Source organism: Paramisgurnus dabryanus, chromosome 14 (assembly GCF_030506205.2).
Source record: "Paramisgurnus dabryanus chromosome 14, PD_genome_1.1, whole genome shotgun sequence".
Lineage (NCBI taxonomy): Eukaryota > Metazoa > Chordata > Actinopteri > Cypriniformes > Cobitidae > Paramisgurnus > Paramisgurnus dabryanus.
The window spans coordinates 12,371,565-12,443,653 of NC_133350.1; the positions used below are offsets into that span (position 1 = coordinate 12,371,565).

General features: G+C 36.1%; 4 protein-coding genes across 7 annotated transcripts; 2 read left to right on the forward strand and 2 right to left on the reverse strand.

Moving 5' to 3' along the window:
• Positions 1-351: 351 nt before the first annotated feature.
• Positions 352-3,287, forward strand: LOC135740664 (uncharacterized). Of its 2 annotated transcripts, none has more exons than XM_065259119.1 (5): positions 352-511; positions 1,683-1,781; positions 2,060-2,123; positions 2,209-2,300; positions 2,394-3,287. In XM_065259119.1, the coding sequence occupies exons 1-5, from the start codon at positions 461-463 to the stop codon at positions 2,463-2,465; spliced, it is 378 nt and encodes a 125-aa protein (XP_065115191.1). In that variant the 5' UTR covers positions 352-460; the 3' UTR covers positions 2,466-3,287. The 2 variants fall into 2 exon arrangements, with proteins under 2 accessions (XP_065115191.1, XP_065115190.1); XM_065259118.1 differs by having other exon boundaries at positions 353-511; positions 2,206-2,300.
• A 625-nt stretch (positions 3,288-3,912) lies between these two features.
• Positions 3,913-17,892, reverse strand: slc45a1 (solute carrier family 45 member 1). 2 transcript variants are annotated; one of them, XM_065259122.1, is made up of 10 exons: positions 17,707-17,892; positions 16,656-17,110; positions 16,477-16,569; positions 16,113-16,337; positions 15,159-16,045; positions 12,807-12,960; positions 10,960-11,136; positions 10,673-10,878; positions 8,999-9,224; positions 3,913-6,568 (listed from the first exon to the last, which is right to left on the reverse strand). In XM_065259122.1, the coding sequence occupies exons 2-10, from the start codon at positions 17,074-17,076 to the stop codon at positions 6,540-6,542; spliced, it is 2,418 nt and encodes an 805-aa protein (XP_065115194.1). In that variant the 5' UTR covers positions 17,077-17,110; positions 17,707-17,892; the 3' UTR covers positions 3,913-6,539. The 2 variants fall into 2 exon arrangements, with proteins under 2 accessions (XP_065115194.1, XP_065115192.1); XM_065259120.1 differs by having other exon boundaries at positions 8,964-9,224.
• Positions 17,893-18,586: 694 nt separating this feature from the next.
• prxl2b (peroxiredoxin like 2B) lies at positions 18,587-28,776 on the forward strand. Its single transcript, XM_065259123.1, has 8 exons — positions 18,587-18,724; positions 19,261-19,332; positions 21,028-21,160; positions 21,406-21,457; positions 21,715-21,778; positions 21,967-22,042; positions 23,127-23,245; positions 28,520-28,776. Exons 1-8 carry the CDS (start codon positions 18,662-18,664, stop codon positions 28,544-28,546), a joined length of 606 nt encoding a protein of 201 aa, XP_065115195.1. The 5' UTR covers positions 18,587-18,661; the 3' UTR covers positions 28,547-28,776.
• Positions 28,777-38,989: 10,213 nt separating this feature from the next.
• On the reverse strand, positions 38,990-67,868 carry mmel1 (membrane metallo-endopeptidase-like 1). 2 transcript variants are annotated; one of them, XM_065259125.2, is made up of 25 exons: positions 67,645-67,868; positions 66,341-66,373; positions 65,490-65,654; positions 65,220-65,249; positions 64,672-64,734; positions 64,406-64,567; positions 64,151-64,231; positions 61,559-61,654; positions 60,767-60,885; positions 59,297-59,365; positions 59,072-59,206; positions 57,577-57,666; positions 57,100-57,236; positions 55,177-55,270; positions 53,684-53,812; positions 53,173-53,271; positions 49,370-49,453; positions 48,791-48,894; positions 48,637-48,695; positions 46,618-46,737; positions 46,261-46,394; positions 44,476-44,541; positions 43,453-43,548; positions 41,806-41,882; positions 38,990-39,379 (listed from the first exon to the last, which is right to left on the reverse strand). In XM_065259125.2, exons 3-25 carry the CDS (start codon positions 65,644-65,646, stop codon positions 39,280-39,282), a joined length of 2,301 nt encoding a protein of 766 aa, XP_065115197.1. In that variant the 5' UTR covers positions 65,647-65,654; positions 66,341-66,373; positions 67,645-67,868; the 3' UTR covers positions 38,990-39,279. The 2 variants fall into 2 exon arrangements, with proteins under 2 accessions (XP_065115197.1, XP_065115196.1); XM_065259124.2 differs by lacking the exon at positions 66,341-66,373.
• Positions 67,869-72,089: the final 4,221 nt, after the last annotated feature.

A 72,089-nucleotide genomic window follows, 5' to 3' on the forward strand; every position in this document is an offset into this window, starting at 1 on the left:
TGATTTTCTTTTTTGGGTTAACCAATAGGAAATTAAATAAACATTATCTTTACATTTATACTCATCTTGCAAAGAGAAAATAAGACTCCGACACAAGGAATATGTAAAAAGATCCTCCACGCGTCTCCATAACATTATTTTAAAAGACCGGGTAAAAGGTAAACCATAAACTCCACCAATAAGAAAACGGGAGAGCATCATTGGTAGGACGGACGAAAGGAGGGACTTCGGAAACAACTGGCAGTGGCTCCTCCAATCAAATCGAAGGACCGATTTACGCTCTTTCGTTCGCGTCCAATCAGACGTCAGTGAGGTTGCTTCTGCGGTCGACGCGCCTTTCAGTTCTCAGGTTCAGGCAGATTTGATTCACTCTTCCTCCTCACGTCCGACTGTCTCCTACCTCACCTCTTCACGCACATCACTTTTCTCGTTTTTCTTTAAAGTCTCTCTATAAATCACCATGGCTGATACCGCTGTTGACACGACCACCGCCCCCGAGATCACCGCAAAGGTAAGTTTGATTGAAAATGATTCTAGTAAAATTACTCTTTGTTGGAAAAAATCGGTCAGTCAGTGAAATATCAGGTGTAACGGTTATATTTTCTTCATAAATTACATCTAAATGTGTGTGAATAGCGTTACGTCGCAATTGTATCTTTTATAAACCGAAATTAGTAAAAAAAAGCATACTATCATTTTTTTGTAATTCGATTCTGAGTCGCGTTCAATTTAACGAGAGTCTGTAGGTTAAACACGACGTATTCTGTCAAAAAAAATGAATTAAATACATCAAAGTAAACGTCTGTGAGGGTTGAACTCGACATTTAATTCCAGTATCGTTCCGCTAAGGTTGGCGTGGGAGTAAAATCGTGAACTGTGTGTTTTTCTTTCTTTGCGGTCTTTTTTCTTTCTTTCATTGCGTTGAGTCGACGCTTTTGATCTCAGCCGCTCGAATAGGCGGGAATATCTACGCCGCGTGCTCTACGGTGTTCGCACCTCTCGCCCCCTCCCACCGGTCTCCTCCGAGCACGTTTCACCGTTGCGCGCTCCCGCGTCCTCCCTCCTTTTGTTTCCAGCTCGACTTGTGAGCGCGCATGCGCATGCTCGATCCCCTCAGGGAAAGAAAAGGGGCGACGGGGAAGGAGGCGCGAAATAACCTAAAGTGACCCCCGACATGTGCGCGTGAACAATAGAGTGATTTCACGAAGGCCTACGGGAACTTAATAATGGGGGCGGTGAGAGATTTATACGTCATAGACTTCAAAACGTATATTTATTACTTTTTAAAGAGCGCATGCGTGTACTGAAAAAAATGTATGTACACAACAGTGGTGGTTATATGGTTTTACTACAAACACCATAAGGTTAGTTTAACTAACCTTATAGTTACTGTTGTAATGCTCCATTTTTCTAGGGGTATCTTATTAAAAGTCGACTTTAGTTTGTTTTAAAAGCTAACTTGCGTATTCACATTTTTACATCTGCCATTAAATATATTTTGTTAGGCGGTGAGCCAGCTGGTGTGTGTGTGGTCTGTGGTTCATCTGTTTGTAGGTGGGGAGATACTCTAGAAAACAAACTTTCCCCTATACTAACTATAACTAAACTCACTGTGCGATCATCTGCATTGTCTTTTCATTGTAGGCTTATTTATTAACACATAAACTTTTGCTTCATTTCAGGAACTGAAAGAGAAGAAGGAGGTGGTTGAAGAGACACCAAAAGAGGAGGCAGCAAAGGAAAATGGCAGCGAAGAAGCACCTGCCAATGGAAATGGAACAGTGAGTAAGCGTTGTGTATTTCCCAGCAGGCCTTGTGGCTTTTGTCCCCGGGTACTCGCTCGATGCGCAGGTGTTTGAGGGCCCCTTCTCCCCCACCGCTCTTTGTTTAGGGGTCGAGAGCCGACACAGATGCGTCTTACGTGGTGACGGCTCACGCGAGTCTTTAATAGTCATTTACATAACTGACTGGGAATTTATCTTTTAATCTTAATTTGACAGATTACAATTATTTAAATGACATTGGTATCGGTTTCACTCATGGTGTTTTCTGTCTTTAGACTAATGGTGCTTCTCACAAGGAAGAAACCAATGATGATGAAGAGGCCGGAGAGGATGAGGAGGGTAAGTTGTGCAATGTAAAATTTGCTTTCTAATAATTTAATTGTTCTTGTTAATAGAGATTAACTTTGGTTTTGTTGAACAGCAGGAGAGGAGGAGGAGAAGAACGGTGCTGAGGAGGAGAGCGGTGCTGAGGAAGAGGCAGATGGACATCCTGTGAAGCGTCCAGCGGAAGAGGAGGTAAGTTCGGATTTCAGCCGTTCCTTCTGAATCTTTACGGCCTTCCACGGTTTTTTTTTTTTTACATTCTTATCTCTGCTTGTTTGCTTATAGGAGGCAGTCGAAACAAAGAAACAGAAGACAGAGGAGAACGGAGACTCCACAGAGGCTGAAGTCAAAGCTTAAAGTACTGCTAGCTCTGTCTGTATGGTCATTCTGACCTAGTAGAGTTTGTGCTTTCTGTATATTTCAGACGTTCTTTTACCGCTACGAAACAATTTTATTGCACTGAGGCCCGTAACATCGCGAACCTGTCCCTTTTTGTACGACCTTATTTATTGGTGTTGGACCAAGATTTAGAACCCTTCGTTTAAAAAAAATGAATAAAACGTTAAGGATGAAAGTTTGTTGGCATAAGTTTTACAAGCACACAATTCTACTCTGTTATTTGACCAGCAGATACAAACACACACGCAACTGAAAGCCGAAGGTTCTGTCATTTCCATAGATGACATTTCTGTTTTACTAAAGACCAAAGATGAGTTTTAAGCTGGGGCTAATATACAATGTTTAACCTGGTTGTGCTGCTAGAAGTTAATCCCTCGCGTTGGCAGATCAGTTAACGTAACAGATGGCTCGTATGTATGAGAGGGTTTCCACGGACAACAAGGATCGCCCGCCCCCTTTTCAGATGGCCTCTTAACATGTTAATTAACCCCTTTTTAAATCTTTAAAGTTTTTGGTCTTTTGTTCCATATGCATATAAAAGGATTGTATCTTTCTATCCTGATGTACAGTTTTGGGGTTTTTGTTTTATCATTGTGTTTTATATGGGAAGTGCGCATTGAAACAGTCTATAAAATAACAGTATGTTGGTACTGGTGTTCCTTCAGTCCTTCAAGCAAATCTTTTTTTTTTATGATTGTGTTTTGGTTGCTTTTTGACCACTGCTTTGTATAGTTTGGTTCAGGATTATAAATAAAATCGGTCTTGTCTTTTTAAAACAAATGTCTTTTGTGCTTATTTAACATTTAATTATGGTGTCAATCATTGGGAGCTGCTTAAAACGAGACCATGCCATCACTTTTTTTATTTATGTAAAGGACTTTGTAACTGGTGTCCACTATTTTAAGTAAAAGCTAGTTATGGCTTTCCTCATATTAAACCACATAAGGAAGTAACAAAGTGAATAGTGCACAGTTCAGTTAATAGATCTCAATCTATTTTGATTCCATTGCGCCCTCTGGTGGCTTATACCGCCTTATTACATTCTGATTAAGTGTAATAGAAACTACAGCAGTCTCGTGAATGCATTTAAATCACAAGGAGCAAAAGTTGTGAACCTAGATTGTCAGATTATTGGATAACAATGAGAACTTCTAGGATTTCATGACAAGAATTGAACTGAAACAAAATTATCTGTGTTTGTTAGAGATATATATGTATGTGTGTGTGTGTGTGTGTGTGTGTGTATATATATATATATATATATACAGTACTGTGCAAAAGCCACAAGAAACTTTTAGAAGCTTTAATGTCCATCCATATTTATTTTCATCTATTTTATTAAGATACAAACAGGAAATATGTACAAAAAATGTACATTTTCATGACTAAATGTCTTCTTTGGGCATAATCGGTGTTTAGTGTGACCTCTCTTGGCACTAAACACATCTTGAGTGTTTTTGAGCAGAATGAAGTAAAAAGACTCATTTCTTTATAAATTAGAAATTAAGATTTAAGAGATCCTGCAGTTTCCTGCTATTCCTCAAGTGGAAGGGGAGTTTACTCTAAAAACTTGACACATCAGTTTACATTTTTATACAGTTTTTAATACTATATACACATTTCCTGTATTTTCTGGATGTATTCTATTGAAGAAACAATTATATATGATCACTATAACATTGCAAAAACAACAAATCTAATTCTGGCATGGTGGCCTAAGACTTTTGCACAGTACTGTATATGGCGATAATCGGTATTGGAGGATAAAAGCAATTTTTCTCACTATCACCCAAAACAGCCGTTAGCCAGTATATCCTCTCAATCAAAAGAGAACAGGAATATGCGATAAATTTAAGCTCTGTGTGTAGAAAATGTTCAAAAACATCACTAGTTCAATGTTATTTTATCGGTAGCGGTAATTCAATTTTTTTATGTCTTTACTAAATAATCAAATGTCGGTAGTAAAACAATCTGCATGTATCGTATCAGTATATGCCATTCTAAGTAATCAAATATCGGTAGTAAAACAATCTGCATTTATCTTTATCGGTATATGCCATTCTAAGTAATTAAATATCGGCAGTAAAACAATCTGCATTTAACATTATCGTCACATGTCTTACCAAGTAATCAATATCGGTAGTAAAACAATCTGCATGTATCATTATCGGTATATGCCATTATAAGTAAATAAATACTGATAGTAAAACAATCAACATGTATCATTTTCGGTAAATGGCTTTCAAAGTAATTAAATATCGGTAGTAAAACAATTTGCATTTATCGTTATCGGTATATGACATTGTAAGTAATCAAATATCGGTAGTAAAACAATCTGCATTTGTCATTATCTTTATATGTCTTACCAACTATTCAAATATCGGTAGTAAAACAGTCTACATTTATTCTAAGTAATAAAAAAAAAATCGGTAGTAAAACAATATGCATTTATCGTTATCGATATATGTCTTACCAAGTATTCAAATATCGGTAGTAAAACAATCTACATTTATTCTAAGTAATAAAAAATCGGTAGTAAAACAATCTGCATTTATCGTTATCGATATATGTCATTCTAAGTAATCAAATATCGGTAGTAAAACAATCTACATTTATTCTAAGTAATAAAAAATCGGTAGTAAAACAATCTGCATTTATCGTTATCGATATATGTCATTCTAAGTAATCAAATATCGGTAGTAAAACAATCTACATTTATTCTAAGTAATAAAAAATCGGTAGTAAAACAATCTGCATTTATCGTTATCGATATATGTCATTCTAAGTAATCAAATATCGGTAGTAAAACAATCCTCATTTATAATTATCGGTATATGTTTTACCAAGTAATCAAATATCGGTAGTAAAACAAACTACATTTATAATTATCGGTATATGTTTTACCAAGTAATCAAATATCGGTAGTAAAACAATCTACATTTATAATTATCGGTATATGTTTTACCAAGTAATCAAATATCGGTAGTAAAACAATATTCATTTATCGTTATCGGTATATGGCATTCTAAGTAATCAAATACCGGCAGCAAAACAATCTGCATTTATTGTTATATGTCATTCTAAGTAATCAAATATCGTTAGTAAAATAATCTGCATTTATCATTATTGGTACATGTCGTCCTATATGTCTTACTGTCACCACTATGGGGTGGTGAATGCGCAGTGGATAAGACACATGCCTTTGGTGTGAGAGACCCGGGTTTGAATCCACTGTAACACCATTGTGTCCCTGAGCAAGATACTTTATCAGTATATGTCATTGTAAATAATCAAATATCGGTAGTAAAAAAATCTGTATTACTGGTATATATGTCATTCTAAGTAATCAAATATCAGTAGTAAAAAAGTAAAACAATCATTATTTATCATTAGATTTCATACTAAGTAATCAAATATAGGTATAATAAAGAAAAACAATCGTTATTAATCGGTATCAGATGATGTCATTTTAAGAAATCAAATATCGGTATCGGCAAAGAAATTTTGTATCGCCACATCCTTAAACAAAATATTAAACTAACTAGTCTGAGAAAGCCAATGTTGTCCATTTCTTTGAGCCGTTTGGTACAGCGGATGAATCAGTCCACCAGTAGTTAGTTTTCTTTTTAAACAGTGTATTGTTTTTTAAACTCAAACACTTTTGAGTGAATAAAAAACCTCTGTATACCTGTTTTATGCTTATGTAAATACACATGACTTCGGAAAAAATTTGATAATGTATTTGATTCAGTTCTTTATTTGCTGGAGCTTGCTACCTGCTAAACATAACTTATTAATAGTTCAATGTTTTGTGCGGCATGTATTGCAAAGCTCAAAACGTCACCCTTCAGAGGTGTGCAGACATACAAAGCAAAACAAACAAACCAAAACGATGCTTAGCAACACAAGGGCACCCTTCAGAGCGCTCTGGTGTAGAGTCCATATTTGATGTCCAGATTTGTTGCTGGTCACCAAACAATACGTTTGGCTTTTTCTTCCGCACGCAGCCTCTTGTTTCCTTATTGCGGTCACTCATACGCCGGCCTCAACGTCCGTTCTGCCTGATAATGACAAGAACGACTGTCGTTACAATCATTCTGCCAGACCACAGAGATGCAGGCATGACAGCGTGCGGTCCATGACATTGCTCAGAGTAAAGGGAAGCATAAATGTGGCATTTATGGTTTTCTCATAAATATGTCATTGAAGAAGCCGCCGGTGTCAAAGTACGAACCATGTTGCATTATGGCAAACATGCGAAGATCACTGTATTCATAAATCATGGGTTTGTGCATGTATGTAGTGTTCAATAAAGTTTAAAAATTGTGCAAAGCGAAGAACTAATAGACACACACACACACACTTTCTCTGTTTTACTGTCATACAGTTTGAAACAGAGGCCCAGAGTAAGGCTTGGATGCGGCTTTCCATGCAAACAAACTGACACAATTCGACAAGAACAGAGAGCGTACAGTTGTTTTGGATATGTGAGAGGGGTTAACTTTTATTAAAAGCACTGAAATTGAACAAGAAGTAGCTGATCCAAAAAGACATAAAGAGAGCTAAAAACTTCCTCACGTATGAGGAACTGACAGTAAAAAACATTTCACATATGTACAACAAGCTGGAGGAAATAACCACCAGGCATGACGTGTACACAAACACACATCGCTCCTGACACACTACACAAGCTCGCTGTCATGCAGTCATCGTTGCAGCATGCTAACATTGAGATATCGGTCTGCAGGATGCATAGTCTTAAATGGCAGCTGTTTTACCCTCTCTCACATCTCCAGTACCGTGTACATGTGTCGAGTCAAGAGGGTAAATCCGAAGCAAGCGCAATAAACTGAACTGTCTGTTTGTGTACAGGGTCCAACATTAACACCTGCAAATGGCTGGTAAACAGGATTTGAAATACACAGTGGGATACAAAGCCAACGTCAGGGGGTTGCGGTTTCATATTTGTAGCAAAAAAAGACATTATGTCATATTCAAAGGGATAGTTCAAAAAACCAAAACAGATGTGGGTCAAAAACAGATGTGGGTCATCATTGACTTCCAAAGTAAGAAAAATAATACCATGGAATCCAATGGTGCCCCAGATCTGTTTGGTTATTAACATTCGTTAATTTATGTTTAGTCATTTATACATTTTTATACATTTTTTGGGGTGAACTTTCCCAACTTTGGTGAAATTGTCCATGTGGCGTTCTGGAGCAACAATGATTAAAAAACTATTTGTTCGCTTCCAATAAACTTCCTGTAAACCAATTTTCCACTGTGGTTAAAGTCATAAAAGATGCATGATAGTCGTTGGTCCTTTATTTCGAGAACTTGAATCTCTTTTGTTCATTGTACGTAGCTCAACCAATAGAGCTTTGAGTTAGCAACCCAACAGTCACGTGTTCGATCAAAGTGTAACTTCTAATACACCGTACAATGCAAAAAATGATTTTCAAGAAAAAAAAAGAAAGAGTATTTTGTCTTAAAAATAGCTAAAAATTCTTAAATTAAGTTGCTTTTTCTTGATGAGCAAAACCACCCCAGAAAATAAGTCTAGTTTTAGACCAAAAAAATATAAAATTTTAGTGATTTTGTGGATAAAAAAGCAAAAAAATCTGCCAATGGGGTAAGCAAATTTTTTTAAAACATTTTTCTTAAACACTAAATTCAAGAAAATTTAAAAAAAAAAAAATCTTACCCCATTGGCAGTTTTTTTTTGCTTGTTTTATGCACAAAATCACTTAAATTTTATATTTTTGGTCTAAAAACAAGACTTATTTTCCTAGGCCATTTTTCCAAGAATTTAATTTATCCCTGGAGAACCCACACTGCAAAAAATGATTTTCAATAAAAAAATTCTTAGTATTTCTGTCTTGTTTTCAGTAAAAATATCAAACAATTCTTAAAGTAAGATGCTTTTTCTTGATGAGCAAAACGACCCAAAAAATAAGTCTAGTTTTTAGACCAAAAATATCAAATGTAAGTGATTTTGTGCATAAAACAAGCAAAAAAAATCACTTAAATTTGAGATTTGGTCTAAAAACTAGACTTAGTTTCTTGGGTCGTTTTGCTCATCAAGAAAAAGCATATTAATTGAAGAATTTTTTGATATTTTTACTGAAAACAAGACAAAAATACTAAGATTTTTTTTTCTTGAAAATCATTTTTTGCAGTGCAAGAAGATTTTGGATAGCAGCAATTAACATTGGCCAAATTTGACCCGGTGGGTTCTCCAGGGTTACGAATTTCTAGATATTTTTACTGAAAACAAGAAAAAAAATACTAAGTAAGAAAGTCATTTTTTGCAGTGATAAAAGCATCTGCCAAATGCATAAATATAAATGTAACCCAAGTTGCAATTTATAATTGCCTATGTAAGAATCCGGCACCTACCGAGTGTTAATTTTGGACCCTGTGTGTAAGTGCGAGAGAACAGATCTAAATGTGCACCAGTAGCGGTTGGGTCTCACTCAGTGGAGGCTCACCCTCGGGTGGTGGCAGCTGGTACACCACACACAGTGAGGAATACAGGCAGCCCACAAATGACATCAGACTCGAAAAGTACATCACGCCCTGGGCCCCACCCACCAGCGATGTCAAAGGACCCATCGCCACGGAAACCAAGATCTGCGCCAGGAAGTACTGGCAGCTGAGCAGGGAGATGTCAACACCCATACCACGCCTGGTCCCGTCTTCTGATGAACCGCAGAACTGCAGAGGAACACATATGCACATTTGTGATGAAAAACAATTAGGTATAAAAGACACGTTTAATTTAATACAAGACGTAATTGGATTCAAAGGTTTCTCGGATATTGCACATAGACGTTGCCATCATTCGCCAGGATATACACTTTGGAGATGTTAGGTGGTACTGTGCTATTGAGTTTTAGTTTTGTATTGGCGAATGGTGGCATGAAGCACTCAAGGGGGGGTTTCGTGGTCCTCACAAAAATGCTCACAAAACTGCAACTGTTATATTAGGAGCTTCACAGTCACCATCTATTTTTTGCATGAAAAGCAGGCTGGGTATTTTAGTATACCGTAGTGTTAGAGCATTGCATTAACAGTGCAAAAGTTCATTGGTTTGAACCCAGGGAACACACAATGCAAAAAATTACTTTCTTACTTAGTATTTCTGTCTTGTTTTCAGTAAAAATATCCAAAAAAATCTTAAATTAAGATCAAATTTCTTGATGAGCAAAATGACCTAAGAAAATAAGTCGAGTTTTTAGACAAATAAATATAAAATTTAAGGCAATTTGTGCTTAAAACCAGCAAGAAAAATCTGTCAATGGAATAAGAAAATATTTCTTATATTAAGTGTTTATGAAAAAGTAAACTTGTTTCAAGAAAAATTTTCTTATTCCATTGGCAGATTTTTTTCAGCTTGTTTTAAGCACTTATTTACTTAGTTTATATTTTTTTTGTCTAAAAACTAGACTTATTTTCTAAGGTTGTTTTGCTCATCAAGAAAATACATATTAATATAAGTATATATAATATTTTAGATATTTCTACTGAAAATAAGACAACAAAACTAAGTAATAAAGTCATTTTTTGCAGTGCACATCCTGATAAAAATGTAAACCTTAATGCACTTTGGAAAAAAGCATCTGACAAATTCATAAATGTGAATTTTGTGTTCCTTAAGTATAAACTATATACACTGCAAAAAATGACTTTCTTACTTAGAATTTATCTGTAATATCTAAAAATTCTTAAATCAAGATGCCCCTTACTTGATGAGCAAAATAAAATAATAAATAAAACAAGCAAAAAAATCTGCCAAGCAGACAAGCAAAAAAATAAAACAAGCAAAAAAATCTGCCAAAGGGGTAAGCAAATTTTTCTTGAATTTAGTGTTTAAGAAAAATGTTCAAGATTTTTTTGCTTACCCCATTGGCAGATTTTTTGCTTGTTTTATTCACAAAATCACTTAAATTTGATATTTTGGGTCTAAAAACTAGACTTATTTTCTTGGGTAGTTTTGCTCATCAAGAAAAAGCATCTCAATTTAAGTTTTTTTTTTAGATATTTTTACTGAAAACAAGACAAAAATACTAAGAATTTTTTTTCTTGAAAATCATTTTTTTGCAGTGTACATTATGGCAGGATTTCTATTTTTATTTAAACTTTTCTCATATGTATGCTCTCACCTGAGGGCTCTGGTAATAATCGCAGAGCAGAGAGTAAGGCAGCGTGCACAGAGAAGAGAAGAGGACCCCATAGGTAACACAAAGAGACAGCACCACATACAGGTTAGTGGAGAGAGTGGCCAGTCCTGTGCCCAATCCAAAGGCCAGGTAGGCAAAAAAATACAGCGAACGCAGAGAGAATCTCTCCTCCAGCTTCTCGAGAATGGCTGCAAGATCAAATCAAGATGAGGAATGCTAATACATGAATGCTAAAGGCAAACGGTGTATGCATGTATTGGTTTACTAACCTGAATAAAACGCAGCACTGAATGCATAGATGCACATGCCCCAGCAGCCCATGCTGACGCCCGCGTTGTAGCGCTGATATGCCTCTGAATCGTGAGGGGCCTTTGGGTCGCCCCCAAATACGACTTCACCCATAAAGTCAGTGTAGAAGAGCAACATCCCCTCAAACGATAACCAGCCTGTAACACATGTGAAGCAGACAGATCATTTTTGTCAAAAAGGTCATTTTTATCTTTTTCATAATGTGCCAGGATTATCTAGAACTAAATAAGTACTACTAAATAATACTTAAGGACTCATAAATAGTATAGGTGGTATTGAGTTAGCTAACACAAGCCGTTTTAGATATTTTAAACATTTGCATTTAGCAGCCGGGTTGCCAAGTATGCAAGAACTAAGGAGTCTGCAGGCTGTTTTTCATGTCAACAGGTTGAAGTGACCCCAATAATGTGATATTTAGCCCAATTAATGCAAATTTTAGCAAATTAACCGTGCCAAAAATGCAGATTTTTTGCCCAGAATTGGGTTTTTGTTGTGAAAACCTGGCAACCCTGCCTTAGGGAGGCAATAACATGAGAAGTGTAATACAAAATTACAAAGTTTCAACAATTTTTAGAGACAACACCTATTGAAAGAGGACGATGACATGAAGAAGTGGTTGTTTTATCAAACAGAGTAAGCTTTAACTTATTAACATAAACACAGTAAACGAGAATTTGGCTGTTTTAACACTGTTGCCACAAGCTGTTTTTCATGTCCACAGCTTGAAGCGACCCCAACATTTTGTTATTTTAGTAGATGAACCCTGCCAAAAACGCAGATTTTATCTCTAAAATGTTACCCATATGTTTTTGCTGTGAAAACCTGGCAACCCTGTCTTATGGAGGCAATAACATGAGAAATGCAATACAAAGTTACAACCATTTTTAGAGACAACACCTATTGGAGGAGGAAGATAAGATGAAGAAGAGGTTGTTTTATCAAACAGAGTAAGCTTTTAACATGTTAACATGAACCAAGTCTATAAAAATTGGTCTATTTTGACACTGTTGCCACAGGCTGTTTTTCATGTCCACGGCTTAAAGCGACCCCAACATTGTGATATTTATTCCCGAAAATGCGTATTTTAGCAGATGATTCCTGCCAAAAATGCTGATTTTATCCCTAAAATGTTACCCGTGGGTTTTAGCTGTGAAAACTGGGCAACCCTGTCTTAAGTATGCAATAACATGAGAAGTGCAATACAAAGATACAAAAATTTTTCGAGACAACACCTATTGGAGGAGGAAGATAAGATGAAGAAGAGGTTGTTTTTTATCAAACAGAGTAACCTTTTAACATGTTAACATGAACCAAGTCCGCGAGAATTTTCACACTTTTGCCGCAGGCTGTTTTTCATGTCCACAGCTTGAAGCGACCCCATTATGTGATATTTTTCCACGTAAATGCGTATTTTAGCAGATGAATCCTGACAAAAACGCAGATTTTATCCCTAGAATTTTTCCTGTGAAAACCTGGCAACCCTGATTAACAGATGCTTTTATCCAAATGATTCATCTTAAGGAGGCAATAACATGAGAAGTGCAATACAAAGTTACAAAGTTTCAACTATTTTTAGAGACAACACCTATTGGAGGAGGACGAAAAGATAAATAATGTAAAGAATTCCCAAAAACGATATGTATGCCCTTTTCTTTAAAAGGTTAAATCTTTAACCATATCAGGTTACAAAACTCACCTGTATAACAAAACCAGTCACACACACACACAAACATAGAAGCTAGCAAAAGCTAGTCGTATAGACAATTTGTAAATCCCAGTGGCCTATGAAATGTAAAACATGTATTACCCAGGAAATGGTTGGTGCACAGGCTTCGTAAACACGGAGGCATCCTGTAGATGGCGGTACAGAGCAGTTTGATTGACATTTGACTGTCTGCTGTCTCACTACTGCTACTGAGGTCACTCTCATAGCGCATCCCATTCAACAAGATATTTGCCACCTTGAAGAAGAAACACATTTTTAACAGTCTATTAACAATACACTTGTACATGTCTGTCAGCTCCCAGGTCATCCATACCAGGGGTTTTCAAACTTTATGATGCCAAGGACCCCCAAATAGGAGAAACCTTTTGTGAGGGACCCCTAGCAAAAAATCTTTCGGGTAACATCAGAAGTATTCAGGCCAATCACAACGTTCTGGTTAGCTGGCCAAACGGAGGACACCGCGTTTTTTTCAGAACGATGAGGTTTGTACAAAATCAAAGCGTTTCGGGGGGCACGGCATAGAGGAGCAACAATAACGTAGGGTATGTGGAAAATAATGTGTATTTTGAACCATAAACGACACAAACACATTGTATAACACCAAATACACAAAATACCATTGTTTTTTACAACATAATAAGTGCTCTTTGAGAAAATCATTTTTAGCTAGTTTTAATGTGGCTCTTCCTCCAGATAATGGACTAGAAATATTAATGACTCATAATGCACTTACAGTCATTTCCAATTTTCTTGTCTAGTAAAATGTACGCCCTATCATCCGCTTATGACTCGAAATAGTTCACAGCTCTGACTTTTCATTTTTTTTTAAATAATTTGGTACTCGTTGTCATGGATCACATGGTGTTACAGGCAATAACAATATAATATTTCTGATGAAAAGAGTTTATATAACTGAAAATCATGAGTCAGTTTCCATTCTGTTACACAACGCCGAAAATGACTTTCTTACTTAGTATTTTTGTGTTGCTTTCAGTACAAAACAAATATTTAAAAATTGCTAAATCAAGAAGTATTTTCTTGATAAGCAAGAAATGAGCAAGACAATAAGTCTAGTTTTTAGACAAAAAAAAGATAAAAATGTAAGTAAATTTGTGCTTAAAGGGACACTCCACTTTTTTGAAAATAAGCTCCAGCTCCCCTAGAGTTAAACATTTGATTTTGACCTTTTTGGAATCCATTCAGCTGATCTCCGGATCTGGCGCTAGCACTTTTAGCGTAGCTTAACACAATCATTTGAATCTGATTAGACCATTAGCATCGCGGTCAAAAATAACCAAAGAGTTTTGATATTTTTCCTATTTAAAACTTGACTCTTCTGTAGTTACATCGTGTACTAAGACCGACAGAAAATTAAAAGTTGCGATTTTCTAGGCCGATATGGCTAGGAACTATATTTTCATTCTGGCGTAATAATCAGGACTTTGCTGGCGTAACATGGCTGCAGCAGGCGCAATGATATTACGCAGAGCCTAAAAATAGTCCCCTTGGTAACTTTCAATAGCTGGGGACTATATTCGGGCACTGCGTAATATCATATCTGACTAGAAAATCGCAACTTTTAAATTCCCCTCGGTCATTTTTAAGCACGATGCTAATGGTCTAATCAGATTCAATGGATTATGCTAAGCTATGCTAAAAGTGGTACCGGCAGACCCAGAGATTGGCTGAATGGAATACAAAATGGAAAAAATCAAATGTTTAACTCTAGGGGAGGTTGGAAAGTGAGCCTATTTTTAAAAAAAGTGGAGTGTCCCTTTAAGCACAAATTAATTTACATTTTATCTTTTTTGTCTTACTGTGGGTTCACACCAGCCACGTTTGAGGCGTCAAATTCACATCTACCGCGTCTAGTTTGCCGCTGGAACATTTTGAGTTTACTCGCTTTATTCACGCGTGAAAGCCGTGCGTGAAATTCTATTCATCGAAACATTCAGGAAGAAATTCGCGTCATGGCAGGGGCTTCTGCGACTCCGCTCGCTTCCTGCAATCACGTCAGTACAATAGCAAGCTCCTGATTGGTTAACGTGGCGCGTTTTTCTGCCAAAGTTCAAATTTTTAAACTTGCGCGGTTCCCGCAGCAATGCTCAATTCGCACCAATGAGGCGGAATCGCGTCTACCGTGCCTTATTCGCGCCGCGAGACCTCCAGATGCACGTCAACGCGTCTTTACATTGACTTAACATTGAAATCACTCGCTCTTGGTACCCCTACCGCGGCTGGTCTGAACGCAGCATAAAAACGTATATACGACAATTTTCACCAAAAATATTACATTTTCATGGCTGTAACATTTTATGATCACATGACAATGAGTATACCATATTAAAATAAATCAATTGAAAAAAGCAGTAAAATAATGCTATTATATAATCACCCATACACAATGTATTTCTTCAATTTACACAGACACACCTGCTGACTGAAGGTGACGGTGCGTCTACGACCGTTATCCAGCCCATTGCTTGGGTCAATAAGTGGGTCCTCCATTAAGGCCAGACTCTGAGGACGTTTCAGTATTCCTAAGCTACTACCTCGCTGTAACCCTGAGGCACCCTGTTGGACCTCGACAAGTTGGTCCTCATTAGGTTGCTTTTGCTCATTTGCTGGCAACTCTTGAATTGCCAACATCTCTCCGTTAGGCTGTGAGAGTTTGTTTTGCTGCACAACATCATTCGTACCAAGCGTTTCACTTGATCGGGACACCCCTTGGGGAGGGGGCGTGTTCCCTGGTGGCAAAGGCAGAGCAACTGCTCCAGATTCTAATGGCTGGGGAGTCTGCTGTCCAGTGTAACATTCAATTAATACTCTGTCTATATAAGAGGTGCCAAAACTGGAAGCGAACTCATTGATGCCCGTGAGCGAGTTGTCTCGACTGATAAAACTGCCGTATTTGGGGGTGAGAGGACTCAAGGGGGAGATGGGGCTGGTGAGACCCGCATAGAGGCGCGCGTTGGCACTGCTCGAACGGCCCAAAGGATCCTGGTAAGGACGGTTGGAGAACTGGCTGCTGAATAGTGCATCCTCTTCATCTTCATCATCCAAGACTGCTCCAGGAGGTGGGGGCGGGGACAGAGGTAAGGGAAGGTTGGGGCTCTTGAGGTTTCGGGCGCTTCTCGTTTGAGGCTGAGATTGCGGTAGAGTCCGCTCAGGAATACTCGTGAGGGTCATAGCCGTGGCGGCGACAAGGGTGATGCTGGTGAACAGGTATATGACCCGGAGCTGGCCACCCATCGACCTTCCGAACTCAGTTTGGTCCCAGTTAATGCCACCCACGATGTAGCCGAACCCGCCTCCAAGACCTGCGTTACAAAGGCAACAGTAATTTAACCAAAAATTACAGTAATTGGCTTAAAGTTTTACTCTAACCTGCAAGTAGAGCATGTATATTCAAGCCTCTGTCTTGGTCCTCCGGGCTACACACATCCATCATGTACGCATGACTGGGGTTGTCAGCCGAATCAGCACTAAAGTCCATCAGAACCACGCCGCACACCGTCAGCACGATGCCCCACTTGTGATCGATGGTGGTGTCCGCCACAGCCGATCCAATGTCCCGTCCATTCAGTACCAGTGTGAGACCCAGCAGAGCTCCTGCAGACATCAAATTGTAATACAAGTCATATGTTAACCAGCCGAACAACAAGTTAAAGCTTTCATATCAAACAGTAATAAGTTATGAAGTGTGAGCAATCAAAGTGACGTTGGCCATAATTTTTTGGAAACGGCTCACCTATCGCCAAGGCAAAGATAAAAGGTCTCCTGCGACCAAACCGAGATGTACATCGATCGCTCCAAGCTCCAAGGAATGGCTGAAGCAGAAATCCTGGAAATGATGAAAGAAAATAAACAGATACTGAATATTCATTAATAAAACTATGTCCAATCTTAAAGCTATTTATAGCCACTTACCTAAAATTGGACTGATAAACCAAACAAGACTGTAAAACTGATCGGGCAAGCCCATCTGTAAAAGTACAGGTGTGACATACGCCGTCTCCATAGCGTAGCTGAACTCAATACCGAACAAAATACAGCCATTGAAGAGAAGTTCATGGAAAGCGCGTCTTGGAGGCAGCTCGCTCAAGTCCAGCTGTTCCAGAGGACACGGAGTGTTCGGAGGTGGAGGCGGAGACGGTCGGATAAGTTTCCTTCGTTTGGGGTGCCTCTGAAAATTGTTCGCTCTGTGACTGAGGTGCCGTGTAGTGGATGATGGAAAACTGGACGTCTTAGATAATGTAGGTCTCCAAGTGCTATCCTGAACGGTCCCAAACTTCCCTCCTACAGGGCTGGACAACAAGGGGTCGCTCGGGGTGCCCATTCCAGAAGACATCGCAAGTCTTAAATTTCTATTCACATTCACAAATCTGGAGGGAATAAAGTGTTAATGAAAATTTCAAGGAAACACAATCTAACAAATCACACTGTCAGACAAAGCAAGCTAAGGTTGTGGTGACATTGAGATGCCGGGCAAATAAACAAGTAAATCATGTGTCAAGCCATCAGAAAGGGGTGTCCGAATCAAAAGCAAGAGAGTAACAACACAGCGCTATGGAGGTCAGAGATGTGACACGTGCACACGGCGCACTGCAACCAATGCGCATAGAGATGCGCATTGCACATGTGGTCGGTCCATAGCTGAGAAAGCAAAACGGCAGTCTTTTCTCTACACATTTTTGCGAAATTCACCGCGTATCTGATGATCTTCTGATGTCGCTTTCCTTAATGCATGCATGCGCAAAGGCGCATAAAATCCTTTATTCATAATGCTGTTTAATTATGGATGAAAGGGGGATGCTGGCAGAGGACAACATGTTCATGTTTCTCTTAGACGAAACAAGCTGTGCACTTTAAATATGTTGTTTAACCAAATGACCAAATCATTTGTGTCCAGAGTGAAGATCATACGATCGATACCCACTGTTCTTTGTGAAAGGCGTGCAGATGAAAGCAAAAATATTACCTTGGTAGGGAATGCTTTTCGTGTGTTAGTGCACGAGCTCGGGTCGATGTTAAAACAGCAGACTGAACGACACATCGTGTTGACGCTGTTTGTTAAACTTTCATCTTTTATTGCCCTTTTTGGCGCAGTCATCTCTCAGTTGTTATCACGCTCCTCTGGTCTTTCCCGGTCCTCGCATCTCTACACCTCCCAACCATCGGCTCTCCCATGTGACGTCACGGCATCGCCCCTCCCGCACGCCCATCTGCAGCATCAGCAACACTCAATCCAAACCATAATAATATCCTGGACTATAATAATATACTGAATTATAATATAAATAATATTTTTTAAAGTTCTTTAATTAAAAATAATAATAATAAAAAAACCGCACACAAACGCTACGCGTTGGGTTTAAAAATAAATAGAAAAAAAATGCATTATTATTATTATTATTATTTATTATTATTATTATTATTACATAATTTATAAATAAACTAATCATCTTATTATATCTAAAATGTTAGGTCAGAGAATTTAATTTAAAAACTCTTGATGTTAAACTGTGTGAATAACGCTGTAAATCATTACATTGAAAAAAAATACTGAATCAGAAAATATTGACCTTTAAAGGGCACAGATAAACCACACCCTAAACTATAGAATGTGTGAATCTTGGCCTCAGAAAGAAAAATAAAACCGTTTAAATTTGCATTCATGGCATCGATTAACATTTAAAAATCTTTTCGGAAAATAATTTGTGGATTTTAAATAACTCAGAAAAGTCATTCGTTACACATATAAATACAGCACTGTCATTGTCACATTTATGTAATACGCCCCGCCTTTCGAGCGCATAGTATCTATTTCTTACTTCGTGATTGGTTCTTACGTGTGTCACTCACATCATGAGTTACACAAGTGGGCGTGTGTATATAACTGCAGCGCGTGTTTGTGAAAAGTAAAGCATTGAGAAATGTCGTCCGTCAATTTGACTAAGTTAGCAGCTAACCAGCTGAAAAACAGCACGTCTGGAGAGGTAAGCTACATTTAATGTTTGAATAGGTGATAGAAGTGTCACTAGTTAACAAATTTGTTTAATAGCATTGAAAGAAAACGCGTTTCTAGGAATGTGCTTTCATATCATGACTTCCTGTTATAAATGTTATTTAAAGATATTTTCCCCTTGTAAAAGCTGCTTTAACACTATAACGTTAGTTGTTTAGATGTAATTGATGAATTTAATGTGAGATCTCTCGTCTTCTCAGTAAACTGTTAATGTGAATCGTCACTTCAGGTGTGAATGCAAACTCATTACCGTTGCAAGGTGTCTGTACAAATGCATTGAGACTCATTATCAGACCTAACATAACAAATCATTTAAATCTATTCATCTTATTTTGGGTTTCTTCTGTGCATTATATGCACTTGAATGTGTTTCCTACATCACACTTTGGCTAGAAATATTAAGTTAATAACATGTGTGTGTATCTGCTTGTATAATGTGAAATCAAATCAAGCTCCTACTATTAAATACAAAGATGAATAACATGAGATGTTTGTTATATTGTGCAGATGGTGGAGGTGAGCTCTCTGTGGCGGGAACAGACGGTGATCCTCTTCTTCCTGAGGAGGTTTGGTTGTCAGGTACACTTTAAAAAAAAAATATGTTGCATATTTTTTCATTACAGCAAAGTTTTGCATATTTCACAATTCCTAACCATGTACTTAATTAACTGATATTTATGTTAGTTAGTTAATGAAGTACATTAGAATATATGTTAAAGAAAATTTAATATGCAATAGCATGCTAAATATTGTGGTATTTAGTGTGCGATGCTGTGTTTTTCCCTTACAGTCGGTTTAAATTGTTTTAAAATGTATTCAATAACTTAAACAACAGGTTTCGTATTTCTAGGAAAAGAAAGGCATCACAATAACTTTTGAAAGTGAACAGCCATGTTTTAATGTTGCATAAAACAAATCAGACGTTTTAACAATGTAAATAAACAAACAAACCAAAAAAAATAAATAAATATGGCAGCTGTCATGCACAGTTGGACATGCACCAGTGGCGGCCGATGACTTTTTTCGAGTTCGTCACAACATATATGTAGCCGTCATGTGTGTGGTTCGTAATTTCAAAATTTGTGTTCTGCTCGTCGAGTGATCCTATGTGCATCACGTGTCAAAATAAGTGCCTGCTGCAGTATCGTCTAAAGGGTTTATGATAAAAGAGACGCTCGCATTGCCAGATACTCACATAATCTCATGCGTAATCAGAGTTTACTGTTCAGGGAGTGTCTTGCGTGTATTTTGTAAACGTGATCATCTCTTTTATCATAAACGGTTTTGACGCGTGTGCTGCAGGCACTTATTTTGACAAAACACGTGATGCACATGGTTAACATGACGCAACAAACACATATTTTGAAAACACACGAGCAACACACATGACACTGCGAACACTTATTTTGAATTTGCGCCCCTTGGAACTTCGGAAGAGCAGTCACGAGCCGCCACTGACATGGATGCATATCTCAACTGACATGCCGAATACTATATTATTCCCCACAACCAAAAATTTTGACCATGCTTTACATTTTGAATTTATTGTAAACTATTTCCATATGCACAGATACGATGATTTTGCTGAATCCGACATATTGCGTTGCCTTACTTTGTACTTAATACTAATATTATTACTTAATAGTTTTTTCCGTAAATTTTACAATTTGTATTTTTTTTTAAAATGAAAACCATAATTTTACTGCAAAAGAATGTGAATAATCCTATTGAACACTATAAAGATTTTCACAATAAAATATTTGGTTATTTATTTATTTTATTTTCAAAAACTGTACATTTAACATTATTTTACCATAAAACTAAATATAATGTTTTGATAAATATATTACAGTTTTTTAATTGTAGGCTGTATGTAAAGTTTTTTTTTTAGTTAACAGTTAACCAATTAATTGGGTTTTAGTATAGCATATATAAATATTTTTGTTAATTCACAATTTTTTTTTTACAGTGTAGTGATGGAAATCTGTGAAGTGTTTTAAAAAAATTTTTTTCACGTTTGCACACAATGACGTCACGTATACCCAATTTCATCATCCTGGAGGATAAAATTCGTCATGTGTTGGCTTATATGGCTGAGCTAGATTTTAGTCTATTAAACAACAATAATCCCCATCATCAGCATTTTGCAAGTTTCCTACATTGATGTTTTTCAAACTGATTCAGTTCGACTTGGTGTACTTGTTCAATCTGTTCTCTTAAAAGAATCAGTTCAAAAGTATGATTGGTTCATGAACCTGACATCACTTTTGTCAGGTGTGTCGATGGATGGCAGCAGAGGTCAGTAAACTAGAAAAGGACCTGACATCTAATGGTGTCGCTCTGGTTGGTGTTGGACCTGAAGAGCTGGGACTTAAGGAGTTTAAGGATGGAGGATTTTTGAAGGGAGGTGAGTATTGTTAATTCATGTAAATTATTATGTTTAGTTAAGTTTACGGTTATTTTTTAATTAAACTGTACATTTTAAACGCAAAACCCCTCCTTCAAGATCAGTTTTAATGTCTGTCTTTTGCTGGTAGTTTATGACCGGTTACTGTGTTACCATGTATGTGTGTTTACTTTGGGTTTCCCGCTGATAAACGTTGTCACAGTTTCCTTCCAGCTCCTGTAAATCTTTAACTTTCTTTGTTTTAGAAATCTACATTGATGAGAAGAAACAATGCTACAAAGATTTGGGCTTTAAAAGGTATGAGGATCAACTTCAGATGTGTACAGTGAATCAACTTTCTCAACAAGTTTTACACAATATTAGACAATAAAAACGTATTATGGCTTTTTACGCTATTTTGGTTGTTACAAAGTCCTTTTTTAATACTGCATACAGATTTCCTGTGTTTTCTACTAAAAAGACTGACAAATAATTATATTAAGTCATCATACAACAATCTAATGATGTCATGGTGAGCTAAGACTGTATATAAGACATTATATTTGCAAACACAGGTACAATGCCATTAATATAGTTCCTGCTGCAATGGGAAAGCAAGTACGAGAAATCGCCTCAAAGGTACAAACTTAAGATTAAGAATTAATCTTAATATTACATGATTGTAAATTGATCTTATTTAATTATAATAGGTGATTTGCATTGATTTCTTTAATGACTTGAATACAGTGTTTTCAAATGACCTCTTCATAAATGTAATATGCAATCCAAAATCTCTTAATCTTAGTTAATTCCTCTTTTATTTGAAGGCTAGCGCTGAAGGAATTCACGGAAACTTTAGCGGGGATCTTCTGCAAAGCGGTGGCATGCTCATAGTCGCTAAAGGTAACAACAGTTCATAACACACAGTGTCGTAAGATGTCAACTTTTCATAATCCTGAATCTTAAAGGTTTGTCTAGTATTGTAGATACGCAAGCATGATTTATGGTTCTTTATCTTTTTTCACTTATTAACTTTCTTTGTGTGCTTGTAAACTTGCAATAGCAGAGGACTTAAAGGAACAGTTCACCCAAAAATTAAAATTAGCCCATGTTTTACTCGCCCCCAAGCCATATATGACTTTTATTATGTATATGACTTTTTTCTTTCAGCCAAACACAGTCAGAGTTTTATTAAATGATATTCTGACTCTTTTCAGCTTTATAATGGCATTGGATAGTGCCCCATTTTTAAAGCTTTAAAAGCACATTCATCCATCAAAAACTAAACTAATTCATGTCTTCTGAGGTGAAACAATGTTTTTTTTTTTTTTTTTTTTTTGAGGAAACATTTATATTTCAAACTTTATAAACTATGGCCTTATGCATGTACACAAGAAAGTTGAGGTCAGGTTGAAGGTTGACCTTTGACCCAACATTACAAAAACCCATTACTTTACTTCAGAAGACATTTAAAATCCGTATGGATTAGTTTATGATAAATGCACTTTTTGATAAAAAGTGGGGCACTATCCAAAGCCATTAAAAAGCTGGAAAGAGTAGGATAATATTTAATATAACTCTGACTGCGTTTGGCTGAAAGAAAAAGTCATATACACCAAGGATGGATTAATAAGGATGAGTACATTATGGGCTAATGTTTATTTTGTGTAAACTATGTGAGTTTGTCTGTATTGTCACTAGAGGGCATCATAACTTCATATTTAGAAATCAGAGGCCATGCAAAACTGCGGCTTATAACTTTTGTTTTAGAAAACAAATATGATGATAAAATGTGCCTGTATCAAAGATAACTTCTTGTTATATCTCCATTTTTGTGTTTGGGGTGAAATGTGACTCATTTGAACCTTCTTGATAAATTTAACCCAACTATTGTAGATTACTGTGTCATGTGTCAAAATCCAAAAAGGAGTTGTAATGTGTGTCTGTGGACTCGATCGGTATCGCTCAGTATTTTCCGTCTGTTCAGGTGGAGAGAAGGTTCTGCTTCATTTTGTCCAGAAAACACCAGGAGACAGTGCATCTCTTGAGGACATCACCAAAGCTCTTGGGATTTCAACCAGTATCCAGGCTGGTGAAAAGCCACAGGTAAGACTAGATAATAAAAGTTCATATTGTGAATGAGCATCTTATCAGTGGTTTTACTGGTTTCAATGGTTATAGAAAAAAAATCTCTAGTCATCCTTTCTGAGTAAATGTAAAATGCTCAAAAATATAGTGGGAAAACCTCCTTTAACTTAGTATAAAAATCCTTGCAGCCCAATTAAAATCCAAATTGTTCATCCAATTCTTCTTTCATGTACTTAGAGGACTTTGCAGCAAAATCAGCATGGCATTAAATTAATTCTTCAAACAAAGTGGCATTTCTGTCTAGCCTGAGGCCGGGATTAAGCAGATTTGAAATGAAAGTATTTGAAGAACGTATAATACGTGCCGTGATGTTTCGATCAAATTCGTTATCATTAAGTTAAAATATACTTGGCTGTAAAAGTCATGTTTTGACCACAAGCAATAAATGATATAATAATTTCCAGTATGACTTATATTGTCTTATATTGTATACTACTGTCATTAAGTAGTTGTATACATTTTTGTATAAAATATGCATTTTTGAAGAAGTAAAAATATCCTTAATGCATATTGTGTAATAAAACACAATACATAACACAATAATTTAACGGTTCATAGAGTGAAAGATTTTGGGTTGAGATAATCCATGCAAATAAACCAATAACATTTAATCGTATCTATCTTGTTTGCTGTTCACTGAGCTTATAAAAACAAATCGAAATAGTAAAACTCGGACACCAAAAAACTGTACTTAACTTACTTTACTATAGACCGTTTTGCAAGTAGTAAACAACACCGATCCAGAAGCACTTCCTGTTTACGGTTTTTAACACTACATAAACGCTGGGATAAAATACAAACAGAACATATAGAACTGAATCAAAACGTTAAACAAACATGTGTATATATGTGTATAAAATATAAAAGAAATAAATATAAAATAAATATAAAATAAATAAATATAAAATAAATATGAAATAAATAAATAAATATAAAATAAAAAATATAAAATAAATAAATAAATATATAAAATAAAAAAATAAAATAAAAAAATATAAAATAAATAAATAAATAAATAAATATAAAATAAATAAATATTAAATGAATAAATAACTAAATATAAAATAAATAACTAAATATAAAATAAATAACTAAATATAAAATAAATAAATAAATATAAAATAAATAAATAAATATAAAATAAATAAAAGCATGCATCAGGTTTATTTCAGTGCATATAGTGTATTTATGGTAATTTTATGCAATAAAAAATACATTTGCACAATTTTTATAAAGGTTTATTGACCTGAAAATGTCAAATGGTGTAACTGCCAATTGCGCCAAAGGAGGAGAAATATTAAATATTTTATCCACCTTGATGGCATGTAGGCGTAATTATAAAAAAATTAATATAATTTTATTAGTTATTTCTAAATGTAAATTTTTATGCGTTTTTTTTTTATATTTGTGCTGACATATACTGAAAACAACTTTGTTTTCTAAATAGTCTTTGGCAAATGATGTAAAAATTGATGTAAATAATCATATTACACTAAACTAGATGATTATATGTTACACCAATTGACACAGACCGGCTACACCACATTGACATTTTTGCAATTATCCCCAAATATTCTTTCAAAATTAAATAAAACCAGAAATTTTAGACTTGGTCCTCAAAAAAGAGAATGTATGCAAGTAATCTGCTATTATTATTATTATTATTATTATTTTTTTTCATTTTAACCCTTTTACAGTACATGTATTGAACCATACGGACACACAATAATTAACGTCACATCATTGACCCATATATATATATATATATATATATATATATATATATATATATATATATATATATATATATATATATATATATATATATATATATGAATGTTAAGTTAAAAAGATCAGAATTAAAACCTTACAATAACTTAAAAGCATTTTTCCACTTATAATCCTAATAATTTACTCACCCCATGTCATCCAACATGTTTGTCTTTCTTTCTTCAGTGGAAAAGAAATTACATTTTTGAAGAAAACATTTCAGGATTTTTCTCCATATTGTGGACTTTTTGAATGGTTTGTAGTTTCAATGCAGCTTTAAAGGGCTCTAATGATCCCAACCGAGGTATAAGGGTCTTATCTAGTAAAAAATATCAATAAATAAAATAAATATGTACTTTTAAACCACAACTCCTCGTATTCCATTAGCCATGTGACAAGCCAGTGCAACCTTACATATAACGTAATCACGTCGAAAGGTCACCCGTTACGTATGTGAAATGCACTTTTGCGGACCATTTTAAACAATAAACTGACACAAAGACATTAATTGGTATCATTACATATACAACAATGTTAAAACGCTCCTCTTTCTCCACATTTGTAAACACTGAAGCGGTGAATTCATACATCATGCGTGACCTTTCAACATGATTACATAATACGTAAGGTCACGTTAAAGCGTCACACGGCTAGTACAAGACAAGAAGTTGTGTCATCTTGGATGACATGGGGGGTGAGTTATTTATCAGACTTTTTTATGAATGTGGATTATTTTAAGACCCTGTGATTGACCAAATATAAAATCTTATGACGATGCGGTCAGGTCTTGTGTTTGCTCTTCAGTGAGTTCCTCTGTAAGTCTCTCTGATCTTTGATGCACAGATGTTTTGCTTTGCGTATGTAGATGCAGAACAAGTGAAGTGATTGTGGTGAAGAACAAAGTATTGTTGTGAGACGGTTAACATCTCCTGGTTTAGTGTGATGTCAACCACCCTGAGGCTTTGTGAAGCACCTGGCCAATGAGATTTCAGCAGAGCTCCTCTGACAACCAAATGATTGCATTTTTCCCGCTATTTTAGTTATTTAAGTTTTTTTTACGTGTATGTGCAGCTCCGCACGTCACATACCGTCTTTATGGTGATGTCCTGCAGGATATGACACTCTTGGCCTCTCTTTCTCTCTTGTCAAGTTCAAGATTGTGATGAAGACAGCATGAGCATGTTTACCGGAAGTATGGGTTCAGTTAATCTTGATTAATGTGGCTCCCAATTTAAGTGCATACTGGAAATCCCTTATTTAGAAAAAAACCCATACAAGCTTTAAAGCTTACATGCATAAAGATCCATAGTATGCGTTTATATTCCAAGCCATTGCGTAAGTATTTCAGCAAATGATTAAGTCTAGAGATAAGCATGGTTAATATCATAAAGTTAAGATATTAATCTCTTGTTTATAGTTTCTCATCAAAAAAAAGGGTTGTAGTTGTTGTAAAGTTTAGTCTCAGTCAAACCTTTTCACAGGATTTATTGTGTGGCACCACACCCTTACAACTTCCAGCAGACCTTTGCTCCATCCAGAATATAAACACGCTGTCAATCAACATCGAATCTCAAAGCAGATCGGCACCAACCGTCGTCTTGTGTTTGTCATTGTTGGACAACCTCAGGAAGGAAAGGGCCCAACAGACATGATGTAAAGCTCTAACATGATGCCGTCAATGGGTAAACTCTGATAAAATGGCATCTCGGAAGAAAACATGATGAACCGTCACATTAACACATTTATATAATCCAATTGTAAAAATCTATTCTTTCTGCATGCATGATGTTAAAAGAGTATTTTATTAGTCTAATGAAGTGAAACAGGAGAACTAAAACTTATGGAGAAGATTGCAAAAGCTTTGAAGTTGAATAACAGGACATGTCACACACATGTAGATCATTCATCTTTAATGCCACTTCCCCTCTCCTTGTTTAAGACTGGGTGGAGGTGCAATGGTTTGTTATATAAATTTAGTAACATATCCACCCATAAGCACTATTTCTGCTGGAGAACCTGACCTTAAGTTCAGAATACAGGACCTGATGGACACAATTTTAACGGGGTCATGTGACGTTGTTAATAAGAACAATATTTTATGTATTTTCCTGTAGGGCTGCTTAATACCGAGCCCCTAAGGTGACATTGGAGTAAAAAAATCTAAAGTTTAGTTTCATGTGCTCACGCAAAACCTTCATGTGCAGAACTTTTGCTTTCACGTGGGCGCGCAATAGTTTCAGGAGAGCACGCGATAGCTTCACGTGAGCACACGAAACTAAACTTTAAAAAAAAATTCTGCACATGAAGGTTTCGCGTGAGCACATGAAGGTTTCGCGTGAGCACATGAAGGTTTCGCGTGAGCACATGAAACTAAACTTTATTTAATTTTTGCTCCATGTCCCGTTAGGGGCTCCGTAGCATAATGAGTAATCATGAATAATTGTTTGCATAAAGTTTTTATATATACATATTTAATATATAATTTGTTTCCTTAAAATAATACATGCATGTGTGTATTTTTATATATAAATATTTAAATATACGCCACTAATTTTATTAACGCACGAATAACGCAACACACAATTTCTGTTTGACCCCTGGTCTAGACCACAGCTGGATGAATTGAGACGCAACAAGTGACCCGCGCTGTCTAGATGAGGTGGAGGTTTTCATAAAAATTACATTTGAAAAACACGCAGCTCTGTGAAAACTAAATTTCATAAGTCCTCAGAAACATTAACATACTTATACCGTACAAATAAAACCCTTTAAAAAGTTTTTTTTAAATATGTTTTTAAAATGTATGTGTATGTTTGACACCCCTGCTTTAATCCAAACTGACCTACAGTGCATTACAAGGTACAATTTTTTATCATTATGTGTGTTCCCTTATTTCGAACCGTAGAATTACGCTTTTTTTTTAAGCCAATAGTAGGCGGTGCCTGCCGTCGCCATCTTGGCCGCACATCACTCGCGGGTATCCGAAAATCGGTAAAGAGGTGGGATGTGGCTGAAACCACGCCCGCCTAGCTCGATTCTAGTGAGAGCAGTGGCTGTTCACCCGTCACTCAAGTGGCCACGCCCTTAATTATGCTGAACTTTAAGGCTTATTATAATTTAAACAGAGGAGTTAAAAAATAAATCACCCCCCTCACAGTTGTCATGAAAGGCAAAATTAGCTATACAGACCAAAATTTTTTGTACCAGGCTGTAAACATATTATTTTCTACTTTAAAGCTGGCCATTTTAACATGGGGGTCTATGGGAATTGACTCCCTTTTGGAGCCTCTAGTGGCCAGTCAATGAATTGCAGTTTAAATCACTTCTCTATTGGCTTCCTCAGAGAGATCGGAAGGTTGTCCCTTGGTTCAAACCCATAACCTTTTGTGCTACTAATGCAATGCTCTACCACTGAGCTATACTCACCATCAGCTACTTGACGAGTTTTGTTTTTGTTTGCAGTGTAATGAAGATGTTTGCACCAGATAGAAGATTCATCTTCAGGTGATGACTGAAGAGCTCCACACTTTGATGGATGAACCTCATGAGTGTTTTCAAAATCAAATGAAGATGAACATATTCTTACAAAATGTGACTGTAATTTTATAAATGTAATTATTTCATCAAATTCTTTAAAATGGCTCTGATTATTTATCAATTTACCGATTTGTAAATGTGTGCAGGTCTTTGTCTGTGTAATAGTTAGTGTTTGTTAGTAATGAAGCTCTCACAATAGTCATCCAATGATTTAACACTAATCTTACGCCTGTCAAATAGACCAAAGTTAAAGCTGGTTATAGTCAATTAATCTTTGTAACAGGTGTACATGTTTGTATTTTTATTGTGTGTTATGTGAATAAGAATACATTTATAAATCTTATCAAATAAAGTCTTTTTTTTGTGGTATTTGCCTAAATGTTTAGTATATTGTATGTTTAAAGTACAGCGAAAGGTAAAGTGGCAGTATGTTGACCCAGGTGAAAAAGTCACTAAATACACTTATGATACAAGTAGTCAAAGTAAATGTACTATTTTCATGCATTAATTTTGTACCTAATATACAAAATATTTAATTTTTTTATAGGCTTTTGCACGGGGCAAAAACTAACGCAGGGTTAGTTGTAACACGGACTGTTTTTAGATTGTCGCACAAGGTTGAGCGTTTTGATTTTCCGGTAATTTTTTTTCACGCTTCCAAAAAGACGATTTCCCTCAAATTATTGGAAATGTATAATGTTTTTCCAGAGGGTTATTAATGAACGAGTGTTTTGGTGGCATGTAAGTAAATTTTTTCATCTTTTTTTTTTCGGTTTCTAAGTTGGGTGTGTTAGATACCAAATCCAATGCTATTTCATATTAATCAGTGTCTTGTTGACTAAAATATAGCATTGTTTTGAAATATGTCTGCAGCTCTTAGCAACTTTTTTGGTGGGCTTGAAAAATTTTTGACACAGCGGGGTTAATTGTAACGCTGTGTTACAACTAACCCCTTAGCACTTACGATATGAAAACCGCTAACGTTAGCGTAATTCTTGACGTTGTTTTAAACAGGCTACACACGTCAAATTTATTTTTGTTCATATTTTTAATATTGATTGAATAAGGTCACGGCAAAGATTGAAATCATAAGGAAATGAATGGCTAAAATCAGACTTTGATGATCATTATCTCAGAATTTGATTTTGAAACTGTAGTATGGTTCTTACAGACTGGGTCACATATAAAAAAAGTTTTGTCATAATTGTGCTTCTTTTTTCACATATTTAGACATTTAATCCATTTATAATTGAACTATTGTTAGAAAAGCGTTGGATGAATGAATACAGTGTGGATACCTGTCTCTTATAGATAGATATATAAACAAAATCCACTTCAAGTATATAGACAAACTAGTATTGAAATATTTGCCTGCAAACTTAATTTTTATCAAGTGTTACAACTAACCCCCTGCCTGTTACAATTGACCCCACCTATTACCTATGGGGTAAGTTGTAACGTTTGCACTTCTGTCACGTTTGGTGTAACAGTCCAAGAATGGTAAGTAATAGAAACAAACTTCAAATGTTCATTTGTAGATGAGATATAATTATAATTAATCAAACTCAAATATTTTTTGAATGATGGAGCCAAAACCAAAAATCATTCCCCTACTTAAAGGAATAGTTCACCCAAAAATGAAAATTCTGTCGTCATTTACTCACTCTTTTATGTTGTTACACGTATACACACACACATATATATATATATATATATATTTATTTATTTATACATACTATTTGTATTTTGTTTTGATGAACACAAAGGAAGATAAAAACCAAACTGATCATGAGCCCCATTCACTTCCATAGTCGGAAAAAAGAATACTATGGAAGTGAATGGAGCTCATAAACGGTTTGGTTATAAGCATTCCTCAAAATATCTTCCTTCGTGTTTTGTAACAACATGAGTGAAAAAATGATGACAGAATTCTTGGGTGAACTATCGCATCAAGATAAACTTAAACTGTACTTAACTCTGATAGCAAAAACAGTTTATGAATTACTGGTATTTAGTATACTTATTTTCAAGTGCACTACACTATAAAAAATGCTAGGTTATTTTCAACCCAGTGTTGGGTCAAAAAGGTACGACCAAGCCTGATCTCATAAGGATTTTTAGATATTTTGCGAGTTTGCTTATTCATAAGAATTCATACGAAGTTAATCGTGCAAAAACGTATGATTCTCATAATAAAAAAAACAACGACATCCAACCCTAACCCCGACATCACAGGGGTCAAGGCAAATCGTACAAAAACGTATGAATGTGGTCATATGAATTCATACCTGTACAAATGAGCCACTTCGTAAAATATGTACGAATTCTCGTGAGATAGCGTTGGACGAGCCCAATCCATTTGACCCAACAATTTTGGTTGTCACTTAAATGCAGAGATAAATAAGAAACAAATGCAGAAAATTTATTTGTTGCTTTATATAAGTTTATTTTTTAAAGTTTACATATATTCTCTTTATATATATATATATTTATATGACAACAATTTTTGATAAGGTTAAAGTAGCTAAATATTTATCATATATTTTGCTTAATAATATTGGTAGAACAATTTAATTACAAAGCATTCACTTAGAAAGGATTTCAAATGTATATATCTCAATCAACATATAATATCAACAACATATTTGATCTTTTAACATTCACTCCAGACGTATTTAAATAGCAGCATCTGTGAGCATGTGACATCTTAACACACAAGAATCTGTTTCTCTTTAAATCAAGCCCATTTCCATGACTATCAGGCACATTTAACCTCCAATTCTCATTACTGTAATGCAAACATTAACATATTTATTATATATTATTCATGGTATTCATCATCGTCTTAATTTACGCTGATTTCAATAAATCACAGTTATATTAGCGTAATGAGAATCTAATGTGAATGGCCTTAGAGAAAAACTTTTAACTGCATAATGATATTGAGAATTTGAAGGAGGAAATGTGCTTAATGGTCATGAAAGTAACGCAAGAAATCTTCATATAAATAGACTTCATTCTTCACGCTAAATGTATTTCTTATTTTTTTTCTCTTGGTTGTGTGACACGTGACCTGGCAAATCTGTATCGCATGGATTATTCGTGTATCTGGTATAGTTGATAAGCGTTTCATAATGCACTGGAAAAAGAGAGAAATGCAACAGTTCATGACTTCACGACTAATAATGACCTCATTACTGAAACAACACGGTGAAGATATCACTAAATGCACACAAATGTCATTTTACAATTCACACGTGGCAAAAAAGTTCCCTTTTCAAGTTATTTCATATAAATCACAGAAGTGGATTTTGTTTTGTTCACAATATACAAAATATCTATTTTTTTGAATTAGATTTTTTCAAAAGCACATTAACAATCCTTGGCACAGATATATCTGTCATTGAAGTCAACATGAAATTCAGGTTATGGATTTCAGGATAGGTTTTTGATGAGAAAACAAGGTGGGGTGAGACTTGATTGTATTTATGTACTGGACTTAATTGAATGGTTAAAATGATCTCTAGATGACACCAGGCCCGACTCCACGGTGGGGGGGGGCAGAGTGGGCCTGGCCCACCCAATCAGAGGCTTGGCCCACCCTGGCCCCACACCAAATAACAGCCAATCTTTTGACAAAAATCTGTAATAAGAATAAATCTTAATAAAAACAGCATTTTAGATAAAATAACACTTTTAGTTTCTAACAAGTTTGTTTTTGAGTTGATGTAAATAGTTATTTTTTAAAAAACTGCCCCTTTTTATCGAATCTAAAGTTACTTATTTGATACAAGATTTGTTTAGGGGTCAAAAAAATATTACAAATGCAAAAAAAGAGAAATGTTAACCATTTTTATATATATATAAGGTTACTATATAGTTCAAAAATATGTACAAAAAATATTCAAAATGAAGAAAACACAAACACTACAATAATAAACAACCTTAAAAATTGTCTTAAATATATGATATTAAAACTATAGACATTGAGATTAAAGCATTAAAGACCCCACCCCCAATCTGACGGCCCACCTGGAATATCACTTGGCCTAACTTTCATCTAATAACTGGAGCCGGGCCTGGATGACGCTATCTCATGGCAATTCGTACTTATTTTACGAGGTGGCTAATTCGTACAACCACATTCATAGATTTTTGTACGATTTGCTTTTGCCCCATGACGTTTGGCTTTTGTTATTGTTTTTGTAATGATAATCATATGTTTTTGTATGATTCACTTCGTACAAATTTTTACGAATTAGCCAACTCAAAAATCTGCTTTTTTTCGTGTCACTCAGCACTAATTTCTATAAATAGTTTTTCGTGTCTGTGGCACGACTTTTTTTCGTGTCATTTTATATATTGTTTTCTCTTTTTTTCCCATTCTATTTTTAAATAATTGTCGCTTTGGGTTGGGTTTAGATTTGGGGTTTGGGTTAGGATGTACTTTAATGTATTGGTTTCCACATGTCTTTTTTTCCGCTTTTAAAACTATTCTTACCTGGAGTTGGGGTAAGGATGTCTAAAAATGTAACAGAAAGTGATTCCAACCCTAAGCAACAATGGTAAGAAAGTAAGAAAAAACAATGAGAAAACGATACATAAAATGACTCGGAAAAAGAAAGTCGTGCCACAGACATGAAAACCTTTTTAAATAGTGACACGAAAAAGACATTCGTGTACAAGGCACAAATAAAAAAGCAAAATTTCATGCCATGGACACAAAAAAATGTAATAAAAATGTTTGTGACTATAACACGACTTTCCATGACATCAATCTGCAAAAAACAATCGTAGGCTATATTTGGTTGCAAGACCGGGGAAATGGCCATCTTTGAACCTCTCTCACTGTACGACATATGACCACCGATTAAGAACCACGATTACATGATTGCTTCATAATGGTAATCTTTCGTTTGGGACAGCCAAAATTGGCGCAGTGTTTCCCGAGCTTAAAACACGTACGAATTCTCATGAGATCAAGCATATTCAGTCATGCCAATGCTTAGTGATGCACCGATGTATCGGCCGCCGATATTTATCGGCCGATTTTTGATTTATTTTAAACCATCGGCATATCGGCAATAGCACGAGAAAGGCCGATACCAATTGTTTATTAATTAACTGCATAAAGAAATCCATTATATGTAAAAAAAAATGAGTTAATGTTGTTAATAAAATAAATGCTGAATTGCAAAAACCACCTTTGAAGGTTGTCATGCTGTCTTATTATATTTGTTTTAGCTTAATTTGTGCCTCTCTTATTATGTTGGTCAGTTGAATGTTAATTAGATCCAATCCATGTTCAGTAAAAATAATTTGATGCAGAAATAAACTAGCAAATAGACCAACTGTGTAGTATTGTATACAAGTGTTTAATATCGGTATCGGCATCGGTATAGGCCAGAAGTTGTCTGTTTAAATCTGTATCGGTATCGGCCCAAAAAAATCCTATCGGTGCATCCCTATTTTATAGTAATAATATTCACAGATAAAATGTATACTTTTATTACGTAGGTTTGGATTTCACGTTGACTTCAATTGTGTATAAATAACAGGTAGTTTGTATATTATTTGTTCTATAAAATTTAACTATTTACAGCCTTGATAATGTTTATGCAAGCAAATATGAACATACTTTGCCACAATTAACAGCCTTTACTTTCCAAGTTTTGCTATTAATAATTTTCCAGCTTTCAAATATACAGCTATAGAGAGTAAAAGATATTAATTATTTCATTAAAACGCAAAAAGTTTTTTGTAAGAGCCAGTATATACTAATAATAAATGATGCATGGCTGCATTTCTTCCCCAGTACAGTTTCACTAAAAATTCAGGGGTTCGATTTTATTTGGTATTTTATCTTTATTAAACCTGTCCCACTGCTGTGTTATATATAGTTTGAAGTCACCTGCATCAATAAATCACTTGTCTATGCATCAAACAGTACGTGCCATAGTGGTGTCGAGGTTTAGATTGGCAAGCAATGAGGCTTCAAAGGCAAAAATATGAACATTCACATGATCAAAGTCTCTGCTGGGAGAGATAACAGTCATAATCAATATCCCCCATACTCTCCATTATTGACCACGCTAAGCTTTCTGAGATCTGGACGTTTGATCTTTTCCATCATTTTATTCCCTTCTGTCATTTCTGCTTAATCAAGATGTAAAATAATCTCTAATGCTCAGATCTCGAATAAGAAGAGCGTTTACACAAAACCTCAACAACAACTACTGCTGGCTGTCGTTTCCTCCAGCTATCACACCAAACATCAGCGCTCGCGCGCGAATGATTGATTTCTCAAAATACAACCTCAATGAACCCTTCTTGACTAAAAGCACAACATCCTTTCACCTAACCAAACCTCATGACAGTTGATGGTAAACCAGCAAGCAATAGCCGACATTTCACCGCCTAAGACCCAAAATAAACTTGAATGTCATTTTTGCCAAAATAACTTGTGAGATGTCTGATATTCATCATGTATTTTTGGGCTATGGTTAGACGTCTATTACATTTTCACTGACAGACCAATTTTGCCTTGTTTTAGCTGTGCTGGACGTCTTTAAAATGTAAAATTGCTCACTGGTGCTACATGCCATCTGTATGTACAAAAATACAAATTCCTTGCTGGAATCGAAGCGAAAACAAACTAAACCAGACGGCAGCTAGTTTACCTGGTTTATAGCTGGTATAAATGATAAATGAGCAGGATTTCATCTTGGTTGCGCAACAAACAAGTTACCAGCAAAATAACCAATTTAAACTTGTACAATACCGTTATAATACATAATTGCAATAAAATAATTATGAAAACAACATGTATGAACAAATCCTTGGCAACAAAACACATTACAGAGAATGTATGCAGTTTCTGCTACAAAACAAAATTATTCCTGTATGTTTATTGGCAAATGATAATGTTGCAATGATGTTTTTGCTAAGAATAGCTTGTGAAAAACCCAATTTGGTGCATGTAAAAGTCTGAAGATCCCTTTGTGTGTATTTGATCTTTAACCTTAGCCTGGGTGCCAGTCGATCTTAGCCCCGCCCACAACATTTTGAGAACGGGAAGATCGGTCTGGGGTTTCTCCGTTGAGGAGCTGCTATGCTAGATCCAAAGCTGGTCGAACCAATCAAATTGTCAGGGCGGGCTTTATACGATGATGGACAGATAATCAACAGTAACGTAATGAACCGCGTCACCAAAGAGCGCGTGTGTTGAATGGCTGCCGCTGTAGAGTTCAGATGTGTGGATTCTGACATTGAGTCTGTTCTAAAAGATATCGACAGAGCATTGACTTTTAAAGAGGAACAGAGAAACGCGAGCAAGGCATTTGTTGATGTTTTTGCCGTCCTTCCTACGGGATTCGGCAAAAGTTGGTCGCAACTGAAATGGGTAACGTTATCACGGAGATGCAACTCGGCGTGCATGACGAGATGGATTTAATTAGCGGTCGTTGCCAGCTTTTTTTCGGAAGCCCAGAATCGTGGTTGCTGAATAAGTGGAGGGACATGCTAGGTTCCAATATTTTCAAGCGAACGTAATGTGTATCGTCGTGGATGAAGTTCACCTAACGTACAAATGGTAAGAGATAGTCTTACTGTATGACTTAGTAAATACTTAATGTTGTGATATAAACGAAATGTTGTAAACATAGTAGGTGTTGATGTACATTCGCTAACTCAGACTTAGTATAATCAGAATGTTAGTGTCATTGTAGCGAAATAACTAGCAGTTCGGTCAGGCTGCAAAAGACGCCTCACACCCCGTTGCTCTGATTGGTCGTAGGTCTATCCAATTGAGTGCAGAGGCATTTTTCGGTTGAGACACGCCTCATAATTATAGCTCAATGGAGCGGTATCAGACTCAAATTCTGACTAGAATTGAGTATGACAACGTCAGGCTACTTTAACCTTCCTGTTTAAGCCAAACCAAAAGTATTTCAATACTGTATGTCTCTCTTTGAATCCAATGAGAACACCAAACATACTACAACATCATGGGAGTGAATCTGTATGAATCAATCTACACAGAAAAAAATTATTCATTCAATTTACTCAATTTTTTTATGGTAAGTGGTTGCGATCAATTTATTTAAGCTACATTTAAACAAAAGTTTTTTGTTTTGTTTTGCCTTTCTAATTTTTTTGTTTAAATGTAGCTTAAATAAATTGATTGCATCACCTTAAAAAATGTAGTTAATTGAATGAATCCTGTTTTTCAGTGTAATCTCTTATGACCCGTTTTACTATTCTGTACCTGTACCGCAGTATCCTCCGTACATTATTTACCATGATAACATCTTTAGCATCATGGGTTCATAGCATAACTGTCTGCAAAGCAACAATTTAAATCTGTTGATGGACAAAAACATGAAGCGATTTGTTTTCAAAGTTCTCCGGTAAAAGTGAAAGCAGCATTTCCATTACAAATTTGCACAAAACTTAAAGGAACAGTATGTAAGAAATTTATATCAGTGAATCATAAAATGTCACTAGACATTAAGAAATCATTTTAGTTTCAAATACGTATATTACTGACAACAGTGGTCCGGGATATTTTCATTTAAAAAGTGGAGTTGCAGCCCTCAACTGAAGTTTATGTTGTCATGTTGTGTATTGGCCACAAGTTTTGTGATTTCAGTACCAGTTTTGGCCACAATCCTACATACTGTTCCTTTAAGTGTTATTTTTTGGCTATTTTGCCTTTATTTTGACAGTGATTGAGAAGAGGACAGGAAAGTAAAGGGAGGAGAGAGGGGTACAGGATCGGAAAATGACCACGAGCTGGGAATCGAACTCGGGTCGCCGAAAGTTTGAAAGCACCACAAATCGGAGCGCTGCCCACTACACCATTGGCTCCGACAAAACTTTAGTGTTATTTTATAAATGTCAACAAAAGACTATTGCAAAATGACAGCATTTCAGTTAACCGATGATATGCGACTGAAACTTAGTTTTTCCTCTCGCGATAAGTTATTCCAAACATCACATCGACTAATGTTGGTAGGTTTACTAATATCACATCCACCGCACTAGGCATCATTTTTAAATGAAGGAGACATTATCCAAACATTAATGCCAAAGAAAGTCCCTTACACTTAGGAGCGGCAACGTATAGGTGTTTCTTGGAGGTAATGGTATATTATTTTAAATCAAAAGAGATGTAGGAGTATTATCCAAACATTATTGGCAAGGAAAGTCTTTTATAGTTGGGTGCGGACACGTATTGAGGTGTTTCTGGGAGGTTTTAGTACATGTTGTATCATCGTCAAATAAAATAATGTGACTTGCATCAGGTGACCTGAAAATGCGAATAAACTGTTTCCATTGGCCGTATTTTCAATCAACAATATCAATCTATGCAATTTAAGGGGTAATGGAAACACATTTAATGAGTTAACTCTTCAATTAAGAGTAAACGCTTCTCTGTCAATGACGAGTTTTTCCGGCAATCTGTATTTATGCTATTATCCACCAGATGGCGATCTTACCCAACTTATAAAACCCGGAAGCAAATATATTGTATGTTTATATATTTAAACAAGAACATTCTCTGAAAGGCATTAAACTTTTGTGAAATCATAAAAAATGGCAACTTTTTTAAAATGCTGGCGGGGAAAGAGTTAAGACCATAGACTGTATAAAAAGATAGACGTAGTGTCCGTGACATCACTCATATGTCGTTTTTGAAGCCAATAGTAGGCGGTGCCTGCCGTCGCCATCTTGCCCGCGTCACTGCACATTTCTCGCAGACATCCGAAAATGGGTAAAGAGGCGGGACGTGGGTGTGGCTGGTTGCTGAAACCACGCCCACCTAGCTCGACTCTAGTGACAGCAGTGGCACTTCACCCATCAATCAAGTGGCCACGCCCTTAATTATGTAAAACTTTAAGGCTTAATATAAAATGGATGAGTTAAAAAAAAGTATACCACTTACAGTTGTCATGAAGGGCAAAATGAGCTATTCAGACCAAAAACACTTTTTGTACCAGGCTGTAAACATATTATTTTCTACTGTAAAGTTGGGCATTTTAACACGGGTGTCTTTACTCCTTTTTGGAGTGGCCAGTCGATGAATTGCAGTTTAAATCACTTTCATTTTGGCTTCATCAGAGAGATCGGAAGGTTGCCTCTCATTTAAGACTTGTCAGGACTGCATGCTTTATACAAAAATCTTTTATTTTTTAACCTATCATCAAATAATTAAAAGTTGTTTATCAAGAAAGATATTCAAGACTCGATCTACGTGGGCTTTCGATCCTTCAGGTGATTTTGAAATCTAAAGCATGACAGATATTTTCTTGACATGAGGGACTTATCTGTATGTATAATCTGAAGAAAGACTCCAGCTTTGCTCCATGTCAACAAACCTCATTACAATGAAACTCATTTGCATCCACATGTTTTATAATCTCAGTATTAATAATAACCTGTAACCAGGCTCGCAAACATTTGATAAGAAAGCATGCCAACCATCACTGTGCACATTCACCACATCTGCACTTGTTGGTTATATGTGCGCTTTTGAAAGTTCACAGTAAACATCTACGTATGTTGGTTGTTTCGTTCACATCAGACTAAAACGCAGGCAGCTGCCACTGTGAAATAATAGCAGTACGTATTTGAATCTGAGTTCTCCTGACAGGGTTTGTGAAATATCTCCAGACATTACCAGGTTACCACACTCGACATTTCTCTTCTGGGTTCATGGGAGCTCCACGTTCACAATGGAAAGCTTCGGAGAACGCTTCAAAGTTCTGGAGGGAACCAAGTACCCTGTTAAAAAAAAACATAGCACTCAGTATTTCACGAAAACTTTTAATCTACATACACTGTTAGAAAAAATGGTCATATGTATACATTTGGTACCAATATGTATCTTCGAGGTACTAATATAAACTCTTTAGGTCCAAAGCTGTACTTTTTGAAAGGGTACCGTCTCAGTGACAGCTGGGGTAAATATTTTGACCATTTATTCTGACAGCGTACAGCAGCCATGAAAAGTAACTGGACACTTAAATCACTTTAAATTTATGATTGTGCCTGCATTAGATAAACAAAATGTGATCCTGGACCACAAAATCAGTTATAAGTTGCAAGGGTATATTTGAAGCAATGGTCAACAGTACATTGTATAAGTCAAACTTAAATACAGGGTTTCCACACCTTAGTTAACTTCAAATTCAAGGACCTTTCAAGGATTTTCCTTAAATTCAAGGACTAAATGTGGGAAAACATTTCAAGTGAGAGCAAGGTTACATCGTGTTACCTTTGAAGATACATTGTTACAGTTCCCTTTTGAGGGAACTCGCGCTGCGTCACTGCGGTGACACTTTGGGGACGCCTCCAGAGGTAAGTGCGTCTGAATGTGTATATCAAATTCAACCAATGGTGAGGCTTAACAACAAAGACAGGGTGACGCAGGAGCCAGGAAGTATATCGCTATCTGAAATATTGCCAAAGACGGCGTTACAGAGGCGCAGGAAGTATGGCAAGGGAGACGCAGCGTCTCATTCCCTTCTAAGGGAACAACAGTTACATACGTAACCCAAGACATTTTTTGATTTGTCAAACACAACTATGCAAAAAAGCATTTTGGTATGAATCAACATTTGCATACAGAAGATATAAACATTTAAAGCAAACATTTTAGCACATGTGCTTAAAGACTAGAAATTATATATTATTCTACACTGCACAGGAAATAATATGGATTTTTCCCCCAGATAACTTCTTGCATATAATAGATTCAAGCACTTTCAATGACCTGCATCTATGTATTTATATTTTCAAAAACTTCCCAGGCCCTTGAATTTTTTCCCAGATTCACAAACTTTCAAGGACCCGTGGGAACCCTGTAAATATTTATTAAAATAAAATATTCTCTAAAGATTATGTGCCATGAAGATATTTAGTAAATTTCCTACCATAAATATGTCAAAAAAGTATTTATCATTAGCAATATGTGTTGCTAAGGACTTCATTTGGACAACTTTAGATGATTTTCCAGCTGGCATTTCAACGTTGATTCACAGTAAAATTAACGTCAAGGACCAAGGTTGAATCAACAATGAATTACCTTTTAATTTGTAAATTAAATCAATGTTAATATTGCAACATTGTTTCAACGTCTCACTTTCAACATGGATGAATTGAGGTCTTTGCATCAACTGCGTTGATATTGCGTTTAGCATTAACCATTGTTTCAACGTTGAACAAACAACTGACATTATTTCATTGATTTTTAAGCATTTTAGTAACCAAATGTGTAGCATTAACTATTATTTCATTGTGAATAAATGTTGATAAAAAAACTGACATTATTATAACCAAATTTCAATGTTTAAGGTCGGTCATGAGCCAGCTGGGTAAAGTTGTATCTTGACCAAATATGGTCATATCCTCAAAAACCATACATCACTGGAAAGCTTATTTATTCAGAGTTCAGATGATGTATAAATGATGTATAAAAAAAAATTTTTTTTTTTTAATGGTTTTGTGGTCGAGTGTCACATCAAATCAGGTGAGCTTTCCTCTAAACTTACTTCATATTAACATAACAACACAAATTAAACATTATATGTGTTTGTGTTGTTGTGTTTATTTATATTTTGGTATCTCATTTATTGTGAATGTGACTTGCTTAACAAGACAGTTTACCCCAAAATTTAACTTTATCATCTACTCACCTTCACGTCGTTTAAACCCCCAAGTCTCTTTCGTTGTTCTTCAGAACCCAAATACAGTTTTTTGTGTTGTTTTGGGTTTTCTGGTTACTATGGGAGTGGATGGTGACCACCTTAATCAGCGTTCACTCCCCAAGTAACTAGAAAACTCTTTGAGCCTTATAAGGACCCAAAAGTGTTAACTGAATAACCCCACTTGACTTCTGCCATATATTTAAAGTGTCCTGAAAACATTAACTACTGTGCTTTCTTATCGTGAATACCACTGTTGTTACACACTATTTTAAAGTAAACATCCTAAAACTGCCTGAACAACAGTTAATGTGCACTAAAAGAGAGGCAACACTTAAAAAATCTGCTTTCAGGTTCTGAAGAATAAAGAAAGACATTGGGGGTTTAAATGAGATGAGGCTAAATAAAATAACTTTCGGGTGAACTATGCCTTTAAGTGTCTGTATACATTCTTTTTAGGACCACAGTCATATTTTTATCTTCAATTTACAAATACTGTCTTGCCTGTACTCCAGAGGGCTGTGTGGATCTGCTTTGATGGACTGTATGGCGTATTCAGGACGACAAGCACCACACCAGACCTACAGAAAGTCAACAATTATCTCATATTAATAAAAAAAATAATTTTTTAATTAATAAATTTAGATGAGAGCTTTACACTGCAAAAAATAATTTTCAAGAACATGGAGATGCTTTTTTGATGAGCAAAACGACCCAAGAAAATAAGTCTAGTTTTTACATTTAAGTGATTTTGTGCATAAAACAAGCAAAAAAATCTTCCGACGGGGTAAGCACAATTTTCTTGAATTTCTCTTGAAGTTAGTGTTTAAGAAAAATGTTCAAGATTTTTTTGCTTACCCCATTGGCAGATTTTTTTGATTGTTTTATGCACAAAATCGCATAAATTTGATATTTTTGGTCTAAAAACTAGACTTATTTTCTTGGGTCGTTTTACTCATGAAGCATCTTAATTTAAGATTTTTTTTATATTTTTCCTGAAAACAAGACAAAAATCCTAAGAAATGTTTTTCTTAAAAATCTTTTTTTGCAGTGTAGTCAGTTTCTGTAAGATATACATAGAACAGAATCTCTCTTTACAGTAAGGTTATGTGTTAACATTATTTAAAGGGGACATATCATGAAAATCTGACTTTTTCCATGTTTAAGTGCTATAATTTGGTCAACCTAGAAAATGTGAAAAAGATCAACCCAGTAACTTAGTTTTGGTAAACCATTCTCTGCAAGCATGTGCAAAAATAGCTCATTGAAATTTGGCTCCCCTTATGATGTCAGAAGGGGATAATACTGCCCCTTAATCTGCACTATCCAACCACAGCACTGCCATTTATTGCAGAGAAAAAGAGGGGGGAAAACTGACAGCTCAATTGAATTGATCAGTGTTTGCTTTTCATCAACAATTTTAAAGGACACACACAAAAACTGCAAATTTATACTCACACCTACAAAGTGTCAATTTTAAAATCTTATAATAAATGATCTGTAGGATATATTGAGCTAAAACTTCACATATGTGCTCTGGGGACACCAAAGATAATCCATTTTAGTTCATGTTAATTTACAAAGACATTTTTAAAATCAAAAGTTGTAACTGTTAACATTAGTTAATGCACAATGAACTAACATGAACAATTAAATTGTCATTAACTAACATTAGCAAAGATTAATAAATGCAGAAGATTGTATAGTTTGTGTTAGCCAAAGCATTAACTTATGTTAACAAATGCAACCTTATATTGTAAAGTATTACTCGCACATTATGCTGAATGTCACTTAAAGGACGTCGCTAACAAATGCACATAATGTTTTCAATGCATGATAGGTCAAATCCAATGTAAATTCAGATTTTTGTTTGCTTGTTTGACACTTTGCTAATATAGGTCTATAAACCTTTAGAAATGACTTTTTAAAGTTAATCATTTGCATCCTCATTGGATAGCGTGGGATTCAATCATGAAATTTCATGCTTCAGAGATTACATTAGAGAGCCTGTAGTCATTTATTTTCAGAAGGTTAAGCATCTCCTGTACCTTTAATATAATGTCAGTTTAATTTGATGCGGCCGGTCTGACCGGAATCACCTTGCACGGGCATATTTGCCTGAGTCTTCAAGTCTGATACATGGTCACCCACCTGGGCAAAGTTTAGAAAGAAGAGCTGTTTATGATCCATGTCTAATCCGGGCAGGCGGGGCTCCTTGCCTTCTCTCTCCACCCACTTCATATATGCCTGATATCACAAACACAGGGTTAGACATGTTATATGTGATGTTTACTAGTTGGATGATTCATGTTGTACAGAAGGTGGTTGCCAGGGTGTTGCTTTGTGGTTGCTAATAGGGAAGCACCGATACCGATACTGGTATCGGCCTCGATACCACATTTTCTAAAGTACTCGTACTCGTTAAAAGTCCCCTGATACCTGGAATCGATACCACGGTCTGAGAAATGTCTATGTTTGAGCGGCGTGTAAGGGGTTAATGCCTCTTGTGTTGTCCAAAGAGGCAGAGTTTACAACAAACTGGAAAACTAGTCCTTTGTTTTTTTGTTAAATGATATGACTAAAGCTGTTACCTGTAAATTTAAATCATGTTTTTTTATTAAGTACTCGGTATCGGTATCGGCAAGTACTGAAATGCAAGTACTCGTACTCGTATTCCAAAAAAGTGGTATCGGTGCATCCCTAGTTGCTAAGGTGTTCTAAATGGTTCTTAAGGCTTAAGAATCAAAAATATAGCTAAGGTTTGTCTGTCCATCATACAAATAACTAATAAAAAAATGCATCTAGGGGTAAGTGACACTAACCAAAATACATATCTCTGTATTTTCTATGAAATTAAATAACTGTGTACATGCAAGTCAGTGCCTCATGTGAGATGTCACAATATGATAAAAATTTAATAAAAAGACAGGGTTTTCCTCCCAGTTTCAAAGTATATGGTTGGAAAGCTTACGTCTGACCTCAGTGTACATTTCTGGCAAAGCTTCTGTTGCAAATGATAATCACTTTAGACCATACTGATATACAGGTAGATGATAATGTCTCATCCCGTATCCCGCTGGGGAAAAATACTGATATATTACCAAAACTCAATATACCGCCCAACCCTAAATGCATCTATATATAGTTAATTAAATGAGTCTTGATGTTTCAAACCTTATATGCCTGACGAACCCCGCCATTGTCTGCAATATTTTCTCCTAATGTTGTGATGCCGCTCACCTGCAAGAACATCAATGTAACAAATTTAAAAAATGTTTGAAAAATTAAAACATATGCAAAAAAAACTCCATTTGCAAAATTAAAGATGCAACTAGAAACATTGCAAATAATGAAAGTCAGAATTCGAAATAGTGTATATAAATGAAGAAAGTGAACCATGCATTAGGGGGCGCTGTGATGCATTTGGCTGCCACATTAGAGTTGTATTCAGGTCCTCACAAGGGAACCTAGTTTGAATGTGATCCACAATCGTTTCACATTTATCGTGCGTGCACTTAAAGGCTGTTTCCACCTGGTATTAAGATCATCTCATTAGATAAAATAGGTGGAGAGTAGGCGATCTTACGTGGCTGCCCGACCACATGCATGTTAACACCACAAAAGCAATCTGGACGAAAGCGTTTTCAATTACCTCTGAAAGTCCTTGATTATAACGCCAGAAAGAGAGTATAGTTCCTAGCCATATCTGCCTAGAAAATCACAACTTTGAAATTTCTGTCAAAATTCGCGTGTACCGGGACTAGTTTGCTGCTTGAACAGTTTGAGTTTACTCGCTTCATTTGCGCGTGAAAGCCACGCATGAAATTCAAGTCAAGACATTCACGCTGAAATTCGCGTCATGGGAGGGCCTTCTGCAACTCCGCTCACTTCCTGTAATCACGTTACGTACTAGTGCAAGCTCCTGATTGGTTAACGCGGCGTGTTTTTCCGCCAAAGTTCATATTTTTCAACAAGCGTGTTAGCCGTCGCAACGCTCAATTCGCGCGAACTAGACGTGCAATTAGGCGGAAACACGTCTACCCCGCTGCACTAAACGAGTCATTAGCACCTCAAGACCACCAGACGTGCATTAACGCGTCTTCACATTGACTTAACAATCACTCGCGCTTGATGCCTCTACCGTGGCTGGTGGGAACGCAGCATTAGTACATGCGATGCTAATGGTCTAATCAGATTTAATGGATTATGCTAAGCTATGCTAAAAGTGGTACCGCCTAACACAGTCTCACCCCATTTCGTCAATATTTGACGACACTTGACCATTCGTCATATGTTGACGTGAAGGGTATACCTTTCGCGTCATTTTTTGACGAACTGGGGACTTCAATACTATTACGTCCGTTGCATTCTCTTTCCTATTTTATTACCATTTGCGCGTCGGTTTAGGGTTAGATTACGCAAAATTAAACAGTGTACGCGAAATTAAACAGTGTACGCGAAATTAAACAGTTGTCACCTGGCGTTGGGGTTAGAAACAGTTGTCACCTGGCGTTGGGGTTAGAGTTAGGTTTGGGTAGGGATGTCATTATGTAAATCTAACCCTAAACCGACGCGCAAATGGTAATAAAATAGGAAAGAGAATGCAACGGACGTAATAGTATTGAAGTCCCCAGTTCGTCAAAAAATGACGCGAAAGGTATACCCTTCACGTCAACATATGACGAATGGTCAAGTGTCGTCAAATATTGACGAAATGGGGTGAGACTGGGTTGTACCGCCAGACCCGGAGATCAGCTGAATGGATTCCAAAATGGTAAAAATCAAACTGTAGGGGAGCTGGAAAATGAGCGGTGTGTCCCTTTAAGCGGATGTGAAATGAAATTATTTGAGGAACGAAAAAACATGCTGAGGGCATTTGGTCAATATCTTCATCTCATTTCTGACAAGATGGCGTTTAGCTGCTTTTGCATCTGAGCTCAAAAATCATATTTAACTTACATTCTGGCCTCCTGCAAGTTTCCAATTGAATTTTCCATACTGTTCCACCATGCATTTAGATTGCTCTTCAAAATGTTCGGCAGAGTAGTTACTCCACCAGTTGTTCATGTTCCCGTCTTTGTCGAAGTTTCGGCCTGCAAGTATAATTTGGATTTTACCATCCGAGCCATATTTCAAATAGACAAGCGTTGTGGTGTGCTGGTTTGGTGGTGCAATGAAAAGCAATTTATCAGAGATATTTACAAGCCCAGAATTTAATATATCACAAATAAATGAGATCATCAAGGAATACAAATGGTTTATTCAACCGAAACTAACTGATAATTGGTACAATCCATCAGTTAAGATGTGCATTACCGTGGTCATCAAATCCATGAGTGATTTCGTGTCCTATGACCATCCCGATACCACCAAAGTTCAAAGCCTGTAGTTGTTTCTCGCTAAAGAACGGCGGCTGTAAGATACCAGCGGGAAACACTGTGAAACAGAGAAACATACAATAATTGAATTAGATGAGAAAATGCATTTAATCTAATGCTGGGCAAAGATTAATCACGATTAATCGCATACAAAATAAAAGTGATTTTTGGCATAATATATGAGTGTGTGCTGTGTGTAATTATTATGTACATATAAATACACACACACACATTCATTTTTATTTTTAAGAAACATTTACATGTGTATGTATATTTATTTATATTTTTATATATTCTATATTATATATAAATAAATAAAAATTGATACATAAAAAAAATTCTGAAATGAATATATGTATGTGTGTGTGGTTAAATATACATAATAATTACACACAGTACACAGACATGTATTATGCAAAAATCACTTTTATTTTGTATGCGATTAATCGCGATTATTTTGTATGTGATTAATCACGATTAATCTTTGCCCAGCACTAATTTAATCATAATAATCATAATAGGGATGTTGCTTTCAAAACATACACTAGATTCGTTAAGTTGATTTCTATTAAAATTTAACAATGCCTTTTATATTTCCTTTATTTTTCAGTGCTTTTTATAGACACTTCCTAGCAAGCAATTTTGAGTTTTAAAGACGTCTAATAGCACAGCCCAGATGTCTAGGCTAAAACAACTACATTTGGGCTGTCAGTGAAAATTTAGTAGACGTCTTACCATAGCCCAAAAATAAATGAATGAAACCAAACAGCTTGTAATCAATAGCTGCATTTCCATTTCCCTCTAAATTGCACAAATTGACATTGCGAGTTAAAAATACAGCCAATGGTAACACATCAATTTCCAGCCGGGTAATGAAAACGCAGCTACTGTTGACTTTGCTTACATGATAGTTTATCTCACAAGTTTTTGTCAAAAACGACATGTAACCAAATTCACATTTATTTTGGCTAGAGGTGGGTTACTCATAGCCAGATTATATTGGGTCTATAGTTAACCTAGACCGTAAAATGGGTTAATGCACTTAACAGACAGGTTAACCCTTGTACTTTTATCTAAATATCTAAAAAGAAATAGACAAAGTATTTTATTCAATCCCTCACACAAAACTAGCGATAAACTAAAAAGGCATTTATTGTCTCAAAGTCCACAGGGTCAAAACTGTTCGCAGTTGAAGAAAACCCCAGTAAAAGGATAATAATGGTATATACTGGACACTAAAGCCCACATTACTGTGACACAAACATCACAGTTATCCCCGGTCTGTCCTGCAGCTATAGTTCACAATCCCATCGAGTCGTTCGCCGTACAGCTGCCTCTCGTCTCACAAACAGCAATTCGGCGCGAAGCGTTTCCTAGATTGTCCGAGAGCATTAAAATGTGCAATCTAAGAGTAATTATGTGTAAATTTCTCCCGCTGAAAATCTGCATAATCACCCTGCTTTTGTAATCTATGTATTAAACCGGGCTGAATAGCGGCGTTCCGTGCCTGAAGCCCTGGAATATCTGGAAGCGCAAGCTTTGTGGCCACTGGAGCCTGAAACTAGCTTTGTTTTATCTATAAGAAAAATGCACAATGGGCATAAGAAGCGTTATGGCAATGGGCTGAGAAAGCATTTCTATCAGGAACTCTTAAAGCTTAGCACATAATATGACCAGAACAAATACTTCATGAGGTTGTGCTTTACTTCTCTTCCTTGTCTAGGCTAGTGCACGCTGGTTTGGTCCTGAACTAGCTAGTATTAATTCGCAAAATGTATGCAATGTTTTGCCTAAACGAAATGTGTATTAAAATGACGTTTTAGTGCACCTTCAATGAAAGAAATACGATTGCATGTTTTTTTAGTCATATATTTTGGACTAAAATTTCTACAGTTTAATGTTTTTTTTTTATTAAATGAAAGCAGTGTTATTTAACATTATGTGAATGTGAACTTACCAATCTGGTTTCTGTTGTGTGAATAAAAAGCATTGACCACAGCAGCACCAATAATCCACCTAAAGATATTGATAGAAAAAAATGCCATGAGCCATTCTGACGGATTGGGGAAATGACATTCATTGTTTTTAGCATTTATTTGGTGGTTTCTTACATATGGGGATCTACCGGCTCTCTCAGCTTCTTATGAACTTTTTGTGCAGATACTGCCAAATTTTCCAGAATATTTTCAAAGTAGTTCTCCTGACTGAAATTCAGCTGTGTGTGGAGAGAGAGAGAGAGAGAGAGAGAGAGAGAGAGAGAGAGAGAGAGAGAGAGAGAAAGAGAGACTGCTGCATTTAATAGATTTATTTCAAAAAGTATTTTAGTTTCTCTTGTCATTCTTATATTTCTATGAATGAGAGATGTTGGTTTAAATCAGTGGTTCTCAAACTGGGGGCCGGGGCCCCCAGGGTGGCCGCGGGATGGTGCCGGGGGGCCCCAGTTTTATGACATTTAATTATTCTGTGTAATTAAACCTAAAAAATAAATGCTACTCATCAACAGCACTACTTTGTATAACTTAATATTTTTTATTAAATTAAAATGTTACATTTTAGAACAGTTTTTGTCATAAATTTTATTTGGGGGGGCCCCGAAGAAATGCATTCTTATGATGGGGCTGCATCCGGAAAAGTTTGAAAACCACTGGTTTAAATAATAGTTGTGTTGGAGATAACAGTGAACTTCATACATGTCTGTATTCCTCATCCAGCTTCTTGTTTTCCTCCTCAAGGATGTGATCAGGATAACCAATCTGTTCTGATATCGCCATGGCCTGAAATATCAACACAGCTGTCATATATTTATATCCTCCATAAACACCTGCAGTGGTGGAGAGTAAAAAAATGTAATAAAATGACCTTTTTAGAGCAAAAAAAAACAGATGACTTCTAACTGAATTTAACTTATTTACAAAGCTGTTTACACAATGAATTCATATTATGCAAAATCCACTTTTAAAAGGTGTCTGAACATAAATGTGTGTGAACACAACCACCCCAATGTAAAATCAACCCACTCTGTTTTTAATTCCCAAAAAACCAAAGCAGTCTCATTAGACATGCTGTTTAGATTATCTTGTTAATGTGACATCACACTGATAAAGCCCCGCCCACGGCCACTGGTTTATTTTGATGAAAAGCTTTTCTAAATGTGTTTGTTTGCACATTGTAGCGCTTATGTGTTTACAGGAATCGGATCTATTTTTAACCAAAAGCGCTAACTGTTTGTTGGTAAGGGAGCTCATTTGCATTTAAAGGTACGGTAATACTTTACATCAGCGTTTCCCAAACTTTTTTTCCTGCGCACCCCTTTCTATGTCCCAACCGGGTTGGCGCACCCCCAATCCCCACTTAAAAAAAAAAAAAAACGCAACAAAGCTTTGTTTTAATGTTTAATCATGTGCAAATAACCCCCGGCCGGTTGCACCAGCCGGACGTAAAGAAGTTGGGTGTAAGTCCTATGTCGGGCTCAGCTGCGTCCGACATTGTGAAACATATTTACACCTGTTGCACCATCTGAAACTATGACCAGACACAGCTATGCTCAGCGTAGATGATTGCGCGCCCCCATGTATACGTTTAACCGCTGTAATATTTAGATGCCATTCGAGTTTACTATGGTAAAAAACGTACACTGCATCACGAGCAGACCCATCAAACACATTCACGAAAGCCTTTACTGTTCGCACAAAAGGTGTATAATAGTTTGCAGATTCATTATAACAGCTCAAGTTTCAAACAAATTAAAGGTGTTCTAAGCGAATTGACGCGTTTTAGACCATAAAACATTTTTTGTTACATACAGAAAACATTCCCTCACTATCTGCTTGCTGCCTGTCCGCTGATCAAACTGTAAAAAAACGCGATCTCTGTAGACAGCCCAGACTTCACAAACGGCAATAACAACACAGTGGCCAAACAGAAACCATAACAAAGTATTCTAACCAATAAACGACAAGAAGGATTTGGGGGTGGGGGTTGGACGCGTTCATGAAAGCACGGAAGGGAGGGGGAGGAGTTAGCTACACTCCGTCTGTTTGAAAACAATTCAAATGTCAACAAAAACTAACGTCTCGCAGCTTCGCTTAGAACAACTTTAAATGAAGTATTTATGTATTTTATTATATAATTCATTGGCGGTCTCTCTACCGTGCATGAAAGCACATTGCTTGCGTATCCTGTGCATTAGACGCACCGATGTCTCGTCACATTTCATTATTTCTATTTTTGCCATAGTAAAAAGTCTCTCTCTCTTGGTCCCTCTCCTCCTTCGTGACTAACAACTTTATCATAAGACGTCCCACTTGACAGTTTCCCTGATTTCAGCTAGTTAAGCATATTAAACGAGTTGACACGCAGTGCAGTGCGGCTGCAGTGCATAAAAAAGACAGCGGCTGTCTTCTACGTTTCTATCAAAAACTAATAAATTATAGTTTCTATATAAAATAAAAGCGATTACAAAGGAAATGTTTACTGTTCATGTTTTCTTAATCATTTATTGTATGGAAAAATCCCACTTAAAGAACCAGACCGCCATTACATTTTTCCTCTGGCGCACCCCCTGGTGGCAGCTCGCGTACAACTGGGGGTGCGCGTACCAGACTTTGGGAATCCCTGCTTTACATGAATGGGTGTGCATAAAACTTTCATCATGACACGTGTAATGAACATGAAGGAGATTTTATGCACCTTTATGACACTGTCATTAGTTCAATTATGTCATTTTTAATGCAAACATGACATTGTTTGAGATGTCTTTGTTATGACAACTTGATATAAACCAATACATCATAACTTGTCATAAATCTGTCATAAACATGACATAGCAGAATAATTATCAAACTTAAGAAACTTCCTAGCTTTATGGGTTAACATTACATTAAACTGTCATTTAAATGTCTTTAAGTGTTAATACTATGTCATTTAGTTTTATAACAGCATCATGAATATTTTTCTTGACTTCAACTACAGTGGTACAAATTGAACTCATTAAAATGTCAATAAGTGTTAATACTCTGGCAAATAATTTTAAATACCTTAACAAAATTCCACAGACTTAAGTATAATCAAAATATTATACTTAACTTTATGTGCACAATACTTAAAAAATTGACAACTAACAGAACACAAAGGGTTCTGAAATGTTCTGACATAGAAGAAAAATCTAACAAAATATTTCATTAATTTAATGTACTTAACTGTTAACTGTTTTTGCAGTGATATGGACCCAACGCTGCATTACTTACCCTATTACTGTACTGTTTTCATTTCATTTTAGGTGAACTGGTCTAAAATATAATTTTAAAATAGTATAATTATTATTGGATGATTGATATTATTTCTCTTTAAACCTAGAGGAAACTTAAAAAAACATTATAAACTAAAGACAATTCATGACGCTGTTATAAACTATTTGACAGAGTATTCACACTTAATGACATTTTAATGACAAATTCAATTTGTACACTGCAAAAAATTATTTTCAAGAAAACAATTTCTTAGTATTTTTGTCTTGTTTTCAGTAAAATATCTAAACATTTTTAAATTAAGATGCTTTTCTTGGTGAGCAAAACGGCCCAAGAAAATAAGTCTAGTTTTTAGACCAAAAATATCACATTTTAGTGATTTTGTGCATAAAACAAGCAAAAAAATCTGCCAATGGGGTAAGCAGATTTTTCTTGAAATTTTCTTGAATTTAGTGTTTAAGAAAAATTTTCAAGATTTTTTTGCTTACCCCATTGGCAGTTTTCTTTGCTTGTTTTATGCACAAAATCACTTAAATTTGATATTTTTGGTCTTGAAACTAGATTTATTTTCTAAGGATATTTTGCTCATCAAGAAAATGCATCTTGACTTGACAATTTTTAGAAATTTTTACTGAAAACAAGACAAAAATACTAATAATTTTTTGCAGTGTATCACTGGTAAAAAGTGGTCAGTTATGTTGTCTTGGTAATGTCAAGTTGCCATGACAAGTTATGATATATTGGTTAATGTCAAGTTGTCATAACAAAGACATCTCAAACAATGTTATCCTTGCATTAAAAATGACATAATTAAAAAAATGACACTTAATGAAAGTTGTCTTAAACGTGCATATAATCTCCTTCATGTTCATAGCATGCGTCATGTCAGTCTTATGAACACCCCTTCAAATAAAGTGTTACCATTGGTACACACATGAAAACAGCGCTTTTTTGCTCCCACCCAAATAAGACATTTTTGCTATAACAAATGATCTATGGGGTATTTTGATCTGAAACTTCACAGACACATCATAGACACACCTGAGATTAATATTAAATCTTGTAAAAATGGGCATAATATGTGTCCTTAAATAATTTATTTCTGCAAGTTACTGAAAAAAATCAGTAAAACGAGCACAAAGATTAACAACTAAAATAAAATTTGCAATGTTTATCTTAAAATAAGGTGATTAACTACTGCTATAAATGGTTTATCTCTGAAGGTGCAGCCAATGCAAACATCTGACCTTCTCTCTGGCCTTTTCTTTGGACTGTTCATCCATCCAGCTTAACTCCTCCAGGGTTTCCACATAAGCTTCTTGAATCTTTCTGATCAGATCGCCCACCTGATCAACACACACATTTCAAACATACAGGACTAAAATAACCATAGCTATCCAATGACGGTAAAGAAACCACTGTAGCATAGTGGTTAAAGATGTTGAATGGTTGCCGGATCGAATCATAGTTACCATTGTCCCCTTTAGGGTTATAAAGAATAGGAATTTTGGAAATATTCCAAGTTGGAAAAGGTTTGGAAAATTATTTGTAAAATTTCGATCATTTTTACAAACTGCATCACATACAAACATCTGACTCGTCTTCATCCATGAGCCACAATTCCCATATATTTCCCTTTGGAAAGTTTCCAAAATTCAGCCCTAGTCCCCTTACAACTCAGGTTATTGGCTGTATGTGTACTGCATATAGCTTTGTATAAAAGCTTATAATACATAACTCAATTAATAGGGTTCTTACCATACGTTTACTGTTTCCAGAGAAGGTTTCCTGAACATACAGCGCCCCGACAGCATTCTCCATGTTACCTTGAACATACCGGACACAATCTCTCCATCTCGCCTCTTCTACTGTTGTACCATGCAAAACCTGAGATAACGCACACACACATATTACACACAATGAAATATTATGTTTATCAGAGCTCATGTACATTATGAACATTTTTCTTGTCTTTTTTATGTTTCTTGGTATGGTAACTAAATAATTAGAGTTGGATTTAAAGGGTAATCCAAAGCCCAATGGTTCAAAAGTTATCTGATTGGATTTCGGCCATCGAATTGGATTGTATTTAAAGGAATCTGAAATCGGAATAGGTAACAAAATCCAATCTAGATCAAATCATCAGTTTGTGTTGTACAAAACTGTTTTAGTTAGACTGGGTTATGTTACGTTCGATAAAAATAAAAAACAAGATTATTTTGATCCTAATAGAAGGGTGGATTTCAGGAACAAAACTGTAATTAAAATCTATCATGTAATATGCACAAATGTTTATTTTGCTCTTGAAAACATCATCCGTTTTAATAAGAAAGTTTTTTTTAAATCCCCCGTGGTGAAAATGTAAGTTTTTATTGTTGTTTATATATCTTTGTGGTGTTTTTAATACACTTTAAGACAAACAATGCGCAAATTCATCCAAACAATTTGAGTTTCCCAAAGGTTTGAAATCACCTCGGTTTCTTATGTCACAAACATGTAACCAATCACATCATCACTCACGTGCACTGTAAATGCTATAACCTGTTAACATCCAAGGGCCGGTTGTTCAAAAGTAATCCATTTGGATTTCAGCTATCAAATTGGATCAACATTTCAAAATGGATTCAGATTTTGGATTGGATCTCAAAATCCAGTCTAAGTTTTGATCTGGATCAGTTCCTCACTTTGTGTTGTTCAAAACATTTTAGTATTTTGGGATTTGTTTAACTTTATCTGTCATTTGGCACTGTGTATATTCATTACAATCACAATTATCAGAGACCAAACCAAGTAGTTTTAACAACTGGCATCTTTACAAATGTAAACTACCAGACATTTAGGGGCTGTTTACACTTGGTTTTAAGATGTGTTTTACCTTTATTAGTCTCTTTATGACCCAAAATGCATGTGTTTGGGTATAATCTATATTTGTTTGTTTTTTGTGGGCCAGAAGAAAAGACAATGTTGAATGTTGAAAAGCAATCATATTTTGCTTTGAAAAACCAGGACAAAAGTGAGTTTACCTAATCTTGGATAGCAAAACATGGGATTTCCAAATCTTGATAAAACTTTTTGAAGAACTGGAATAACAATGTATACCAAAACTGATTTGTACAAGCATGTAAACAGTACAAAATATGGATGAATTATTTATCTGATCTACTATATGTCTCCTTTCCCAGGTGATATGAATAGATAAGAGTTAAATGTCACATGAGCTCTCCTCTGTTGGTCTTTTTAGTGTAACTGACCTTTCTGTAATGTGCTCTGACATCTTTGAAGCGCCGGCTGAGGCTGCTGACCCTGTCCATGATGAGCATCCAACCCAGATAGTTCTGTAGAGTCCTGCAGTCATACACAACATTCAATCTGACTGTACATTAAAGGTGACATAGAATGATTGAACGGAGTATTTATCCTTGTTCTGTGATGTGACATGTGGACAAAAACATTTTTGTTTGGGTCTGTAATGCCTTAGAAGCTTCCTAAAAACCTCTCTCAGATAGCTCTATTAGGGTGGGGGATTTTAAACAAGTGGTTTTGCACCTATTTGGCTCCCCCTACTGGCTTAACTTGCGATCTCTTTACTGATTGGCTGACTTTGCTGCCACTCAAAAAATGTAGCCAATTATTTTAAAGTGGAGGGGCAGGGAGATGCCTGTGAGTTTTTCAGATTGGGCCGTTTTCTGGCTGACATTTCTAAAAGAGGAATTTCTATGAGACTGAGATGTTTAGCATGTCTAGCACTTTTTGTATGTTTGTGAATGTGGGTAGACTACCATTATTCAACAAAGACAAGGTAAAAATGGTTTTTCATTCTCTGTCCCCTTTAAAGTACTATACTGTAATACTTGTAATATTTTATACCACGGGACTGTTAAATGGTTTATTCTGATTGGTTGAGAGACATTCCACAAGTATGCATTATTTTTTAGATACCGTATTGTTGCACCTTTTTCAGAGTTTGGCTGTTCCTGAAATTTCTAGTCAGGTGTGCCTTATACGTCAAAATTATTTCATATGAACCAAGAGAAACCATTACCGTCTACAGCCGCAAGAGTTCGCTCTATGCTGCTCCTGTATTTATGTAATTCAATGGATTCAGTGATGTGGAATGACTTTAGGACCTTTTTGAACTTGATTTGTTATGTTAATTTAACCTATTCAGCCTCCCAAGTATGTTCTGTATGCTATTGTGTATCGTGTAAATAACTGTTAATGTTACGTTAACATATACAGACAACTATTTAGCCTGCTGTTCTATGTATTATTGTTTAGTTGAATAACTTGCCTTCCTAGATTAAATATCTGTTCTTGGGCTTGAATTTTGTGAAATAATTTTCTAAATAAACGCAACATATAGTCCAGTGCGACTTATATATGTTTTTTTGTCTTCAGGCCGCATTTTTGACTGATGCGACTTATGCACGCCCGCGGTGTCTGCTTTGCGTCATGCTGCATTACCACCTTGGATGTGCATCATCAACTACTTCAATTGTTCCTTATGTATTGTGCTACATGGTACTGTACTGTTTATATAGCTGTTCATAGGCAATACCTTTGAAAATTATTCATTATTATTATTATTATGTATTTCTGTAGCTTAGTTGGTAAGCATTACGTTATCAGCGCAAGGGTTTTATTTCCAGAGATCACACATACAAAATAAAATATAGGGCCCTATCTTGCACCCAGCGCAATTGACTTTGTCAGTGACGCATGTATCATTCGTATGTTTCACCAGCGCACAGGCGCACGTCTGCAAACTAGGGAATGAACTTGCGCTCCCTGGGCGGTTCAGCGCAAAAAAATAGGCGTTTCCGGCGCAAACCATCCCTGATGCTATTTTGCAGTTTCAAAGCAACCCGCCATGGAACTTGCACACTTGTGTTTAAAGGGAATGTTTGATGACGTTCTGATTGGTTTATTTGACGTTACGCCCAAACCACACCTATGAATGATGAACCTACTTCAGACCAACCCCTTATTGATTTGCGCCTGGCGCAAGAGTTATTTCTCCTGCCGGGAAAATAGAAACAGCGCCCAAGATCCGCCCACAAAGTCACTTGCGCTTTGCGCTTCGCACTTGCGTTTCAGATCGTTAAAATAGGGCCCCATATAGTTTGAATGTACAAGTTTACAATAATTGTAAAGTTTTTGTGTTACAGACTCACCTGCGGCTGTGTTTGGACAGAACTTCACTGAGCTTTTCCAGGTACGGTGTACAGTACACAACAATGGGTTCATCCGGTTGCACCGTAATCGAAACGCTAGACATTATACCTTGGATGAAGCGTGTCCAATTAAATCCCTGCAAATTCATGAAGACAAAACATATAAGTTATATCAATAGAAGCTGAGTGCGATCTCTGCTTCTTTGTGAACAACATTTCTATCAACACTGTAAAACATTTACTGTAGTTATGCAGGTGTTTGCCAGTAACTTACTGTAGATTTAAATGTATGTTATTTACTGGCAACAGTTTGTTCAAAGGTAAATTAATGTAGTTCCAGGACCAGGAAAGGATGCTGATCCAACATCAATGTTCATACTGTAACTGTTTTAAAATTGTTGGACGCATAAAAACAGCCAAGAGTTCACAGATTGATGAACTCTTATTTTAGTATTTCTATTAAATTGAAACACTTACATTGAGGTTGAAGGTTTGCTGCAGCTCTATGAGAGTCATTTTGTTGTATAGCACAGTGATGTCATTGCGTTCCTCTGCGGGTGAGGTAGCCTGTCCATGGCAAAACTCAATATGAATCATGTCAACTTCATGACTATTCTTACAGTGCATTACATTGAAATTCTTGCTGTTTTATATGTTTCATGTACTTAAACTTTGTTGAATTGATAGTTTACCCAAAAGTCATCATTTTCTAATCCTTATTTTGTTCTAAATGGGTGTGCACACCAAAGCTCGGCAGGCGTATGTTTTTAATTGTTTCCAATGGAAGCGATGCGTTATTTAAAATAGCCAGCAGCTGGCTTTTTTTCGGGCTGAAAGCTGGCGCTTGGCGTTTTTTCCGCACTCGGTGCCGAGCGTCAAGAGTTTAAAAATATAAAACTTATATTCACTGTATTTGGTTTTGTCACAAAATTCAGTTGTTTTGGAAGAAAGTTGCAGACCACATTTGTAATATTTTGGTAATGATGATTGATGTTGATCCTTACTCGTATACTGTAGGTCTGCCAGCTGGTATTGTTTTGAATAAATTTCATAATAGACCTTATTTTGCTGAAAGAAAGTTAAAACAGCCGTCCAATCACAGTGGAGGGGGGGGGGTAGACATATCAACAACCAACCGTCGAATCATACACCGACTGACATATGAAGCAGAAGTATCACAGCAACCAAACCGCTCAGCTAAAAAAGCTGGCTGTCGGATGAAAAAAAGCTGGCAGTCGCGCCGAGTTAAAAGCTTTGGTTTGCACGCCCCTAAAACCTTTATGAATGTCTGTTTTCTGATGAACACAAAAGAAGATATTTTGATGAATGATGGTAAGCAGCACACAGTTGATGATACCCAATGAATGAAATGTTTTTCCTACTATGGAAGGCAATGGTTACAATTAGCTTACCAACATTTATCAAATATCTTCTTTTGTGTTCATCAGAAAACAGACATTCATAAAGGTTTCATCCAACATTTTTCCAAAATGATGACATAATTTTCATTTTTAGGTGAAATATCCCTTTAATTTTGTTAATTTAATATCAATCTTGGATTTCCTATTTACGTTGTAAGCAAACTTTAACATTTTGCAAGTTGCTATTGGCATGTTTTTATTTGCATACTGAATTGTTATGGTTTCTCATTCATATAAAGATGAATTGTGCAATTTCATCACCACTATCAAATATAATTACAATCTGGTTACATTGGGGTATTTAGCCAAAGGGCATTTAACATTTTGCTAACAAAAGTACAGTTTACAAAGCCATGTTTACAATAAGTAGGAATAGAGGTTGTAGTTAGGAAAGGTGAATAACATAGAAGAGGTTTTTTTTTTGCTTAACAAGCTTAACCACTTTGGCTTAACCAGTGACATGAATTTGGACGGGACTTCCTTTTTGTTCTGACCAATAGCAGGGGAAGTGTTTTAAAAAGGTAATTAGCTTTATCATATCTATAACTCACATTAGCAATGTCCGTCTCCAGCTCCAGCACTTGAGTCATTTCTTCCCACACACGCTCTTCATCCTGGGTCAGGTTCCTGTCTTCTCGTGCTATCCTCGCCATGGAAACCATGAACTCCAGGTAGGCCTTGCGCACCTGCCCACCGAGACAAACAACAGGGGAATCATTGATTCATGTAATTATAACCAAAGCAAAAAAACAAGAGAAGAAAAAGACTCAAAGTACCTTCTTGTAATTTCCATCAGTGAGGTAATAATCTCTTGAAGGCATTCCTAAAAAAACTGGCTGGTCAACCTATGAAAGCAGAACAATGTGGATTTATTATGATTTTGAGAGTGTGTATACGATTGGAGTGCTGTTTGTTATCTGCTATTTTGTACCTTTATGGGTATACAACACATTGAAATGTTGTACCTTTTGGGTACAATATTATACCCTAAGGGCCTATTGTGTACTGTAACTTAAAGTCACACTCCCCTTTTTTTGAAAATATGCTAATTTTCCAGCCACCCTAGAGTTAAAATGTTATTTTTACAGTTTTGGAACCTATTCAGCTGATCTCCAGGTCTGGCGGTACCACTTTTAGCATAGCTTAGCATAATCCATTGAATCTGATTAGACCATTAGCATCATGCTAAAAAATAACCAAAGAGATTCAATATTTGATATAACGCAGTGCCCAAAAATAGTCCCCTGCTATTGAAAGTAACCAAGGGTACTATTTTCAGCTGCTGCGTAATATTATTGCGCCTGCTGAAGCCATGTTATGGTAGCAAAGTCCTTGATTATTACGCCAGCTGAAGCCATGTTACGGCAGCAAAGTCCTTGATTATTACGCCAGCTGAAGCCATGTTATGGCAGCAAAGTCCTTGATTATTACGCCAGCTGAAGCCATGTTAAGGCAGCAAAGTCCTTGATTATTACGCCAGCTGAAGCCATGTTACGGCAGCAAAGTCCTTGATTATTACGCCAGCTGAATCCATGTTACGGCAGCAAAGTCCTTGATTATTACGCCAGCTGAAGCCATGTTACGGCAGCAAAGTCCTTGATTATTACGCCAGCTGAAGCCATGTTACGGCAGCAAATTCCTTGATTATTACGCCAGCTGAAGCCATTTAACGGCAGCAAAGTCCTTGATTATTACGCCAGCTGAAGCCATGTTACGGCAGCAAAGTCCTTGATTATTACGCCAGCTGAATCCATGTTACGGCAGCAAAGTCCTTGATTATTACGCCAGCTGAAGCCATGTTACGGCAGCAAAGTCCTTGATTATTACGCCAGCTGAAGCCATGTTACGGCAGCAAAGTCCTTGATTATTACGCCAGCTGAAGCCATGTTACGGCAGCAAAGTCCTTGATTATTATGCCAGAATGAGAGTATAGTTCCTAGCCATATCTGCTAGAAAATTGCAACTTTTAATTTTCTGTCGTTCTTAGTACACGATGTACAGTTATTACAGAAGAGTCAAGTTTTAAATAGGAAAAATATCAAAACTCTTTGGTTATTTTTTAGCACGATGCTAATATTCTAACCAGATTCAATGGATTATGCTAAGCTGTGCTAAAAGTGGTAGCGCCAGACCCGCAGATCAGCTGAATGGATTCCAAAATCTAAATTCCGGTAGACGTCCAAAAATAAACAGTAATGCCATGATATGTGTATCATACATGAATATGTATCATGAGTGAATCATACATGTATAATATAGCGACTGGAGTCACGATCGTCCGTCCACACAAACATCTCCAGCACAGCCTTCTTATTGTACTGAGCATTCAGAAGAGCCAATGTGTCCTCCAAACTCCAAGATTCCTCTGTTAAAACATACATGCGTACACATCTTTCAGGACAAGTGAGGTAATCATGGGTGTAGGCAAAATATTTTATTTAAAGGAATAGTTCAACCCTATTGAACTATTCAATAGGGTTGAACCTGTTATGTTGTTCTGAACTTGTATACATTTCTTAAATGAAGATATTTGTCATCAAGCAGGGGCACCATTGACTTCCATATTAGGACAAACTACTATGGAAGTAAATGGTGCTCCAAAACGGTTTGGTTACAAATACTGCTCAAAATATCTTCCTTTGTTTTCAGCAGAACAAAGAAATGTATACAGGTTTGTAACAACTTGAGCATGAGTAAATTATGACACAATTTTAATTTTTGAATTAACTTTAAAATCTGCATTTGTAAACTTTATTCTAGCAAAGATCTTCTATTGTATTTAATAACACTGCCTTTTCTCAGGGTGGCAGTTGTCTTATTCTTCTTTCCTCTGCACGGCTCTATCTCTCTACACATAACAGATGAGCAGGGCGGTCATTGCTCTCTGAAACTACTGGGTCTTTCTATCAGTCTAGCTCCTTATCGACCTCCAGTGACAGCACGGCTGGAGCGATTGTATTTATCCCATTTAGATAAGCTTAAGACGCTGCCATTCTCTGTGAGAGTGAATTAGAGACGACTGCTGCTATCTGCAGTACCTGATGTGTCGTTCCAGACCTCAGAGGCCACGGGCCAGTCTCCGATACTGTCGATGAGCCTGAGAAGAGGCTGCGAGTCCCGCTGTTCAATCAAAACTACAGGGGGCGGAAGAGAGACAGATAAGAATCCAAAAATAGATCACCCCCAATTGTTATATAGTTGTCCAGGTCCTCAGAAATATTTATCCTGGTTTATCCTTACACTACATCCACCTACTCCAAGATGGTTCACGGCATTATAATTTGTATTGAATTAAATTGCATTATTTTTATATAGCAAAATTTGAAATGATCACCTTTTAGAACTAATTCACACAGATTTTACAAATCCCAATCAACATCAACATTATAATTTAGAATAAATATGTATGTTGGTATTTTTTGGATCAGCGTGAATTAGTTTGTTTGTTGGTCTTATTTAAATTGGTGTGAATTTGTTTGTTGGTGTTTGTTCAATCAGTTTGAATTGATGTGTTGGTCTTTGTTGGATCAATGTAAATTAATTTGTAGGTGTTGATTGGATCAATGTAAATTATTGTGTTGGTCTTTGTTTGGTGTTTGTTGGATCAATTTAAATTAGTTTGTTTGTGTTTGTTGGATCAGTGTGAATTAGTGTGTGGGTGTTTGTTGAATCAGGGTGAATTAGTGTGTTGGTGTTTGTTGGATCCATGTGATTTAGTGTATGGGTGTTTGTTGAATCAATGTGAATTAGTGTCTTGGTGTTTGTTGGATCAGCATGAATGATTGTGTTGGTGTTTGTTGGATCCATGTGAATTAGTGTGTTGGTGTTTGTTGGATCAGTGTGAATTAGTGTGTTGGTGTTTGTTGGATCAGTGTGAATTAGTGTCTTGGTGTTTGTTAGATTAGTGTGAATTAGTGTTTTGGTGTTTGTTGGATCAGTGTGAATTAGTGTGTTGGTGTTTGTTGGATCAGTGTGAATTAGTGTCTTGGTGTTTGCTGGATTAGTGTGAATTAGTGTGTTGGTGTTTGTTGGATCAGTGTGAATTAGTGTGTGCATGTTTGTTGAATCAATGTGAATTAGTGTGTTGGTGTTTGTTGGATTAGTGTGAATTAGTGTGTTGGTGTTTGTTGGATCAGCGTGAATTAGTGTCTTGGTGTTTGTTGGATCAGCATGAATTAATGTGTTGGTATTTGTTGAATCAATGTGAATTAGTTTGTTGGTGTTTGTTGAATCAGTTTGAATTAGTGTGTTGGTGTTTGTTTAATCAATGTGAATTAGTGTGTTGGTGTTTGTTAAATTAGTGGGAATTAGTTTGTTGGTGTTTGTTGGATCAGTGTGAATTAGTATGTTGGTGTTTGTTGAATCAGTGTGAATTAGTATGTTGGCGTTTGTTGAATCAGTGTGAATAAGTGTGTTGGTGTTTGTTGGATCAGTGTGAATGTGTGTGTTGGTGTTTGTTTAATCAATGTGAATTAGTTTGTTGGTGTTTGTTGAATCAGTGTGAATTAGTGCTTTGGTGTTTGTTGAATCAGTGTGAATGAGTGTGTTGGTGTTTGTTGAATCAAAGTGAATTATTGTGTTGGTGTTTGTTGAATCAGTGTGAATTAGTGTGTTGGTGTTTGCTTAATCAGTGTGAATTAGTGTGTTGGTGTTTGTTGGATCAGTGTGAATTAGTTTGTTGGATCAGTGTGAATTAGTTTGTTGGTGTTTGTTGAATCAGTGTGAATTAGTTTGTTGGTGTTTGATGGATCAGTGTGAATTAGTTTGTTGGTATTTGTTGAATCAATGTGAATTAGTTTGTTGGTATTTATTGAATTAGTGTGAATTAGTGTCTTGGTGTTTGTTGGATCAGCATTAATTAATGTGCTTAATGTTTGTTGAATCAATGTTAAATAGTTTGTTGGTGTTTGTTAAATCAATGTGAATTAGTGTATTGGTGTTTGTTGGATCAGCGTGAATTTGTGTGTTGATGTTTGTTGAATCAATGCAAATTAGTTTGTTGGTGTTTGTTGAATAAGTGTCTTGGTGTTTGTTGGATCAGTGTGAATTTTTTGTTGGTGTTTGTTGGATCAGCGTGAATTAGTGTGTTGGTGTTTGTTGAATCACTGTGAATTAGTGTCTTGGTGTTTGTTGGATCAGCATGAATGATTGTGTTGGTGTTTGTTGGATCAGTGTGAATTAGTGTGTTAGTGTTTGTTGGATCAGCATGAATGATTGTGTTGGGCTTTGTTGGATCAGTGTGAATTAGTTTGTTGTTGTTTGTTGGATCAGTGTGAATTAGTGAGTTGGTGTTTGTTGGATCAGTGTGAATAAGTTAGTTGGTTTTTGTTGGTGTTTGATTGTAAATTTTCAGTTCAAAATTGCAGCACATTTCTCCAATGAAGCATTAAAAATGCAACTGAATCAGACGTGACAGTACATTGTCAAATGATTTATCAGTAGTAAATAATGCAATAATTCAACCATGTGAATGTGGATATCTTTGTGTGTGTGTGTGTGTGTGTGTGTGTGTGTGTGTGTGTGTGTGTGTGTGTGTGTGTGTGTGTGTGTGTGTGTGTGTGTGTGTGTGTGTGTGTGTGTGTGTGTGTGTGTGTGTGTGTGTGTGCGCGCGTGTGTACTGTAGTACTAACTCTCATTCATGCAGGAGTTATAGAGTGTTTTGGCTTTCTTGAAGGCTTCTCTGTCATTCTTACTGTCCATCTCAAGAACTCCTGAAAATCAGAGATTTCAATATAAACTCATCAAATCCTCTTAAACCAAATGATCTATTTCTTAAAAATTGTAGTAAAACCATCAGAAACAAATTCGTAAAAACTTAATTTGGTCTCATGCCATCATCGAGCTATAACATTTGCTCTGTGCTGCATCAGTCTGATATAGCAAACCTTTGAGTACGATCTCCAGCTCATCTCTCAGGATATTAAAGACACTGTGATGTGAGCTCGTCTCAGGAATGACATGACGTTCGATCCAACCTCCACAGGCATACTGATAGAAGTTCTGGCATGGTTCCACACTGGGGTCCATGTTCTGGAGCAGTCGGGCAGCTGTAACACAAAGTAAAACGAGGACATGAGCCCACCAACTGTTTTATCTCTAAAATAAGGCATTTATGATAAAACGAGATATGTCTATATAAATGTGCTCTTACCTGCAGTGACACACTCTGGTGTTGTACAGACATCTCTATCAGTATTTGATCGATATTCGAGCCCTGTGACGAGATAAATAACACAAACGTAAGGTTAATGTCTGTCTAAAAGGAGGTGAGATACCATGTGACACATTCCCTTCAAAACTGGCCATCCTGAAGCCAAAGCTTACTGCTCCAACTTAATATATGATCTTTTACAGATGCATTTTGAACATAACGTTAGTTCAAGAAGAAGATTTAAAATCTTTCTCTTATCAACCAAACATCAGGCATGAGAAAAAAAGACTTAGAAATTCTGAACTCTGGACAAGAATGAAAAAATATTGGGGGGTTTTCAACCCAGTATTGGATCAAAAAGGGACAAGCCCAACCTTTGGGTTAAATTAACCCTGAAAATGTTTACATTTGATACAACGCAGCATAGGTTAAATTACAACCCAATGGGCTAAGTTCATCCCTTTTGCTTTATGAACCTTGTGGATATAATTTGTTACAAACGAATCAAACTCTGATATTGATGAACAACTTGACATCATATACTGTACCTTTCGAAGATTCATTTCTGTTAAAACGATCTGAAACATAAAGGATAAAGATTGATGAATTAGAAATTTCTTTGAAGGTCTACTCCCAGAAAAGTGTTGATATGAGCATATATATATATATATACTAAATACATCTATATGTATAATATATATATATAATAAATACATCTATATGTTTATTACACTTGTTGTTATTTATATCATGTGTACATGTCTTCATTTAATCTAAATATTTCTGGTTTGCAATGGGAAAAGGTGATTTTTGCTCACCTCTCAGTGCTGAAGTGTAAAGCACTACAAGTCCAGCCAGAGCGCAGCTCAGCAGAAGAACAATAATAGACAATCCGATCTCAACGACGGTCCAGCGATGCTTTCTCGGTTTAGTGGTTTTCTCCATGATATCCATTTGGCTCTCTGATTTTCCCATTCTTGGAGCTGTTGAATACAATATTGAAGTGTTGAGGTCTGAGCGAGAGAATAGCGAGAGAAAGAAGATGAGAAGAGCTACAAGTAGATGCGTCTTCTGTTTTATTTGTTCCCTCTTTTTGGACATATAGTGATGTGGCTACTAAATACAAGAGTCTGTCTCCAAACACAACTTTGGGATTTGGGTAACATATGTTAGAGTATAGGGTGATTGATTACATTTAAAAATGACATTTAATAGGGTTTAACCAATCAATGAATGAACGCGCTATAACTTTTCTATAATGGTGCGTGAATTTCAATAACTTTCAATAACTTTGTTTCACAGACAGGGTTTAGATTAATCCAGGACTAGGCCTTAGTTATATTAGGACATTTAAATCATTTTTACAAAAATACATTACAATAAACAATACTGATGTGCATTTTTGGACAAAATAATGGCACCGATATATTTTAAGATTGACGTTTTCAAATTAAGGCACCTCAAATATGCATTTTAATCTGGAACTATATAAACCCTGTCCAGGAAACCGCCCCTAAGTCATTTTTAATAATTTCTATGACTTTTCCAGGCCTAGAAACTGGAATTTTAAGATACCCACCTGGGAAGCTGAATACAGAGCATATCATATTTAAAGTTTTAGATTCTGACTAAGAAAAATTTTGATAGAAATATAAAACCTTTAACCTACCAAAACACGAGAGATAGCAAATCTTCTGTCTTCCTGTGTGAATAAGCAATAATTGTTCCTGTTTTATTTTTAAAGTGACAGTAAACCCTTCAAAGTAAATTCTTTTATCATTTACCCACCCTAGATCATTCCTTAAAACAGTTTTTCATACAATGAAAGTGGAAATGGGCTAGAGATGACCATTGACTTTTATTGCACAAAAGAAAAGCATGCAGAATAATATTTTATCTAGCGTGTTTGATACCAGAAAAAAGGCACAGAAGGATGAGTAAATCATGACATAATTATTTTTGGGTGATCTGTACATTTAATGGCAGTGGTTATGCATCAAATTCACCAAGTCTTAAAGCATCTCCTGCCTCCTCACAACATTCATATACCCTGAAGTGCCTGAGAAACGGTGCTTTTGTCTGTCTACAGCATCAGCATTTTTTCTCGCAAGCTGGAAACTGCTGATAAATTTCTTGCTAGTTTTAATTTCCTGACTCATATGATATCTGAAGGCAAAACAATAACCGTGCAAGACACTTTCATTGAGAAATTATTTGCTTTTATACCGAGGGATTTGGTAATAATCGTTTTAAGGCTATTTATAGTGTAATATAAATGCACATGTTATTTAAAAATTAAATCAATGCATATTTAAAACTATACCCTTTACAACTTGTTAGAAACATCTCAATGACCCAAAATTGCTAAAGACAAAACATTTCCCCCACATTTTAGATGATTATGTTTTGATGGCAACCACATACTAAAATACACTCAACTCAATTGACATTATTATTAATATGTATGTTTAATATTAATAATTGTAACTGACCACATACACACTAAACAACGCTGTATTTTACCCTGGTAAGTTTAAAAGGCTCAAAGCTTCTGAACAGCCATCCATTAAGCACACACACATAACGCTGTATTTTCCAATGACATGAATCAACTTTTAATTTCCTAAAATTTTAGTTTATTGCTATAACCTTAAATATTGTTTATTTGTATAAAGCTAACGACAAAATATTTTTATAGTGTATAAAACCTTTGCAAATCACAGCTATTATCTAAAACATGAATTGCGCCTTTGATCAACAAAATTACAATCATTAAAACCTAAAAAGCTATTTTAGTTGACAGAAAAAAAACCAATCACTTACAATACATTTGCACAAAATGAAACTCTTAACCAATGCATTACAAACAGCATGGAAACTGGATATAACTCTATACCTGTTAACAACACATAACTACTACATGTAATTTCAACACCGATCTCCTCATACTCCAAAATATATAAGCTTTCCTACCTCTCTTTGATGATGAAAATCCTTTTTGGCCCTGTTTAGGACGCCTTTCAATTTCCCAAACACCCCTTCTGAGTTTGCACCCAGAGCTGGTGTGTGGAGAAATGAATCAGCGTCCGGACAGCTGGATGTCGGAGGGACTGTCTGTTCTGATGTGACTCTCAGTGAGTGAGTGAGATGCAGAAAAGAGGAAGAGAGAGAGAGAGAGAGAGATGGAGGGATGTTGAGGAGGAGGAGCGATGAAGAGAAACCCAATGTTAATGATTGTGAGGAGTAATCAAGAGAAGTTGCTTTAAGAGAAATTATTAATTTAACATAACAATGAAATAATTTATTTGTGCATTGTGCAAATATTTTTTTATATTTAAATAAATTAACCAAATTGGTTAAATGAGCAAATCAGGAATGTTTAAATTATGTTTTTGATGTGCTTGCCTGTATAAAATGATGCTAGGCTGGTTACCAGGGTGATGCTACGTGGTTGCTAAGGTGATGCCTACTGACCCAATTGAGCTCCACCCCCTAAGTCTCAATGATGCTCTCCAGATCTCCAGATATGGCTCAGGTCCATCCATCAGTACCACACACAAAAGGTAACACTGTGCACCTGTCTTTAACAAATTGCACAATAAAAGGTACCATTTATGCCATTGTGCATCATATTAAGAATCATGTTCCTTCCTAAAAATAGCTCTTAATAAGAGGTGGTATAAATCTGGGCGCAGGTTAATGTCTGCTGGCCTCTCATTATTCACAGACCAGGTGGACTGAAAATCTCACAGCGGTCGGAGAGCTGGCAGGAACTGACATCAGCTTGGCGGGGAAGTGAGTTTCCCTCCCATCGGTGTCAGATTGAAATGGCATGATGCCCATACTCATTACCAGGCTGATTAACCATTGTAATTAACTGATATTAGAGGGAGCGAATGGCATGGGTGCCAGCCATCAGCGCTGATGCATAACTGCCCAGCTGTCCGTATCAGTTAGCCCATCATAACACAAGTCGAGGGATAAATGCTAGACACCAGAATAGAAGCAGAAGAACCTTTCTTTCATAATGGGGAACACGGATGAATGGCTGCTAATTATGGGTGTATGTGAAAGATGAATTTCTGCTGCTGATCTCTGTTCACGTTCAGACTTATATAGAAACAAGATAAGAGACTGGGCAAAGAGCTGAAAAAGTCCAACAAGAAGAATCATTGTCCCACAGAAATGTATTGAACAAAACTGCGTAGACGATGAGAAAATTGCAAGAGGGTTTCTCAAAGTCTGATAATAGCAGGATTGTACGTTACTACAGCTATACATACAATCATTTCCAGGAAACAAGATCACAGAGCTTTAATCTTTTTAAGCATGCTCTTGCGCATATAGGCTTTAATGTGAGTCCACCTGCTTGCGCTTCTGTGTTTTAGCTTTTGCGCTCTCGGTCTCCGATGTCTGGTTACACTTATTACTGGCTTCATGGTTGGTCGTTTGAATGACAAGGCACCTGGGAGCAGTATAGGACTTGGCTGTTTATGGCAGAATGTGTCTAATTGTGTACTAGTGCAGGGAGAACTAATTTAGTCATTAGAAATTTATTTGCCATGCTGTGTAAGACCAGGGACCGGGTGCGCACGCTCCGTCCGCAAAGTAAATACTGCACTGTCTCCTTGATTAGGAACGTAGAAAAACAAGCTTTAAAAGCTTTTTAATCAAGCTGAAACTCGTATGGTTAAAAAGCAGCTTAGTAGATATTGGCTAAAAGCTTATTCTGTTCTAATAATTATTTAAAATACGCTTTCTGATAAACCAGTGTATGTGTGCATTGTTACTGCTAAATAAACCATTAAAATAATAATAATAATGTCACAAATTGAGTGACTTAAGACTGTCAGACAATAAGAACATATTAGCAACTGAATAGCAGCGTGTTGGCAACCTCTCACATCAGTATTTTCATTAGAAATGGTTATTATTTCTTACATAGTTATTTTTTATATATGCATTTATACTTTAATGCATTATTGCTTAAATATCTGTAACATTATGTGACCCTACCTGTGAAAACCCCATCTCAAGTAGGGCTGCATAATGATTAATCACAACTAATCGTTTTGTGTGTATTGTGTATAATAATTATGTATATATAATATATATTTACATATTTAGTATTTATATTCATATATAAAATAAATGTATATTGTAAATATTTTTTAAATATACATGTGTGTATATTTATATATACATAATTATTATACACAGTACACACATGTATATGATGTAAACAAAAACTTTTATTCTGCAAACGATTAGTCACAAATAATTGTTATGCAGCCCTAATCTAAAGTCATTTACTGTTTTCTACATAAATCATTCTATATAACGAAGATTACAACATTAAGAACATTCTGTGAAAGTTAAGGATATCAAAAGATTAATTGCATACAAAATAAAAGTTTGTTTTTGCTTAATATATGTGTGTGCACTGTGTGCAATTTTTTGTATAAATACACACATAGGTATATTTTATATTATAAATAAATAAATAAAATATATACATAAATAAATAAATTTCCTTAATTTATACATGCATGTGTGTACTTATACAACCACCTAAAGGATTATTAGGAACACCTGTTCAACTTCTCATTAATGCAATTATCTAATCAACCAATCACATGGCAGTTGCTTCAATGCATTTATAGATGTGGTCCTGGTCCTGAACTCCAAACTGAATGTCAGAATGGGAAAGAAAGGTGATTTAAGCAATTTTGAGCGTGGCATGGTTGTTGGTGCCAGATGGGCCGGTCTGAGTATTTCAATCTTCTCAGTTACTGTTATTTTCATGCACAACCATTTCTAGGGTTTATAAAGAATGGTGTGAAAAGGGAAAAACATCCAGTATGAGGCAGTCCTGTGGGCGAAAATGCCTTGTTGATGCTAGAGGTCAGAGGAGAATGAACCGACTGATTCAAAATGATAAAAGAGCAACTTTGACTGAAATAAGCACTCGTTACAACCGAGGTATGCAGCAAAGCATTTGTGAAGCCACAACACGCACAACCTTGAGGCGGATGGGCTACAACACCAGAAGACCCCACCGGGTACCACTCATCTCCACTACAAATAGGAAAAAGAGGCTACAATTTGCACAAGCTCACCAAAATTGGACAGTTGAAGACTGGAAAAATGTTGCCTGGTCTGATGAGTCTTGATTTCTGTTGAGACATTCAGATGGTAGAGTCAGAATTTGGCGTAAACAGAATGAGAACATGGATCCATCATGCCTTGTTACTACTATACAGGCTGGTTGTGGTGGTGTAATGGTGTGGGGGATGTTTTCTTGGCACACTTTAAGCCCCTTAGTGTCAGTTGCGAATCGTTTAAATGCCACTGCCTACCTGAGCATTGTTTCTGACCATGTCCATCCCTTTATGACCACCATGTACCCATCCGCAGATGGATACTTCCAGCAGGATAATGCACCATGTCACAAAGCTTGAATCATTTCAAATTGGTTTCTTGAACATGACAATGAGTTCACTGTACTAAAACGGCCCCCACAGTCACCAGATCTCAACCCAATAGAGCATCTTTGGGATGTGGTGGACGGGAGCTTCGTGCCCTGGATGTGCATCCCACAAATCTCCATCAACTGCAAGATGCTATCCTATCAATATGGGCCGACATTTCTAAAGAATGCTTTCAGCACCTTGTTGAATCAATGCCACGTAGAATTAAGGCAGTTCTGAAGGCGAAAGCGGTTCAAATACAGTATTAGTATGGTGTTTCTGATAATCCTTTAGGTGAGTGTATATACATTATTATTACATACAATACACACACAAATATATTATGCAAACACAAACTTTTATTTTGTATGCAATTAATATTTAGTGAAAACCCTTAATTTATTTAATATTGTTTATGTAATATTGACTGAGTAAGGTCATGTCAAAGATTGAAATCAATGAGTGAAATCAAACTTTGATGCATCTCATGATTATATTATGAGACATTAGCCTTGATGTCACATTTTTTATTTTAAAAAAAGATGCCTTATTTGCCCCAAATGTTGCATGAATCAATGCGAGTTGTATAATAGCTCGAGTAAATGCTAAGAAACTAGTTTTGTTGGTGAGAGAGATGCACGCCGGACGTGTCCGTCTTTTGTTCCAGCAGCCGGTGGCAGATTCATGGACCGTGGTCACGGTGTGCTGACCTGCCCTTCATCACCCAATCATTGCTTCCCTGATTGACTGCTATGTTCCCTTCGAAAGATTTACAGCTGAAATTTAACTTGTCAGACAAGGAACAAAGGTTCAAAACAAAAAGAGGTCATTAATCACAGCTCACCCTGCAAGCGCAACTTTGTTCTTCTTTTTAGCTCACGAATAACCACAGATAACCACCAGAACAACTACTACTAGACAGAAATCTAATCTTGTGGTTAAACTCAG

Bases quoted from the DNA above. Each gene is read 5' to 3' on its own strand.
- slc45a1 (XM_065259120.1), bottom strand. From the start codon at position 17,076: ATGTCTTCTGGAATGGGCACCCCGAGCGACCCCTTGTTGTCCAGCCCT. The intron at 16,338-16,476 runs GTGAGCCGTTTC...TGATGTCTGCAG, and splicing joins TATCTTTGCCTTGGCGATAG to GAGCTCTGCTGGGTCTCACA. The intron at 16,046-16,112 runs GTTAGAGTAAAA...TTTGTAACGCAG, and splicing joins TATACATGCTCTACTTGCAG to GTCTTGGAGGCGGGTTCGGC.
- prxl2b (XM_065259123.1), top strand. From the start codon at position 18,662: ATGTCGTCCGTCAATTTGACTAAGTTAGCAGCTAACCAGCTGAAAAAC. The intron at 19,333-21,027 runs GTACACTTTAAA...CACTTTTGTCAG, and splicing joins TGAGGAGGTTTGGTTGTCAG to GTGTGTCGATGGATGGCAGC. The intron at 21,779-21,966 runs GTACAAACTTAA...TTTTATTTGAAG, and splicing joins TACGAGAAATCGCCTCAAAG to GCTAGCGCTGAAGGAATTCA.
- mmel1 (XM_065259124.2), bottom strand. From the start codon at position 65,646: ATGGGAAAATCAGAGAGCCAAATGGATATCATGGAGAAAACCACTAAA. The intron at 59,366-60,766 runs GTATGATTCACT...CTGCTTTCATAG, and splicing joins CCAGTCGCTATATTATACAT to GTTGACCAGCCAGTTTTTTT. The intron at 57,237-57,576 runs GTAAGTGTTTCA...ATGAATTTGCAG, and splicing joins AGCAAACCTTCAACCTCAAT to GGATTTAATTGGACACGCTT.
- LOC135740664 (XM_065259118.1), top strand. From the start codon at position 461: ATGGCTGATACCGCTGTTGACACGACCACCGCCCCCGAGATCACCGCA. The intron at 512-1,682 runs GTAAGTTTGATT...GCTTCATTTCAG, and splicing joins CCCCCGAGATCACCGCAAAG to GAACTGAAAGAGAAGAAGGA. The intron at 2,124-2,205 runs GTAAGTTGTGCA...TTTGTTGAACAG, and splicing joins GGCCGGAGAGGATGAGGAGG to CAGGAGAGGAGGAGGAGAAG.